At 37.6% G+C, this 72,089-nt stretch overlaps 1 protein-coding gene across 1 annotated transcript; it reads left to right on the plus strand.

Moving 5' to 3' along the window:
• Positions 1-1,405: 1,405 nt before the first annotated feature.
• On the plus strand, positions 1,406-48,979 carry DSC3 (desmocollin 3; the record flags this gene model as incomplete). The annotated part of the gene is made up of 16 exons (XM_080714706.1): positions 1,406-1,432; positions 9,398-9,482; positions 11,140-11,339; positions 12,825-12,944; positions 16,155-16,310; positions 17,870-18,014; positions 20,395-20,561; positions 23,690-23,824; positions 24,459-24,644; positions 32,947-33,206; positions 33,321-33,463; positions 36,390-36,614; positions 39,623-39,844; positions 41,793-41,914; positions 46,092-46,346; positions 48,782-48,979. 16 exons carry the CDS (start codon positions 1,406-1,408, stop codon positions 48,977-48,979), a joined length of 2,646 nt encoding a protein of 881 aa, XP_080570832.1.
• Positions 48,980-72,089: the final 23,110 nt, after the last annotated feature.

A 72,089-nucleotide genomic window follows, 5' to 3' on the forward strand; every position in this document is an offset into this window, starting at 1 on the left:
GGAAAGGAGGAGTAGAGGGGAGAGGAGGGGAGGGGAGGAGGAGGAAGGGGAGAGGGGGAAAGGAGGAGAGGAGAGGAGGGGGAGAGGAGGGGAGGGGAGGAGTAGAGGGGAGAGGAGGGGAGGAAGGGGAGAGGGGGAAAGGAGGAGTAGAGGGGAGAGGAGGGGAGGGGAGGAGGAGGAAGGGGAGAGGGGGAAAGGAGGAGAGGAGAGGAGGGGGAGAGGAGGGGAGGAGTAGAGGGGAGAGGAGGGGAGGAAGGGGAGAGGGGGAAAGGAGGAGAGGAGTAGAGGGGAGGGGAGGAGGAGGAAGGGGAGAGGGGAAAAGGAGGAGAGGAGTAGAGGGGAGAGGAGGGGAGGGGAGAGGGCGAGAGGGGGAGGCCCGGCCCCCAGCTCGCATGTGCTGCGGACCCTCGGAGCTGCGCCCTGCACTGCGGCTAGGGCCCGTGCCCTCCCTGGGCCTCTCGGGGTCCGCCGGCCGGCGGGGTGGGCGGCGCTGGGCGGGGGGGTGGGGAGGTGGTACCCGGACCGGCTCTGGGGAGCGCTGCCGGCGGCTCCGGTGCCAGAAATTCTGCCGCCGCTGGGGACGCGATCCGCACGGAGAAAAAGTTAGGGACAGTTCTCCAAGAACCTGAAGACCTGAAGGGGGAAACTGGGAATTCTGACAGCACAGTTACCGTGGGAACTTGAGGCCCAACCAGGGTTGCCCCGGGACTTTGCGAAAGGGGCTGCGGACTCGTACCCCTCGCTGAGATCGCGAGCCCGAAGGGGCCGCGGGAGGGGGAGCCAGTCCCCGGGCCGCGTCGGTCAGCCGCCTCGCAGCGCCAGTGGGTCCAAGCGCTACCCTCCCTAAACCAGTGAGTTAGGAACACCGGGTTGGTCGTCGTGGTCCAGATGTATTTATTTAAGGATAAGAAATTGTAAAAATAAGCCAGTCGACCTTCTCTGCTACTGTTCCAACAAAATGTGGGTGGAAGAATTGATTTTTCACCAATGTGGATCGCTCGCTAACTGTGTTGTCCTGTGGCATGTTGGAATGCATTTCCAGCATTTCTATTTGAGAACATGAAGTTTGTGTTTCGCATTTTCTTTGGGAAGAAGTTAGGGAATCGTGTGTTCCCAGGATTTCCAGTATTTGCTGGAGGGGGGGGGGGGCTCACAGTGCAAGGAGCTTTCTGGGTGGGGATCAGGAAGGGGGTGCGCAGTTGGGCCACAAAAGAAGAAATAGCGAAAGCCCTAGTTCTGGTCTATGACTTACTCATTTCGGATTTTCAAAATGAATTTCATAAAGTTTAAATATTATATTTGTAAACTTGAAAATTAAAGTTTACACAGAATGATAATTTCTTTAATCCTCAACCCCCTTCCCTCCACAGTTTACACCACTTTCTGCTTTTTCCATTTAGGTCGAATGGGTAGATTAAAACCACTTATGCCTGTATGGTTTTTGAGTATTTAACTCCTGACTTTTGAGTACAATATCAGCTTTTTAGAAATCTCTCCAAAACAATTGCTGGTTCTCAGAAAGTTTTTTCAAAGCAAGTCTCTAACACAAATCTGAGACTCTTATCAAGAGCTGTCCCAGGGAGTCAGAAGCCTTCTCAAGAGTCAGTCTCCTCTGTCTGTCTGTCTGGCTCCCTCTCTCCCTTCCTCTCTTCTCAGGGCGCTTTTCTCACCCACACTAAACTGCCAGCACATAGTTTCTAATAAACAGAGTGAGGAGAGACAGGACAATTTTACGTTGTTGAAAGTTTCAAAGTATTTTTTTTTTTTTTTTTTTGTGGTACTGAGGATGGAACCTAGAGGCGTTCTACCTCTGGTCTACACTCCCAGACCTATTTTATATTTTATTTGGAAACAGGGTCTCGCTAAGTTGCTGAGAGCCTCACTAAGTAGCTAAAGCTGGCTTTGAACCTGCTTGATGCTCCTGTCTCAGCCTCCCAAGCGCAAGGAGCAAGGGGATTACAAGCATACACCACGGCTCAAAGTATCTTTTAGAGTTCTTATCAAACCCACCGAGGGAATTCATTGTGTTATTTCTTTTGTACTTATGAATGATATGTTCTTGGACACAGTCTATCATTTTGCTAAAAGAGCTCTTTTTCCAAAGGAACTGTATGATATTTGTACCCTCTCATTTTTCTCCCCCTTGGGGTACACATGAACTCTATGTGCAAATGACATCGACAAATGTGTGTTCCATCTTCTCAGGTTTTATTGCACTAATTAATGAGAATAATGTGACTTCTTTCCCAAAAATACTTTTTTAACATATTCATTATTTTTACAATAGAAGAGGATACAATAATTTATGCTGACTTTTATGTCTGTGGAAAAAAGTTTCAGGTAAATAAGTAAAGGAGAAATACTTTATATTAAAGGCACAACTGTGTGTGTGTGTGTGTGTGTGTGTGTGTGTGTGTGTATGTGTGTGTGTGTATAACTGGGGATTGAACCCAAAAACACTTTGCCTCTGAGCTGCATCTCCAGATAATACTTTTTTTTAAATTTTTAAACAAGGTCTCAGTTACTGAGGGCCTTGTTAAGTTGCTGAGTCTGGCTTTGAACCTGTTATCCTCCAGTTTCAGCCTGGCAAACAGGGATTACTCGTGTACCCCACTGTGTCCAGCTCAAAGCCACAATCTTAACAAACTCAAGGTGTTAGTACATATTTAGATTTATGCATTATCAGTTACCTTTGTACAGGAAAGTCAGTGGTGACTCCTTTTTTTTTTTTTTTTTTCTTTTTGTGGTAATCGGGATTGAACCCAAGAGGATTCTATAGTTTGAAATGGTCTCACTAGGTTGCAGGGGGCCTCACTAAGTAGCTGAGGCTGGCTGCGAACCAGAGATCTTTTTGTCTCAGCCTCTCAAGTACTGGGACTACAGGCGTGTGCCATCATGCTCAGCTCCGGTGGTGACTTCTGAGTAAGTGAATGAATGTGAGCCTGTGCACATTTTTGGTCCTATTGTAATCGCCCCACACTTGTACACCATATATGACACCCGCAGTGACTTCATTAGTCATACTTTCCATTTAGCCAGAATTCCCATCTTACAGTGAGTTTGGTTAGAAATAAATTTATTAGAAGCACTTAATAGAGATGTTTGAGAATATAGAAAGAGTGAAAATATAGGGAGGTATGTTATAGAATTTGTCTTTGAGGTGGTAAGCATCTGAAAGATCATTTTGTAGAAGGTAAATGTGCACAGGATCAGTGAAAGTTGTAAATACTGTGATCATGTGCTCACTCAGGAGGATCCTTTATATCTCAGGCACAGCACAGTTTCCATTCTGTCTCTTTACAGGACTTGGTATAGAGCTCCAGGTCCCTGTGGGGGAGGCCAGCACTCTAAGCCAGGCCTCCTGCCCAGCCCGTTAGGGGCTTTCACCTATTGAAGAAAGGTGCTACTTAGCATTTTTCTGTGTGTGTGTGTGTTGATGAGATTGAACAACACAAAAGTAATTACAAATAACCCCTTTAATTTTCTCCTTCTGTGGACATTAGATCTGCCAGGATTTAATGATTTTTGCTCATAATATTGCAGCCATATCATTAGTAAAATTAATAGGACACCATAAAATGAAACAATTATTTTTTCCAAGTTGCAGCAGGCAATACTTTGTTATAATTTTTTAAAAACTAAATTTGTTTTATTTATTATTTGGCATTAGAGATCAAACCCAGGGCCTCATACATGCTAGCCAGGTGCTTTACCACTGAGCCACATCCCTGGGTTCCCTTTTATTTTATTATTAGTGTAATTTTTTGCTCGTGTGGTACTGGGAATTGAACCCAGAGGCATTCTACCTCTGAGTTATATCCCCAGCTCCTGAGTCTCTGGTACCACCAGCTTAAATTTGTGAAATTTTAAAGTCACTTGTAACTCTAGTTTCTATAAATTCAATATTCAAATTTACTCTTGAGAGTTCTATGTTAAAAGGGATTCTTTTATAATTCATTTTATGAGGATTGTATGAAATTGAATAATAGTAGCTTAATATCACCCTGGGAATCATATATGTGAAATACTGAAATAAATAGCAGCAATCCAGACCAATAGTATATTGAAAATGCCACTCTGTCAGCTGGGAAAACATATGAAACATGTTTAGCAATAATCATGTTATATTTTTCTGAAAAGAGATTAAAGGAAAGGATTAAAAGGGAAATATCTACTTGTCATTTGGCCAGCTATAGCAATATCTCCATGGAAGATCCAACAGTAGATACTGACAAAGTACTGAAACCGATAAAAGTTAGCAAGTTTCCTGGATTAAGACCACTTTAAAAATATTATCTCTCTAGGCCATTACCAGACAAATAGAAAGTATAGGTTGAAAGGATTCATGTTTAGTAGAGCAACAAACAATATATCTAAAATTAATCTAACAAAAATGTGAAAGACCTTTACATCAACAATTCTAATGCTTAATTGAAAGGCAAAAACTCAATAAGTACATGGAGAATGAATCATGCTTATGAATGGACATAATTCAGCCCTAACTTGCTAAATTATCCTTAAATATATTAATGAAGTGAAATCTCATGAAACTTGATCAATTTATCATGACATTTTGACAAAAATTTTAAAGTCATAAAATTAATTGAAGGAGAGGATATGATAAATATTAGGTTGAGTGCTATAGGGGCTAATAATCTAAGTTAATATTATTTCAGAAATACACAGTTACAGTAGCTAATGAGAATGAGAGCATTCATAGCACAACTTCTGTTGTAGGTATGTATCCTAATATAGTGATATCAAGGTTGCTAAGTGCGGGATCACCTATAATAGGAAAAAAGGAAAAATAATATAATAATTATGACATAAAGGAATGATCAAATAAATATATTAGCATAGATTGTACTTTTGCATATGTATATACGTACAGTATTTACAGTTATGTTTTCATGAGTTACTCTTTATGTAAAAATGTTTTGTACTTATATCAGAATTGACATACTTTGTAGTTATTATTCTGTTATATTTTTCTGAAATTACTATGTGAATCAAAATTTGAAAGAACCTTTTACTTTCTAATTTGTAGAGGGGAATATGAAGATAGTATTTTTTTCTACCAATGACATTTCCTTTTTTGTTTCAAACATCTTTGCTGAGGTATAGTTTACATTCCATAAAACTTACCTGTGTTAAGTGCACAATTCATTGAATCTCAGCAAATTCAGAGGATGCATGACTTTTACACAATATACCTTTAAAACATTTTAATTGTCTTAAAAAGAAGTTTTATTTTAGTGTGGTGGTGCATGCCAGTATTCCCAGTACTCCGTAGCTAAGTCACGAGAATTGCAGGTTCAGGGCTAGCCTCAGCAGAGTAGTGAGACCCTATTTCAAAATAAAAAAAAGGGCTTGGAATGAGCTCAGAAGTAGAATGTCTCTGGGTTTCAGCCCCAGTGACGAAAAAAAAAAAAAAAAAAAAAAAGGAAAAGAAATAAAGTCTCATGCCTACATACAATTACTCCCTATTTCTACCCCAGCCCTGGACAACCCCAGCCCTGGACAACCATTGATCTCTCTCTGTTTGCCTTTTTGGAACATTTGATATAAACAAAATTATCCAACACAGACCCTTTTTTTGTGTGTGTATTACTGGGGTTCCTGGAGGCCCTTCTATGTCCGGGCTACACTTCCAGACCTATTTTATATTTTTTTTTTATTTGGAAACAGGGTCTCTTAAGCGAGCAAGGCTGGCTCCGGACCAGCGCGATACTCCTGTCTCTGCCTCCCAAGCGCAGGGATTACAAGCATGTGCCAACAAGCCCGGCCAACACACACAGACCCCCTTTTTAAACTGATTTCTTTCTCTGGGCATAATGTTATTTATGTTTGTCCATGTTGTAGTATGTGTCGTTGTTTTGGTTCTTTTAAAATCTGAATAATATTCCATTTTATGGAATATTTAATGGAATACTGTGAATGACGCTGCTAGGAATACTCTTGTCTACTTTTTTTTTTTTTTTTTTTGGGTCTGGGGATGGAACCCAGGGGCATTTGACCTCCAAGCTACATCCCCTGCCCTAGTTTTTATTCTTTATTTTGAAGCAGGGTCTCACTAAGTTGCGGAGGGCCTCACTACGTAGCTGAGGCTAGCCGCAAACCGCCATCCTCTGGTCTCAGCCTCTGGAATGCTGGGATTACATGCGTGTGCCACCACGCCCAGCTTCATGTCTACGTTCTTGTGTGAACAACATGGGTTTTCATTTCATTTTGATATAGTGGGCACTGGAACATATCTTGAACTCTTTGAGAAATGGCTGAACTGTTCCCCAAGTGTCTGAGCTACTTTACTTTTTTTTTTTTTTTTTTTTTTTGTGGTACTGGGGTTCCTGGAAACCCATCTACCTCTGGGCTACATTCCCAGACCTATTTTTATATTTTTATTTTGAAACAAGGTCTCTTAAGCCAGCGTGGCTGGCTTCGAATCTGCGCGATTTTCCTGTCTCTGCTTCCCAAGCCCAGGGATTACAAGCGTGCAGCACCAGGCCTGGAACTACTTTACATTTTTGCCAGCAATGCATGAAGGTTCCAGTTATTTCACATTCTCACTAATAAGTTGCTCTTTTTTATTTTTCTATTTATTTTGACCTTTGTAGTAGTATTTAATTGTGTTTTAAATTAGTATTTCCCTGATGTCTAATAATGCTGAGCATCTTTTCATCTGTTTAATGTTCATTTCTATTCCTTGTATAATGTCTATTCAAAGTTTTTTGCCTATTTGTGTTCTATTTGTCTTTATTATTGAGATGTAAGATTTTTATTTATTTATTTATTTTTAAATCTTATTTTATTTATTTATTTATTTATTTATTGGTGGTACTGGGGTGGAACCCAGAGGCTTTCTACCTCCGGGCTATACTCCCAGACCTTTTTTTTCTTATACTTTATTTGGAAACAGGGTCTCACTAAGTAGCTGAGGCTGGCTTTGAACCTGTGTGATCCTCCTGTCTCAGCCTCCCAAGTGTAGGGATTACAAGCGTGCGCCACCATGCCTGTTTTTTTTTATTTTTTTTTAAACAAAATTTTTATTGAACATAAATGGTATACATTTAAACTATATTTGGTGCCCTCTGCCCCCCTTCCTCACTTTCCCTTTCCCCCCTCCCACCAATGGTTGTCCAGGTTAACCGTGTCATATTCATAATTTTACACATATTCAGATGTAGACCCTCATTAATCAAGATCAGCCTTCCTCCTCTCCTATCTTTCCATTCAAATTTTGCTGGTATTTCCCCTCCATTATCTGGAGTCCCACTGGTATCCTCTGTGTTTCCTAGTTTGGGCATATTAGAGGAAACATATGTACCTTCTCCTTCTGTGCTTGGCTGATCTCTAGTTTGCATTCCCACCAACAGTGTAAAAGAGTTCCTCTTTCCCCACATCCTCACAAGATCTTTATATATAGCCGGGCGTGGAGGTGCACGCTTGTCATCCCCACCCTTGGGAGGCGGAGACAGGAGGATCGCGCAGGTTTGAAGCCTGCAGCGCTGGCTTAAGAGACCCTGTTTCCCAATAAAAATATAAAAAATAGGTCTGAGAGTGTACCCCGTAGGTAAAAGGGCTTCCAAGAACCCCAGTACCACCAAAAAAGAAAAAGAAAGATCTTTATATATTATGAATACAGGCCATTTGTTATTGTATATTTTTAACGCTCCCTCCCATAAGTGAATCGTATCTTCATCATGTCATGTGAAGAGCAAAAGTTCTAAAATTTGTTCTAAGTTTTGTTCTCACTCATGGTTTTGGTGCTCAAAGAAATGATTGCCTAATGCAGGTTCATTAATAGTTATTCTTTAGTTTTCCCTTAAATAGTTTAGTTATTACATTTAGTTCTGCTCTCAAATTCTTTTTGTATGGTGTGACTTAGGAATCCATATTCACGTTTTTGCATAAGGATATATAATTGTCCCAGCACCATTTATTAAAGAGAGATTTCTTTCCCTTGAACTTTTTGGAAGTTAAGCATGAGTTAAAAGCTTATTTAGAAGATTTCAATTCTATCCCATGTATCTACATATTTATTGTTATGTGAGTAAAACCCTGTGTTAATTATTGTAGCTTTGTTGTAAGTTTTGGAATTGGAAAATGTAAACCCCCCAATTTTATTTTATTTTTTTAAGTATACTTTCATTGATGCATTGTAATGATAGGTTAAAATGAAGTTCAGAGTGATAGGACCGTGTATGCACACTGCACTTGGTGTGTTTTCTTCCAGATCCTACCCGGATACCTCTGGCTGTCCATAAATATTATTGTGATTGATACTGATAACTTCATATATGAATTAGCATTATTTGAACTGTTTTCTCAAGTCTTGCATTTCCCCTCCCCAAATCCCCTTTTGCTATTCTACTGGTATCTCTCCTCATTTACCCAAAGTCCCTTTTGTCCCCAAATTTCTTCCTATCTCACTTATGCTATCTCATGTTGTATATAATATTCTCTAGTTTCATCCATTTTACTGAGAATGACATAATTTTGTTCTTCATTCAAAGCCAAGTAAAATTTCATAGTTTCATAATCAATCTATTGATGAGCAGCTAGGTTGGTTTCATTATTTGCCTATTTTGAACGGTGTTGTTCTCCTTTTTCAAGTTTACTTGAGGCCCTTGCGTTTTCAAAAGGATGAGTTGCCAATTTCTTCAAAGGAGGTAGCTGAGATTTTGATAGGGTTTGTACTGAATTTGTAGATGACTTGGGAGAAATGTTTTCTGATCCATGAGCCTAGGATATCTTTTTATTTATTTGGGTCTTATTAAGTTTCTTCAATGTTTTATTGGTTTCAGAATTCAATTTTGCTCTTTTTTGACTAAATTTATTACAAAACATTTTATTCTTCATTGCAAGTGGAACTGTTTTGGTTTTATTTTCAAATTTTCTATTGCAAGTGTATAGGAATTTAATCAACTTTATATATTGCATCCTGTAGCCTTGCTGAATTTCTTTACTTGTTTTAGTTAGTCCTTTAGTGTCTTCCTTCGGATTTTATATATAAAAGCATGTCATTTGTGAATAGAAACAATTGTGCACGCTCCTTCGAAATTTGAATTTAATTTTGTACAATGTTGAATAGATAATTTTGTATAATGTTGAATACAGTGAGAAAAGACATTATGTTTTATTCTTGATATTAGAAGAAATTATTCTTTTTTTATCCATTAAGTATAAATAAATTAGTTGTAAGTTTTTCATAGATGTCCTTAATCATATTGAGCAATTTTCTTAATTTTCTTTTGATACCTACTTTCTTGAGGATTTTTAAATGGTAAATAGCATTAGATTTTTTCAGTTGCTTGTTTTGCATCTTTTGAAATGCTCATATGGCTTTTGTTCTTTACTTTGTACTGTACTGTATTGATATGATATTTCTTCATTCTAGGTCTTCTGTTTTGCTGGTGAAGCCTGTGAAAAGGTGATATTTAATGTACCTTCTAAACTAGAGGCAGACAAAATAATTGGCAGAGGTGAGAAAATTTAAAACAATCTTTTGAAAATGCGAGTTTAGTTGTCCTGAATCTACTTAATGAATGGATACATGAAGTTTACTTTAAACATCTGGGTTTTTTTTTTTTTTCTTTTTATAACTGTTAGATTTTGTAGTTGATTCTAGTGTATACGTTCTCATCCATGTTTTTGTAAGTGATTATGTTCTAAGAGTTTAACAATCTTCAAATATTTACATATAAATATTAGTGATTTCATTGTTATATAATTCTAATCATTAGAATAATATAATTAAGGAGCTGAGAGAATCAGATCAGCATTTTATCAGTGCTGTTTCTGCACTGGGAGTCCAGCAATTTGTACACTGAACACTGAGAAATTGGGCAACCTCAGACTTTCCTAGTAGTTAGAAAGCTCTCTCCAGGCTGATTTTCTATCTGGGTACGGAGAACAATCAGAGAAATCATCATGTTTTTGTTTGTTTGATTTTAATATGCTTTTTACTGGTACCTTATAATCATACATCACAGGGAGGTTCAGCATAACAGTAACACACGCATGGTGTATTTCCGTCCAGATCCCAGTCTACTCTCTCTCTCTTGTTCCTGTTGTTTAGATTGGTACTGGTAATTCCATACATGTGCATAGCATTATTTGATATTTCCTTCATCAAGTTTCCTTCCCTAGACCCCTCCATCACTAAGCTTTTTGAGAAATACCAAATTTACTTTCTCAGTAAATGTCCCATTTCTGGTTAAAGGGCCTCGGCTAATGGTAAAGAAATGGCATTTTTCTTTCTTATGAAGAGGAAGAAAATGAAGGTACATAAAGAGAGGCTGGGGTGTTTCTCTAGGAGCATTTTATTTGGATTAAAATGTGAGGATGGGAGAAATAAGGCATCATTCCTAACACTTCTCCTTTTTGGTTAAATATCTTCACCTGTGACACTATACATGTGGAGGACCAGAATCTTTTAGGAGTTGATTACTTCGGCATTGATTTATTTTTCAGTTTCTGTTGAAGCACATAGAACTGAGATGAAAAACAGATCAATTTTGATTCTTTTATTATCTTTTACTAGGGGGCAACATTCTCAGGGAGAAAAGACCCCAGGTAGAGTTTCTGTGGGAATTCCTAGAAAACTAGAAACACCCAGGTAGAGCCTTGAACTCCTGGGGGAAAGTAGACAGAAATGTGCCGATGGGAAGAATTCAAAGGTTGATTTTTCTTATTTGACTTTTGCCTAACTTATACACATCATTGTTCTTTGTGCTCATGCACAAAACTTCCAACCAAACATACTTCAGAGACTCAGCACATTGTCAAGAACTGTGCTGTGTGTTTATTCAGGTGTGTGGGGTGTGTTGCTCCACTTTGTCATGACTTCAGTGCCTACACCTCTTTCATTGAAAGGACATTTCATAAGTCTACTAGAAGCATAGTAGAATGTAAGACTTCTCATTTGATAGAAATATATAATCAAGAACTATGATATTAAAAGAAAATTTTAATAATGTAAAAGGACTAGTTAAGATATTCGGTGAATGCAAAGTAGTTGGTTTATGGGATTTAACTTCATGATGTTGAAGTTGAATGAATAGATTATTTCAATTTATTTTCAATATATTTTTCTTTCTGATGTGTTTCTTCCTTACAACTGAGATTTTTTACTTGCAGTTAATTGGAAGGAGTGCCTCAGGTCTGCTGGTCTCATCCAGTCAAGTGACCCTGATTTCAGAGTTCTAGAGGATGGGTCAGTGTACACAGCTGGTGCTGTTGTGTTGTCTGATAAGAAAAGATCTTTTACTATACGGCTTTCTGACCTGAAGTCACAGACCCAGAAAGAGATCAGTGTGCTCTTGGAACATCAGGAAAAGGTATTCAAAGCATATTGAACATTTTAAGGCACATTGTTCTTTCTTTAAAATACTCCCATTATGCTGGGCACAGGTGGTGCATTCTGGAGGCTGAGTTAGGAGGATTGTAGGCTCAAAGCCAGCCTCAGCAATTTAGCAAGACCGTGTTTCAAAATAAAAAGGGCTGAGGGTGTAACTCGAAAGTAGAATGCTTGATTTTTAACCTCCAGTATTAAAAAAAACAAGCAAACAAAAATCAAAATTAAAATAAAACCTCATTAAAAATTGCAGAGGACCAAAAGATAAATAGTACCATCTCTTCCTTTCCTCTTCTTTCCCTTTTACTCTTCTTCTCCCTCCCCCTTCCCTTTTTTTCCTTTCTCTTTATCTTAACAGTGAACATCTTTGGTTTTATTTTTCTAACTCTAAACAATACTTCCTCGGTGAAGGGTTCTTCCATCTTTAAATTCTAGTTAACGGCTTTTGTGCACTGTGTCAATTTGGAAAACATACTATTATATTATTCAGAAGTGTGTGTGTGTGTGTGTGTGTGTGTGTGTGTGTGTGTGTGTGTGTGTGGTGCTAGGGATGGAACCCAGGGAAATTCTATCTGAGTTATATCCCCAGCGCTATTTTTAATTTTTACTTTGAAACCAGGTCTCATGAGGTTGATGAGAGTCTTACTACTTGCTGAGACTGTCCTCAAACCTGCGATTTTCTTGCTTCAGCCTTCTAAGTACCGAGATTACAAGACGTGCACCACTATGCAGAATTTTTTTTATTAGTGCAAACGTGTGTGTGTGTGTGTGTGTGTGTGTGTGTGTGTGTGCGTGTGTGTGTTACTGGGGATTGAAACCAGGGCTGTTTACCTCTGACTCCACCCCCAGCCCTTTGTAGTTTTTTTGAAACAGGGTCTCCCTAGATTGCTGAGAGCCTTGCTACTTGCTACTTGTCTTTGAGCCACCCATCCTCCTATTTCGGCCTCCCAAGTACTGGGATTACAATCATGTACCACCATGCCTGGCTTTAGTGAAAACAATCAATCATGATGAATGGTGATATGAAAATAGTCATAATAAAAACATGATGTTTCTCCTTTCCCCATGCTGGGAATTGAAGCTAGGCATTTTCTAGTCAAGAGCTACGCCACTGAGCTATACCTCCATCCTCTACAGATTGTTATAGAGAAGATGTGTTTTCTGTTTCCATTGAGGACAGAGTAAGAAGAACTAAGAGGATGGTGCCTTTCTTAACCTGAATGTATGGTCAACACTAGAAAGGTAGATCAAAGGAAATTCTCTAGTTTGTGAAAGTTTCAAAATCTGGACACGTTTTCTTACCCTTCTAATGAAAAAGGACTTTATTAGTTGTTTTTATCTTCAGCATGGAAATTTCTGAAATGGAACCTCTACAAAGACAGACATTAGGTTTATAATTTGCCTGCTCTTTTACAACAAAGTATACAGTGGTGCTTTTGTTAATTTATTTTCCTTTTTCTAAATTCAGGTACTGAAGAAAAGACACACTAAAGAAACAGTTCTCAAGCGAGCCAAGAGGAGATGGGCACCTATTCCTTGCTCAATGCAAGAGAATTCCTTGGGCCCATTCCCTTTGTTTCTTCAACAAGTAGGTCTATGTTTTTTTTTTTTTTTTTTTTTTTCTGATTGGGAGTGCTTTAATTCTAAGAGTTTGTTTTGTTCAGGTTTTGCAAATCTTAAGCATTTAGACATAAGTAGCTATTCTTAAGATGTTCATCAGGTATAATAGAAGAGTAAAATGAAAAAAAAATACCAAGACATTAATTATATGGAGTAGACTCTACAGAGATTAAATGACCATTCATTCATTTATCACATTTATTGCACACCTAGCAGTCTGTGGCAAGCATTGCCTCAGTCACTAAAGAGGGAAACATGTTGAGTCCCGGTCCTTATTCTCATGTACCTTATTGGCCTAGCAAAAGAGATGGAAATGGGCAAACGATTACAGTTTTCAGTGAGTAGTGTGATGATAGAGATGCCATCCTTATGGTGATCTAGTTACCAGGGGATAAATACCAAGCCCTGACATAAGGTGGTCAAAGCAAGAAGGGGCTTAAAGGAAGATACATTTGAGTCCTCAAGGATGGGAAAGTTTAGTGCAGGTAAATAACTAAAAGAAGAGAGAAATGCAGAGATAAGAGCAGGCACAGAGGAGCTCTGGAGCTCAGACCTCCCAGGCAAGATGAGGGTAGAGCAGGGGGATGAGGCAGAAGCAGGACAGTGAGTGTTCTGCTGTAAGTTTCACTTTATCCTCTAAACAAGGAAAAGATTTAAGCAGGGCAATCTATGATCAGGTTTACTATTCATAAATGTCTAGATGGAACATACACAATGAAAACATTGTTGAAGTATGTCTACAGCCTTGTGCTTGCTCTTTTCTACTTTAAATTTTTATTACTGTGGTTGGTGTTCGATACTGATGCTATGGCTTGTGTGCTGCTTAAGTTTTTATACTTTTATTAGTGCAGTATAATTATACAGCATTGTCATGTTCAAAGTGAAACAAACATGCACACAGCACTTGGTGCATTTGACGCCAAATCTTTCATCTCCCTCTCTCCTCTTCCCCCCTTCCTTTTCTTCTTTATTCTTTCTCCTTTATTCCCTCCCTTGCTCTCTTCCTTTCTTCCCTCTTTCTTTTTACTGGGGATTGAACCCAAAGATATTCCACCTCTGAGCTAAACCCCTAGCCATTTGTTTTGTTTTGAAGCAGGGTTTTGCTAGGTTTCTGAGAATCTTGCTAAGTTCCTGAGTTTGATCTCAAACCTGCATTCCTTCTGTCTCAGCTTTCCAAGTACGGGCATTACAGGCATGCACCACCATGCCAGGGACACACTTACTTTTCATTCTGCTCAATGTTTCATCCTTGTTTCTTGTTCATGAATGTCATATCTTGAATGGTGATAAGGTTTAATAAGAAATGACTTCTAACTCTCAGAGTTTTGCTAACCAAAGACCTTTTTCATCATGACATAATCTAAACCAGTTAACACCTCTCAGTACTCAATTCCTTGACATACATACATTTGACATGCTTGACATCCTCCTTGACATATACATGTATACCTGACCTACTCCCTCACATGGTTTCTAGGACACCATTAACCCCATTTTTACTTCCTTTATTGGTCACTTTTTATTTTCTAATGTGTCTTTATACCCTTCTTCCCTCTCTCTCTAAACTTTGGAGAGCTCCAGGACTCAGCCTATGAACCTTATTTCTTGCTTATTCATATGCACTCTTTCCTTGATTTTGTCCAAACTTATGGTTCTAAATACCCATACAATGGATACTTGAGATTTCATATATCCATCCCAAACTGTCTAATTTATATTTCATGTGAAAGTTTAATAGGCATTTAAAACTTAATTTTAGCGCCAGGCGTGGTGGCTCACGCTTGTAATCGCCGCGCTTGGGAGGCGGAGACAGGAGGATCGAGCAGGTTCAAAGCCATCCACGCTGGCTTAAAAGACCCTGTTTCCAAATACAAATATAAAAAATAGGTCTGGGAGTGTAGCCCGGAGATAGACGGGCTTCCAGGAACCCCAGTACCACCAAAAAAACTTAATTTTATTATGATAATCATTTCTCTCTCTCTCTCTCTCTCTCTCTCTCTCTCTCTCTCTCTCTCTCTCTCTCTCTCTCTCTCTCTCTCTCTCTCTCTCTCTCTCTCTCTCTCTCTCTCTCTCTCTCTCTCTCTCTCTCTCCTGAAAATCATCATGTTGTATGTTGTATACTGTAAGTACATACTTATTTATCAATTAAATATTTTTAAATTTAAAAAATTATTTAAAAGTATCAGGTGATGTTACTCTTGTCTAAAGTCTTTAACAACTTTCCTTCTGTTTTGTACTTGGGATTAAACCCAGGGGCATTCAACTATTTATCTTTTATTATTTTTTTTATTTTTTACTTTGCTTTGTGGTACTGGGGATTGAACCCAAGGCTATTCTACCTCCGAGCTACAACCTCAGCCCTATTATTTTTTATTTTTTATTTTGAAACAGGGTCTTACTAAGTTTCAGAGGGCCTCACTAAGTAGCTGAGGCTGGCCAGAAACCCGGATCCTCCAGTTTCAGCCTCCCAAGTACTGGGATTGCAAGCATGCACCACTATACCTGGCTCATTTTTTTATTTTTTATTTAGTTATTTTTTATTTGGAAATAGGGTTTCACTGAGTTGCTGAGGCTGGACTTGGACCTGTGATCCTTTTGTCTTGGTCTCCCAGGTACTGGGATCATATCAGAGCACCACCTTGCTGGGCTCCATCTCTCTTTTCTACCAGGAAAACTCAGCATCCTTGGAATCACTTGTGTGCTGTGGCCCCTGTGACCTCTTCCTCTACTCTTCTCCTGCCTCTTTCTGCTCCAACAATGGTGGCCTTCTTGCAGAGCTCTGAGCGCTTTGGGCACCATTCCAGTTGGATTGCTTTGCACTGAACCTTCCCTGTTTCTTCACATAGCTCATTGTTATAATTTTTTAATTTTCTCTCCCTATGCCTATTCCCTTACCAGTAGGAAAGCCCCTATTTGCCCCATCTTTGCTAACAATTGACATTATTATTCTTTTCTCTTGATATCTATTTAGCATTCCAGCCTCAGAAACTTAGTGAGGCCCTATTTACAAATAAAAAATAAATAGGGCTGGGGTATAGCTCAGAGCAGAATGCCTCTGTGCTTAATCTCAAGTACAAAAAAAAAATAAGGAAAGTTGTTAAGGAAAAAATACATAAACACATCAACTGAATTTTAAAAATTTGGTTTTAATTTTTACATGCATACTTTTTGTTTTTAGGTTCAATCTGATGCAGCACAGAATTACACTGTCTACTATTCAATAAGCGGGCGTGGAGTTGACCAAGAACCTTTAAATTTGTTTTTCATCGAGAGAGACACTGGAAACCTGTACTGTACTCGTCCTGTGGATCGAGAGGAATATGATCTTTTCGATGTATGAGTTTTACTGATAAACATAACTTTATGTTATTATACTATCATTCTTCTGATTCTTCATCTACTCTTTCTTGTCTTCTTATACTGTGTTCTTAGAAGATACCTTAAAGTTAAAAGAAAATGGTGTGTAATATTTTAGAATACCTCGTCAATTCTTTGTCTCAACTTCTATTAGCAAGCCTGAAATGAAGGAAAGAAATTTAGTTACATTTGAGTGCAAATTCTACTATAGTTTTAGGGAGTTGGTTTTGTTTATGTGATACTTTTTATAGTCAGTGGTACACTTTCCTCTCCTCAGGACATGTTGACAGATGAGCAGAAAGATCCTCTTTCTCTTCTTCTCTAAGTGCTTTCTTTAGTCTCCATTACACATGTGTAATTTTTTTTTACCACGTCTGAGAATTAGACAAGGAAATAAAAGGTAATAAAGGGTAATAAGCCAGAATTCTGTATAGATAAGCTTATAGTTAATAGAGAATCCCTGAGACAATGTTCTTTGTGATACAGTAAATAACATGGGGTCACATGTCATCCCTCTGGTTCAGGGGAAATGATTCTCTACTGGAGAGAGATGGTGTTTCTAGAATAGGGAAGAGCTCTATAGACAAAGGTGACTGATAGCCCCATGGGACATTCTTTACTTTGACCATAACTCAGTGCTTAATTACATGTTGAATAGAAATACTCCTTATATTTTCTTTGATTAGTGATGAGAAAAATAGTTAAGTGTGCTTTGTTGGGTAAAACTCTTACAAATCTAATGTCTATGAGGTAATCCATAAGAGGGCTCAGAAGTGACAGGATAGGGAATTGTTGCTTTATTTAGATTATGTAGTAGTGGTTTTTCTCATCGCAATGAGTTTAATTGTTTTCCCAACATAACTTTCTGCAAATGGAATAAGAAGGACTGCAATCTAAGTCTTCATTGCCACCTAATAACCTAGCTATCCCTGACTTCACTGTATTGTGACCTAGGTTTTATTTGAAGTGGAGCTGCTTCAGCCAAATATACTTTGCTGAAACATGTTTCTCCACTTGGTGCACTGATAATTGAAAAAGCATTGAAAAATATCTTTAAAGTGAGCTGAGAGTGGTGGCACATGCCTATAGTCTCAATACGTGGGAGGTTGAGTTTGGAAGATTACAGATTTGAGGCCATCTTCAGCAATGTAGTGAGGTTCTCAACTTGGGTGAGACCCTGTTTCAAACACAAAACAAAACTAAAATAAAAAAGTGGCTGAGGGTGTTTCAAACACAAAACAAAACTAAAATAAAAAAGTGGCTGAGGGTATAGTTCAGAGGCAGAATGTCTCTGGGTTCAATTCCCAGTAAAACACACACACACACACACACACACACACACACACACACACACAAATTAGGCCTAAGGTTGTAGCTCAGAGGTAGAATGTCTCTGGGTTCAATCCCCATTATGAAAATGAAGTTATTTGAAGTGGTTTATTATTGAAAAGATTTGCAAAGAAGATAGTAGATCAAGCATCCACCTTTTGCTATAACAGGATAACAGTCACTAAAGCTGCATTCTCCTGTTTACAGTTGATCGCCTACGCGTCCACTGCGGATGGGTACTCAGCAGATGCACCTCTTCCTCTCCCCATCAGAGTGGAGGATGACAATGACAACCGCCCCATTTTTACAGAAGCAGTTTACAATTTTGAAGTTCCAGAGAGCAGTAGAATTGGTAAGCCTGGTTTCTTGGTTAAATTTATTTGTGTACATTTTTGAAGATTTTTTTTATGTTCATGACCAGGTAATCCTGGGATAACACTGCACTAGTATTCACTTATCAGAAAATACTTACTCCTGTCAATTCTAACCAACATGTATCTTATCAGGTATTCCAGAAACGTTTACATTGTCAGCGATGTCAATGATGGGAATTTACTATGTTATCACATATTATATAACTACATTATGTAACTATGCTCATATTATATAACTACATTATTCAAGCTTTATACCACATTTGGTTTATATATTGAATTTCATTTTCTCATTATGTGAGTTTATTATTATCCTAACTTCCAAGATAGGATGAAAAATAAAGCTAAAAAGAAGTATAGGTATTTTAAGGAGTTTTGTTTAGAGAGGTGTTAAATTATATCCATTCAGGACACAATTTTTTAGGGTTCTTTTTTTGTGTGTGTGGCATTGGTGATTGAACCAGGGGCACTCCACCTCTGAGCTATACACCCAGCCTTTTATATATATATTTTAAAATTTTAAAACAAAGTGTTACTAAGTTGATGAAGGCCTCACTAAATTTCTGAGGCTCACCTTGGTATTGTGAGCCTCATCTGTCAGATCCTCATCTGTCAGCCTCCCAAGTGCTGGGCCTGGCCTAGAACTCTGTTTTGTCTTTTCTCTTTTCTTAAAACAAGTACTTTACTACTTCCAACTTACTAGAGTGAATAGTGGAATTACTTTGAAGAAATTCAAATCACAGGTTCTCCATCCTAAACACTCATTCTCATCCAAAGTATTTATTTACTTTGTCTGTAAATGTGGCATTCAGGATATAGCTTGACACTTGAAATATGAAGAATAACCATGCCACAATGAGGTTGAATGAATGTAGATTCAATTATAAAGGATGGCTGTGATAACTTTCCTACTAAGGTCTCTTGAAGTTAGTCTTCACTGCAATATTATATTTGCTTTTAAAATATTGTACTTGATAATTTGATGTCACCAATGTTAGTCCTTTTATTGCTTATGTGTACAATTAAAAAATAAAAAATCTTAAGTTTGAAGTATAAGAAACAAGCTGGGCGTGGTGGTGCATGCTTGTAATCCCAGTATTTTGGGGGGCAGAGACAGGAGGATCGCTGGTTTGTGGCTAGCTGTAGCTACTTAGTGAGGCCCTTTGCAACTCAGTGAGACCCTGTTTCAAATTAAAGAATAAAAAATAGGGATGGAGGTATAGCTAGAACGTAAAATGCCCCTGGGTTTCATTCCCAGTACCACACACACACACACACACACACACACACACACACACACACACACACAGTATAGGAAACCAGTGTTTCCCATGTAGGGTCTTTTATTAATGCATTGTAGGAACGCATGGAAGTCACTTATTGTGGATTATTTTAGAGAAATCTTGCCATTCTCTTATCTGTAAAAGGAGATAATTATATTCGATGACTCACCCTGTTTTAGCTTCACAATTTTATGGCTGCTACATATTTTTCTTTCTTCAGAATTTCAGATTTGTTTTAGTGTCAGAATGCTTTTGAGATTCAAAACTTGAGAAGGGATTTTGTTTCTTTCCTTAGGAGTAGTAGAGAAGCAAGGGCAAATACTTTGATGCTTCCATTAACCCTGGATACTTTCTCTTTTTTTTGGTGTTACTGGGGTTCCTGGAAGCCCTTCTACCTCCGGGCTACGCTCCCAGACCTATTTTTATATTTTTTTTTGGAAACAGGTTCTCTTAAGCCAGAGTGGCTGGCTTCAAACCTGTGGGATCCTCCTGTCTCCGTCTCCCAAGCGCAGGGATTACAAGCGTGCGCCACCACGCCCGGCAACCCTGGATACTTGAATCACACCACATCAGTAGATCAGATCACTTATGGCTTTTGAAAAAGAAAATTAATAAAATCAAAAGTTTAGCTGAGGGGGCCAGCTGGGCTACTTAAGGTCAACTTGACCATAAATCTAATCATATCCCCAATAGGTCTTGATTTAGGTACTAAAGTTCAATTTTAAAATTTCTAAATTACTCAGAAGACATGGTCTGTTCTTCCAGCAAGGCTTTATTGCAATGTGTAAGAATATGCATTAAAATTATTCTTAATTGACATTTAAAGGATTTTTTTATATTTACTATTAAATGTTTTGAATTGTGAGCAAAGTATAACTGATTCTAAGCATCAAAATTTTTTTAGTATACATTCAAAGTCATCTTCATTAGTCTTACCTAAAGATGCAATGCCTCTGGTAAGAAATACATTTAAAATTAAATTTCCATCATCATGGCTAAAATTAGAAATGTGTAGATACTTCTCAAAATATCTTGCAATTCTGAAAACTAAAAGTTTTTTTTTTTAAATGCATAGGTACTACAGTGGGAGTTGTTTGTGCCACAGACAGAGATGAACCAGACACGCTGCATACACTCCTGAAGTACAGCATTGTGGAGCAGAAACCAAGATTACCTGGGATCTTTTCTGTACATCCCAGAACAGGCGTGATCAGCACAGTGTCTCATCACATAGACAGAGAGGTACCTGTTACATTCTGCAAAATGCCATTGCAGAATGGCAATGCTTGAACCCCCTTTGCCCTACTTACTGAAATATTGTATCTTATACATTATAAAAATTTCATTTTATTAGTTATAAGGTGATGAGAAGTTTTTGTATTTTTTCTGTTTCTTACAATATTTCTTTATGCACATGGAGCAATAATGAAAAGAAATATAGCTTAATGGGTGTTTAGAAGGGGTAAGAAAAATATTTATTATGAAAATTATTATTGAATATTTTTTTATGTGTGACAATTGGTTCCTGGTCAGTAAATGGTTCAAGTCTCATGTAGAGTAGTAAGAGAAAATGCATGTTTCTTGAGTATGGATTTTGCCCTAATCCCCTATTTTGGTTATTATTGATGCATATACAAAAAAGTTTTTTTTTTTTTTGCGGGTCTGGGGATGGAACCCAGGGGCATTCGACCTCTGAGCTACACTCCGTGCCCTATTTTTTATTCTTTATTTTGAAACAGGGTCTCACTAAGTTGCAGAGGGCCTCAAGTAGCTGAGGCTGCCCTGGAACTGTGATCTTCCAGTCTCAGCCTCCCGAATGCTGGGATTACAAGTGTGAGCCACCACGCCCGGCTAGATGCATATACTTTTTAATCAAAAAGGACTGGTTGAAACAAAATTGATGAATTATTAAAATCTACAACATTATTTGGATGATAGTGATAGCATATTGTCACTTATATAGTAATTTATGTTCATATTGTTTATATAACATTTTATTTGGTCTTTATCATTTCCTTGTTTGACTAGGTAGTTGTCTTATCCAGGCCATAGAAGAGAAATGCGATGGTCAGAAAGACTGACTTGTCCAAGTCAGATTATGTCACTGAATCTTGGTTTTTGTCATTATTGTTTCTTTGTCCATTTGCTTTTATTTATTTATTTTTTTTTTGTGGTACTGGGGTTCCTGGAAGCCCTTCTACCTCCGGGATACACTTCCACGGGCTACACTCCCAGACCTATTTTTTAACTTTTTTATTTGGAAACAGGGTCTCTTACACCAGCAAGGCTGGCTTCGAACCAGCGCGATCCTCCTGTCTCCGCCTCCCAAGCGCGGGGATTACAAGCGTGCGCCACCACGCCCGGCCCATTTGCTTTTATATAACTCGGAGTCAGGCATTACTAAGACAAAGGAGCCGATTTTAGGTGTATAAAATGGGTTTATAGGAATACTTCAATGGCCTCCACTACAGGTAGAATAACATAAATGGGTTGATATGCCTCAGAGAGATATGATTAAAAAAGAAATCAATAGAAATTGATGCCAAAAGTAAAAGAGAAGAATTATGAGAATCTATAAAATAGAATCTTTGAAAATAGTACAAAGTTTGTAGCTATCCTATTTTTGTAGAGGTTGTACTATTTATGTGATAAAGCACATAATTATAATTTTAATATAAGAAAGCTCAAAAGTGACAATATAATTAAGATGTGGTGGCACAAGCCTGTAATCTCAGTACTTAGGAGGCTGATACAGGAGGATTGTAGGTTTGAGGGCAGCCTCAGCAATTTAGTGAGGCCCTCTGAAACTTAGTGAGACCCTGTTTCAAAATAAAAAATAGGGAAGAGAGTGTAGCTCAGAGGCAGAATGCCACTGGGTTCAGTCTCCAGGAAAACACACACACACACACACACACACACACACACACACAACACACACACACACAAACAAAAGACATTAAATAATTTAAGATTATAAGACTCATGTTACAATTTGGAGGCCAAACCTATGTTGTCTTACTTGGTGGAAAAATATCCAAAGTGATTTTGTGGTAAACACAGTGTTGTATATTGTGGAAAACCAGACAGGAAGTAAAGAAATAGACAAAGGAGATGAGAAAAGTGAGTTTAGGTGAAGAAAGAAACAGGATAACAGAGAGTCTTGAAGTCTGAGAGACATTTTATGGAGGGAATACTAATCTCCAATGTGGGAGGGAGGACAAGTGAAAAGAAGAATAAGGCACGAGAGCGGGAAATAGGAGATGAAAAATGATCACACAAAAGGGGTGGCTAAAAAGTAGTGAAATAAAAGAGAGAGGTAATAATGATGAGTATATCACACACGATGAAATCATTTCCCTCTCCCCACTGTGTGCAGAGCATCAGCGGCCTCCGAACTGCAAGATCCCACAATCACCTTAGGTCCTGTCTGTCACTGTTCTTATTAACATTATTTCTTCCCTCGGGCTTCTGGTTCTCCTCTTGTTGCTCTCGTCTGTCCGTCCTTTTTAATGCCCTTGGCTTTACTTTCTTTTCTTCTTGCCTGAAATGCTGCTGTTCCACGTCCTCAGCCCTCCTCATTCTGTCCCTCCCCTGGACAGTTCGATTGCCACCATAATTTCAACCACTGCCCATACACCGATGACTCCCAGGACAGTATTTCTGACCATGTTCTTGCCATTGAGTGTGGAGAGAGAGACCCAGGTACTTACGGATCTCTTTCATTGGATTTATGTTAGGCACATATAATTCAGTATATGGAAAATGAAATTTATATTTCACCCTTCCTGCCAACCTCTACAGTGTTCGTACCTTCACAGAACGGTTTCTTTTTCAGCATCTCTCATGTTAATTGGTGATAGTCCTGTCTACCTACGCAGACAGGTCATCTTAGCTCAGGACTCAATCATTTCTTTTTCTCTTAACTTGTATATAGAACCTACTGTCAAGCTCTGTGTCATTCTAACTCCCAGATCACTTTCTTGTTTCTGCCTCTCTTTGCCCCCATTGCTACTGCCTCAGGTTTGGGATACCTGTATTACATTATTGTAAGAACTCTTCAACTGATTGCTTTGACCCTTCATTAGCTCACTCCCAATTATGCTCAATCTTTTTAAGGCCTTTTATTCTATAACTCCAATATTCCTGATTTATGCGCTTCTTATGACTTCCACAAAACTTTTCCCTGTTACCCACTAAAGCGTAAGTCTATTAGAATGTCTGTAATTTACTTACCAAATTCTTACCCCATTTTAAAATTTGGAAATCAAGTAAAAACACAGATGCACACAAATGGAAGAGTGTACTGAGCTTTTGTTTATGCATCTAAACACAAGTACCCAAGATTAAGTAATCACTTGCTTTATGTTCAGGTTACAGACACATATACATTGATAATGCGAGTTCAAGACATGAATGGTGAATATCATGGATTGGATAGTACATCAACATGTGTCATAACAGTAAAAGATTCAAATGACAATGCACCTACTTTCAGACAAAATGCTGTAAGTATATAAATGTTATAAGTATACAAAAACCTATCTCTCTTGTTTTGCTATTTAATAGAAATTAGTACATTGCCATGCTTTGAAACATTTATTTTATGAAATAAATTAAAATTTAGATAGCATATATTTATTTTGTTTAGTCATATTAGTATTTATATCATCTACCTTTTACTATTATTATTATTTTTTTGCGCATGGTACTGGGAATTGAACCCATAGGAATTTTACCTCCAAGCTACACCCACAGCCATATTTTTGTTTTTATTTTTATTTTTATTTTAAAACAGGGTCTCATTAGGTTAATGAGGGTCTCACTACTTGCTGAGGCTGTCCTCAAACCTTCAATCCTCCTGTCTCAGCTTCCCAAGTACTGAGATTACAGGTGTACACCACCACACCTGGCTCATCTACCTCTTATTAAAGGCCAATACAGAGTCTTTATTGGTAGTCAAGTTCTTTCCCTTAAAGAGAATACTTAAAGAGAATGAAACAACATTATTTGTGATTCATAGTTTAAAATAATCCATGTAGAAACTGTAAGAATGAGACTTTTTGAAGTATTTTACTTTTGAGCATTTTACTTTATGGAAGATTTTTAAAGCAAATTTTTAATGAGCTCATTTTCTTTCAGTATGAAACTTCGGTTGAAGAAAATAAATATAATGTGGAAATCTTAAGAATACCTATAGATGATAAAGATTTAATTAACACTGCCAATTGGAGGGCCAATTTTACCATTTTAAAGGGAAATGAAAATGGACACTTCAAGATCACTACAGACAAAGCAACTAATGAAGGTGTTCTGTGTGTTGTAAAGGTACAGTAACAATGAATAATGAACAACTTGGGAATACTACATATTTTCATCAGTGAATGGTTTAATCAAATAGTCCTCAGATCAAGGACTCTGCAAGTTCAAAGACAATTTTAAACCTATTTAGTCTGACTGTTCCCATTCCAATTTAAGGCCTGCCTTCCTTCTATAAGTTTTATTGTCTCCTAGGGTATGCTTTCTTTATTGGATTTTCTTTATTATAAGGATTCTTTATTATAAGGATCTCTACATCTCCACTGGCATCCCATCCCATATTCAGAAAGTTCTGATTCTCAGCAGTGCTTACTTATACTGTGTGCAAGTTGAATAACTTAAACTCCATGCCTCTGGTCCTTGTTCTACCTATATTGCTATCTAGAATCTGTATAATTCTTTGGAAACTGCTCCTCTAAGATATATTCTCAATTCATTCAATACTTTTTCTCTTTTTCAGTATTTGACAATTGAAACCAGAGGTGTCCTACCTCTGAGCTACACCCCTAGCCCTTTTTATTTATTTAATTAATTAATTAATTTTTAAGGTACTGGGATGGAACCCAGGAGCATTCCACCTCTAAGCTCCAACCCCAGCCCCACTTTTTATTCTTTACTTTGAAACAGGGTCTCACTAAGTTGCAAAGGGTTCCACTAAGTAGCCAAGGCCATCCATGATCCTCCTGTCTCAGCCTCCAAAATGCTGGGACCACAAGTGTGCACCACCACACCCGAATTATTTTTTTTATTATTTATTTATTTATTTTTTGCGGTAGAACCCAGATAGAACTGAAGATAGAACCCAGGGAATTCTGCCTTGGAGCTATACTATACCCTCATTCCTATTTCTATTCTTTATTTTGAAACAGTGTCTCACTGAGTGGCAAAGCCCCTCACTAAGTAGCCCAGGCTGGCCATGAACCTGTGATTCCAGTCTCAATTTCCCAAGTACTGGGATTACAAACATGCAGTACCATGCCCAGACTCGTTTTTTTTTTTTTTTTAAAGTATTTCTCTGAGTTTCTGGGTCTTGGTAAACTGCTGAGGCTGGACTCAAACCTGTGATCTACCTGTTTGGCCTCCTAAGTACCAGAATCAGAAGCATGTACATGCCTGGCTTCTTAAATCCTTACACAGTATAATTTAGAACCCTATATTCTTTTTATTCTTTCTAGAATATATGCCTTGTATTTGATCCTTTCAAAGGTAATTTTGAGGTTGAAATGTATCTTTATATCAGACAGTATTGAATAAACATATTCTTCATTCTATTTGTTTTATGTTTAGTTGTACTTCTACCTTCTGGGCTCAGGTTTTTGAGGACAGGGTGGGATCTATTTGGGAAGGACATTGGTTTTATATATTTAGATCAGAATAAAATAGAATGTTATCCTGTGATTAGGTATAGTGGTCATTCGCTACATAAAGGAGAGTTACATGTCAATAATAATATAGCAGCATCTTTGTTACATAAATTTATTTCTAGTTGTTTCTCTGTAATAATTTTTCAGGGATCAAGTGCTAAGATTTGGCAAATTCTGTCCATAGGCAAATAGTCAATATCAAACTTTTCCCTATATCAGTCCTTTTAAATATGGTCTTCTAAAATTAAATAGCAAGGGCCAGCTGTTTTTTTTTGTTGTTGTTTTGTTTTGTTTTTTTGTTTTTTTTTTACAAAACAAAGCTTTATTATTGAGATTAAGAGGAAAGAAGACCAGGAAATGGTACCAACTATTTTCTTTCTTATCTGTTCATGATTTATTCAGATTCCCCAGAAAAGCAGTCTTAAGATAAGGACCTCAGTGTTGGATGTTTAGAAAGCCATAGTGAAAAATGGGAAAGAAAGAGAAGGGAGATGAAAAGCTAATCAAATATAAATTTGGGGGTGTTCAGGGAACCTTTTAGAATATATCTCAGACTTATCTGCTCACAGATAGGTACCTTGGGCATTTACCCATCATTGCTCATTCCTGCAGCTGTGTTTCATTGGTGAAGGCTAACTCACACTTCTGGGCTGGGCTGTGCCAGCCATCTCTTGAAGGATCTTTCTTTCTTTAGAGGGAACTCTGAATCTGAAGAGCTGAATCTTCCTGTGCTTGAGATGTGATCAGACCAGTGTGAGGGAGCTCTGCCCATCATGGTGGCAGCTAAAGTTACCAATGAGCTGAGAGTGTGGCCTATCACTCTTGAAAGGGTTGCTAGGTACCTGCTGCAGTTTTCAAAGCTGGATGTTTCTGCGCACAGGCATTGACTCAAAATCGACATAGTTGCAACAGATTTTGTAAACATTTTATAACACTTTTTGTTCATGAATATCCTCCTGCCATCACACACATTTCCCTGTTCTCTGGAAATTAGTCAAAGGATTAGTCCTAGATTAGAAGTGGACAGTTCACCCCAACTGCAGGAGGTAAAGTCAGAGACCTAAGCTGAGCCCTTGCATAGTGCTCCTATGTGCTCCATGGTTAGAAGGCTGCTTCTTAGCTGGGCATGGTGGCACACACTTGTAATCCTAGTACTTTGGGAGACTGAGACAGGAGGATCACTGGTTTGGGGACACCCTTAGCTGTTTAATGAGGCCCTCTGTTACTCAGTGAGACTTTGTTTCAAAATAAAGAATAAAAAATAGGGGTGGGATGTAGCTGAAAGGTAGAATGCCCCTGGGTTCCATCCCTAGTACCACACACACACAAAAAAATTAATAAGAAAAGAAAGTTTCTCTTTAGCTTTCTCTTATTGAAGGCCTGCTCAAGGCTCATGTAGAGAAACCAAATTATTATCATTATTATTAATTATTATCATCATTGTTGTTCTGGTGATTGAACCCAACATGTTCTATTTTTGAGCTACACTCCTAGCGCTTTTTAATTTTTATTTTGAAATAGGGTCTCACTGAGTTGAGGAGGGCCTCACTAAGTTGCTGAAGCTGGCAGAGACCCTGTGATTCTTCTAGCCGCAGCTTTGTAAGCAGCATGATTACAGGCCTATGCCACCATGCCCAGAATCATCCATAAAAAAAATAATAAATGATCTCCAGTAAACTTTCTCAAAAAATATGAAAAAGAGAGCCTAGTCATGGCATATATGTAAATATATTCAGTATACCTTTTCCCAAGGAGTGCTGATCATGGATATTAATTTTATGTAGTAGACTTTTTCTTTTTTAACCTTGAGGCAAGGCCAGTGCAGGGGCCTCTGAGGCTGGGTTGGAGCCTGTCGAGGGGTGAGGCTGGTGCCAGGGCCAGCAAGGCCAGGATTGGAGCCTGCTGTGAAGCAAGGCCTGTGCTGGAGCCTCTGAGGCCAGAATCGGAGCCTGCCCTGCAGTGAGGCCATTGCTAGAGCTAGTAATCCAGAATAGGAGCTTGCCTTAAGACAAGCCAGGTGCTAGGGCCTCCAAGGCCGGGATAGGAGCCTGCCATGAGGCAAGGCTGGTGCTGGAGCCAGCAAGGCCGGGATCAGAGTCTGCTGGGTGGCAAGGCTGGTGCTGGGGCCAGTGAGGCCGGGATTAGACCCTTCCTTGAGGCAAGGCCGGTGCTGGGACCTTTGAGGCCAGGATTGGAGCCTGCCGAGGGGTGAGGCATCTGCTGGGGCCAGCGAGGCTGGAATTGGAGCCTGTCATGAGGCAAGTACAGTGCTGGGGCCTCCAAGGCTGGGATCAGAGCCTGCCAAGGGATGGGGCCGGTGCTGGGACCAGCAAGACCAGAATCGGAGTCTGCCCTTCATTGAAGCTGTTGCTAGAGCTAGTGAGGCCAGGATAGGGGCTTGCCTTAAGGCAAGACAGATTCTCGGGCCTCCAAGGCTGGGATAGGAGCCTCCCATGAGGCAAGGCTGGTGCTGGAGCCAGCGAGGCCGGGATCAGAGTCTACCGGGTGGCGAGGCTAGTGCTGGGGCCACTGGGGCTGGGATCTGAGCCTGCTGAGTGGCGAGGCCGGTGCTGGGGCCAGCGAGGCTGGGATTGTAGCCTGTCATGAGGCAAAGCCAGTGCTGGGGCCTCCGAGGCCAGGATTGGAACCTGCCATGTAGCGAGGCCATTGCTGGAGCTAGTGAGGCCATGATAGGAGCTTGCCTTAAGGCAAGGCAGGTGCTGGGCCTCTGAGGCTGGGATCAAAGCCTGGCATGAGGCAAGACCGGTGCTGGGGCCAGCGAGGCCAGGATCAGAGCCTGCTGAGAGGCTATGCCAGTGCCGGGGTGTTCAAGAGTGGGATTGGAGCCTGCAATGCGGCATCCACAGAGAAATATCACAGAAAATAAAAAATTAGATGTTTTCCTTAATATTGAAAAACTAGGAAGAAATGGATAATAGGAGGAAATCTAGTTGAAGAAAGGGCCCTATGGAGGAGCAATTAAGGAGACCTATCAGAGAGGATTGGATGGGGGAAGATTGAATCTCTTTAAAGCACATGATGTACTTAAACAAATATATCAAAGTCAATTACTAAATCAAGCATGGGATTAAGGGAGGGGGAGGGAATGGGATGGGGATTTGATAAAGGGTAATTGGATGATGTGTGCTTTTGTATCCTCAGAAGTCTTGTATGTCATTGAGATGTTTGACTACAATACACCAATAAAAATATTAAAACAAATTTTTTTATTGATGGATTATAGTCATACATCTTAATAGGGTACAAGATGGTGGAGACATACATGCACACATCACCTAATTAGCTCTTACCCAGTTTTCGCCCTATTCCCTCTCCTTTCCTTCTTCTCATGCTTGGCTTAGTGATTGATTTTGTTGTGTTTGTTAAAATACATCATGTACATTAGAGAATTTCCCTCTTCCCCCCTCCCATCTCCTCAGTTAGGTTGCCTTATTTGCTTATCTTTAGAATTTCCTTCTTCGTCTAGAGTTCTGTTTATGACCCTAGACTTGCTTTTCTTCTTTCGAATTTTTTTTCCTAATTTTTGTTTAGAATTTATATCCATATCCACTAATGAGATTTGTCTAGTTTCTTCTTTTGTATAATTGCTGTTAAGTTTTACTATTGATTTTATTCTTGTTTCATTAAAATAATTGATTTTCCTTTTTTCTATGCTCTGAAACAGTATAAAATTAACTAACCCAATTGAATCAAAAGATTTATTTGATCTTCATAACAGGTGAAGAACAGATTTATTTGAATTATTTGAAAAGATTTATTTGAATCGGGAGGGGGAGCATACTATATCTCTGTAAGGCCAGTACTTGGAAGCCTGAGACAGGAGGATCACACATTCAAGTATAGCCTCAGGAACAAAGTGAGACTTTCACCAACCTAGTGAGACTCTGTTTCAAAGCAAAAAGTAAAATAGGTCTGGAGGTTTAGCTTGGAGGTAGAAAAAAAGATTTTTTTGATCTTCACAACCAGGTGGTTACTGTTATATTTTTTCCATTTCCAGATGAGGAGGTTGAGTCAAAGAGAAGCCATGAATTGCAATTCATAGGTGCCCAGGATAGGTGATTTGTCTCCCTCATCCAGGCCATTGAATTCCTAAGTATCCAGGACAGTTCATACAGCTGCAGTACCAACCACACTAACTCAAGCACCACCTTATTTACAGTTCCTGTGTAGTTCTTCCAGGTTGGCAGCCTTGGGTCATGTTCCCTTTTTGTCTTTTTTTGTACGGAGAATTATCTTGAGATAATTGACTGATAAAAGACTAACTTTTTTGGAAAGGGGATCTTTTCTGAGTAGAACTTTAATGCACTTCTGTTGTCCTGAGTTTACTTTGTAAATCATCTCTCTTTGTCTATTTATCAGCACCTTTGCTTAGTCTTACCCTTTTTTATTTTGAATCATGTACTATTTTCTTTTTTGGTACTGGGGACTGAATCTAGACAATAAATACCCCTAGCTCTTTTTTTAATATTTTGTTCTGAAACACAGTCTTGCTAGGTTGCTGAGAGTCTTAAGTTGCCTAGACTGATCTTGAACCTGCAATCACCCTGTCTCAGCCTCCCAGGTATTGGGATTACTTTTTTGGAAGTAGTGTTATAATTTTTTCTAAAAGATAACTTTTCTGTAACCATAGAAAAGGAGCAGATGCAGTATTTCTCTGAGATCTGTCTAATATCTCTATCTCAGGGTTTTTCTTCCATGGAAGCAGCAGCAGCAGCAGCAGCAACATGTATGGGCCTGAGTGAGGATAGCATTGTCCTTGGTCATTCTCAACATGGAGAGTCCTCAGTTCCATCTCCAGTACAGAAAATTTTCTAGGAAACTGTTAACATCTAAGTGCACAAACTGGATGTTTCTGAAAACACTTTAATTTAGTAAAATAAAAAACATACTCTGAGTTGGAAGAAAATTTACATTATTTCATTTGTTATTGGGATTTCATCCCACCAGATTTCTAATCTGCAGGGTTTTAAGAAACTCAGGCAATATTAACTTGTTGCCTTGAAAATTTTCCCAGCAGAATTCTCAGGCTCCAGCAAGTTGTTCTGGATCACACAGCTGTATCTCTGCTAGTGTAACTTCTACTTCCTTTATTTCCATCGATTTCTCATGGCCAAGAGCTGCTCTTCCTGTCTGCATAGTCCTACAACACATGTCCACATGTCATTTATAAGACAGTGTTCATCAACATCAAATGAATAGATATTAGTGTTCTTTCTTTCTTTCTTTCTTTCTTTCTTTCTTTTTTTTTTTTTTTTTTTTTTGGTGGTACTGAGGATGGAACTCTTCTACCTCCGGGCTACACTCCCAGTTATATATATAATTTGGAAACAGAGTCTCTTAAAACCTGAGCAACCCTCCTGTCTCCACTTCCCAAGCACAGGGATTAAAGTTTCTGGAGTATGCATAAAGAATAGAAGGTTCATATTTATCTTATGAATTCTAGGATTCAGAGATGTTTGACTCCTTGGGGGACTCATAATTATTAGTATCTCAGCATGTTTTAATACCTATGTATAATGACAGGTTTAAAACAATTTTATATGTTTATATTTTGTTCAGTGTTCTTTCTGTAAACAGAAAAGGAATCAATGTGGTTTAATATTACAGTACAGTAGAAAATGGTGTTTTGTAGGTTTTGCTAGATTTGCTGCCTAAAAATCAATTATAATCAAGGTAGTATTTAAACATGTGTATAGGGCTGTGAACCAGTTAAGCAGCTTAGCAGAGAAGAGAGATTTTTATAACATACTGGTTAAAAAATGGGTTTAGACCAGGTTACCTGGCTTCAAACTTCAGCTCAAATGAATATCTTTTGCCCTTAGGAAAATTGGCTCATATCCCTCTCCCAGTTTCCTCTTCTGTAAAAGTGGAGTGGTGATAATATTATCTACCCCATAAAGGTGTGATATTTCAGTGAATTTATCCTAACTTCCTAGAGCTGTGCTGCATATTTAACAATGATTACTATTAATAATGACATACTTATTTAACTTCTATGTGTTTCTACTACAAGAGTTTTTCATTAGATAAACTATGAAGAAAATTTTTCTCAAAATGTCAAAAATGTAGTTTTCATAACCATAGGTAGTGAGCAGGGTAGTTTTATTTAACTAATTCATGACGGAAACAAGAAAAAGACAACTTAGATTCCTGAGAAGAAATGAGACCTGGATGGTTTTGATCAAAGGAAAAGCTGAAATGAAATGGCTCAGTGCCTTGTAGGGTAATTAAAGTAGACATTTGGAATATCTCTTCTGTAAAACAGAAAATAAAATCATTGCACCTTTTCATCTTTGTTGAAGTCAACATCTAATCTTACAAGAATTGTTAAATACCTGTCCCCTAGGTCAGTAGTAAATAGTCAAAGCACCACCCTCTGGAGTGTCAGATGACCCTTAGAGCAGCCTGTTAGACATTTTCACCATTTTTCAATATTTCTAGATTCACAGTTGTTTTCCTTAGGAAGAATGAAATGTAAGAATATTTTAGAGCTGGGCATGGTGGTGCACACCTGGAATCCAAGACAGGAAGATCACAGGTTCGAAGTCAGCCTCATCAACTCAGTGAGGCTTTCAGCAACTTAGTGAGATCTTGTTTCCAAATTAAAACTAAAAAGGGCTGGGGTGTAGCTCAGAGATACAATGCCTCTGTTTTCAATCCCCAGCACCAAAAACACACAAAAATGAGGATTTCAGAAATTTATTTCCTACACTTGTATAAAACCACCTGAAAAAAGTTTTGGATGACTTGCCAAAGGCTTTTTAGTGTAGGATTATTGCTATCATTAGCAAAACATAAAAGTCAATATTGAGAAAAAAGGAACATAAATTTATACCCCAATGTTCATATTGACAAAAGTTCACTTACGTTTTGAAATATCAAATGTGTTTTACACTAATGTTGTGTTCATGTTCTTTATTTTAAAGCCACTGAATTATGAAGAAAACCATCAAGTGACCCTAGAAATTGGGGTAAATAATGAAGTTCCATTTGCTAGAGATGTTGCAAGTCGAGTGATAACCATGAACCGAGCCCTGGTTACTGTTCTAGTGAAAGACCAGGATGAGGGTCCTGAATGCAGTCCTGCTGCTCAGGATGTACGGATTAAAGAAAACTCAGTAGTGGGCTCAAAGTTCAATGGCTACAAAGCATATGACCCTGAAACTAAAAACAGCAATGGCATAAGGTACAAAAAGACCCTCGATTACAATATACTAATAATGCATTTGTCATAATTGAGACAGCTGCTTATTTTAAAAAATTTATATCTCCAAAGACTATTCTTACTTTTTATTAACAGATACAAAAAATTGCATGATCCTAAAGAGTGGGTCAACATTGATGAAATTTCTGGATTAATCACAGTTTCGAAAACCTTGGATAGAGAGACTGCAACTCCCCAAAATGACATATATAATATTACAGTCCTGGCAGTAGACCAAGGTAAAAAAATGTTTCAATATAATATTTTATAAGGGAATGGGATAACAAATTACAATTATTCTTGTGCAGAATTATTTTTGTGATAAGTATATGTAAATCTTAGAAGTTACCTTAAAGATTTCCTGTCTCTCTTAATCATCTAACTAGGTAATACTGCTTGGTAACAAGTTATCTTTTATCTCTATTTTCCCAAAATGGTAGCACCTCAAATGCTTATATAGCTCTATGTTAAAGGATAAAGATAAAACCTAAATCTGGAACTAGAAGAAATGTTCTCATTAAACTCTTTCCTATGTCTTTGTGTCACATTGAGTTTTTAAAAATACTTTAGCTGATTATTAGACCAAATGATCGTTGACATGAATTATGCCCCATAAAAGATCCCAGAATTTTCAACCCTGGCTTTTTAATAAAATTAAAATATCACTGTGTAGACATAACTATAGACTAAGTGAATCAGAATCTATGGTTGTGGACCCTGGGCATCCTATATGTAAGAACCTCCAAAGGTGGTTTGAATGTATGTCGGGATTAGAATGATATTTTTGTAGATACTTTTCTGCTCATTAATATCTGTATCAGGAATTCAAGGGAAAGAGAGTTTGCATTCAGACACTATTTTTTATATTTTGGCAACAATTCTGATAAACAGTTTGTTGAAACTTGTGTCTAATATTATCAACAGCAATATCATTTTATTTATTTATTTATTTATTTATTTATTTTTATGTGGATAATATTGGAAATGGCATACATTCAGACTGTTCTTGTTGCTCCCCCCTTTAAATTCCCCTTCACCCCTCCCAAAATGAGTGCCCAGGTTGACCATGCTACATTAATACTTTTACACATATTCTTTTAAAAAAATTTTTTTATTGGTGCACTGTATTTATACATCATAATGGGGTAAAAAAAAAAAAACTTGTGTAGAGACACATGCACACATCACCCAGCCAACCCCCAAACAATCCCCATCTACTCTCTCCCCATCCCTCCCTCCCATGCTTGGCTTAGTTGTTGACTATGATATGAATAAGTACATCCTGGGCTTTAGAGAGTTTCCTTCTTCCCCCCTTCCATCCCCACAGTTAGGTTGTCTTATTTGCTCTGTAGGATTTTGTTTTTCATCTAGAGTTCCTCCTAATGACCCATTTCTCCCTAGTTTTTGCATATTAGGGAAAGCATCTAATTTCTCAATTTTTGTGATTGATTAATCTCACTTAGCATAATGCCCTCCAGTTCCATTTCCCTGTAATTGCTGCAATTGTGGTTTTTTTTATTTATGGATGAGTAAAATTCCATCGTATACATATGCCACAGTTTTGTAATCCATTCATCTGTTGATGGACATCTTGGCTGGTTCCATAGTTTGGCTATGGTGAATTGTGTAGCTATGAACATAGATACACATGCATCAGTATGGTAGTTTGGTTTTCTTTCTTTTGGGTAGATACCCATAAGTGGTACTGCTGGATCGAATGGTAAATTTGTTCCCATTCTTCTGAGGATTCTCCATACTGTTTTCCAAAGTGGTTGCACTAATATGCAATCCCACCAATGTTTTAGAGTTCCTACTTCTCCATGTCCTTGACAGCATTTGTTGTTGTTTGTGTTTTGAATGATTGCCATTTTAGTTGGAGTTAGTTGAAATCTCAGGGTAGTTTTCATTTGCATCTTTCTGATTGCCAATGATGTTTAGCATTTTTTCATGCATTTATTGGTCATTTGAATTTTTTCTTTTCTGAAGTGTCTATTTAGTTCACTTGCCCATTTTTTGATTGGATTGTTTTTTGAGTGTTGAGTTTCTTGAGTTCTCTGTATATTCTAGATATTAGACCTCTATTGGAGGAGTAGGTGGCAAAAATCTCCCATTCGGTTGGCTCTCGATTGAGGTTCTTGACAGTTTCTTTTGCTGTACAGAAGCTCTTCAGTTTCATGCAATCCCTTTGTATTGATTTACCTTTTAGTTTTTTGTGCCTTTGGGGTCTTTGGAGCAGAATAGAAGACCCAGAAACAAGTCCACACACTTACAGCCAATTGATATTTGACGAAGGGGCCAAACACATACATTGGGAAAATGATGGCCTGTTCAACAAATGGTGTTGGCAAAACTGGTTAACCATATGCAGAAAATTGGAAATTAATTCCACTTTCTCACCCTGTACAAGAGTCAATTCAAAATGAATGAAAGACTTGGAAATTAGACCAGAGACCTTGAGGCTCCTTGAAGAGGGAATAGGTCCAACACTGCAACCCATAGGCACAGATAAAAACTTTTACACATATACTAATATAGCTCCTCCATTAATCAACCTTAACCTTCTTCCTCTCCTACCCTTACATTCTAGCTTTACTAAGGATTTCCCTCCATTATCTGGAGTTCCTCTGGTATTCCTAATACTCCCTAGTTTGGATATATTAGAGAAAACATATGTCCCTTCTCTTTCTGTACTTGGTTGATCTCAATTGATAATGTTCTCCAGGCCTTTCCATCTTCTTGTGAATGACATGATTTTGTTCTTTATAGCTAAGTAGAATTCATATCATTTTAAATTATCTATAAATTTTATTTACCCATGCTCATATTCACTATTTATATAATAGAATTTAGTTAAAAATGTACATCATATACAGATTCCAATTGACTTTTTCTCTAAAAAAGCTAAACATAAATTTTACTTATTTATTTATTTATTTTAAAATTTTTTATTGGTGCATTATATTTATACATCATATTGGGGTAAAAAAAATTGTGTGGCCATACATGTAAACATCATCCACTTAGCCCCTACCCAATTCCCACCCCATTCCCTTCCCATCCCTCCTTCCCATGCTTGGCTTAGTGGTTGACTTCGATATGTTTAAGTACATTATGTTTTTTAGATAAATATGAATTTAGAAACAATAATCTTGTTTCTCTTGTTAGGTGATAGATCATGTACTGGAACACTTGTGGTGAATGTTGAAGATGTGAATGATAACGCTCCAGAAATACTTCAAGATTATCTAATAATTTGCAAATCAAAGATGGGATATACTGACATTTCAGCTGTTGATCCTGATGAACCTATCCATGGACCTCCGTTTCATTTTAGCATGGCAAACACTTCTCCAGAAGTCAATAGAATATGGACCATCAGCAAAGTTAATGGTACTTTAGAAAAAATGATTTATATGCTCTTAAATGAAAGAATAACTAGATGATAGATTTACTTATTTTCTTACACAAAACAAGGCAAAATTAATTTTTAGAAAGTTAAATAACCTTTTGCAAACATCTTATGGTGACTAAAATTAAATGAAGGATATTAAAACTTTTATGCCGGCAAAATTTACAATTACAAGAAAGATAAAAAAGCTTTGTTAAAATATTGAGCAGATTATTGTTAAGATAAAATGATTTAAAAATGTACTAGTAAGGTACAGATAGATTAAAAGATGTGTGGTCTAAATTCTATCATAAGCAGTTTCTGGGAGTAAGGAATTAGGGTCTAAGAGACAAACATGCTCTGGTCTGCTGGACATGAATATGGCAGTGGAATCTTCAAGAGCTGCCTCCTCTGACAGCAGTTTCTTTGTGATGTAATATCCTCTGTTTCATCCACATTTCACTCTCTTGTTTTGTTACTGTGCCATGCTCTTTCATGCATTTGGACTTTTCTGTAGTCTGTCTCTTCTTCCTAGAAGACCCCTTTTTCCATTTCTTTCTTGATATTAAGTAATTATATTTATGGATCACCTACTATATCTATTAGACAGTGCTCCAGATCATCTCTCTCTCCATATATATATATATATATATATATATATACATATATACATATATATATATATGTGTGTGTGTGTATAGAAATAAATATATCTTTAAATATATCTTTAAATAAATATATCTTTAAACATATAGAGAAATAAAACAGACACAACTTCAACCTTAGATGCTCAAAAAGTCTTTCTTGAAATATAAAGAGCAGCACCACAGCCTATGATAGATCTTTTTGTCTTGTATTACCATTTGTACACTTCTCTCCTATGACACATGAGATTTTCAGGACATTTGCATTTCTAGTACCTAGCCTAGTAGGAACTGTTTAAAAATGTTTGTTAATTCAATGATTAAGAAACATACACAAAAAGAAAGATAATAGGGGAATAAGTAAATTGATATTATTAGAGTTGAGAAGGTTTTCATAGAAATTCTGAGAATTTGGAGCCCATGTGCCAGGCTGAAGGGACTGGCCTTTGTACGGTAGGCAACAGCAGGTATGCATTGGAAATGTCCAAGGAAGTGACATTCCAGATTTATGCTGTATGAAGTTGATGTTGGTGACAGAAGGACAATTTGAAGATGTTGAGTGATAGGAAAAATCAGAGGCTATTGCATTACTGTGAATAAATAAGGCACAACTATGACTCAGCTGGTGGCCTTAAAGGAAGAGAGAGAGACTTGAAACACCCCACTTTAAACGTTTATAGCCAATTGATCTTTGACAAAGAGGCCAAATTCATCCACTGGAGAAAAGACATCCTTTTCAACAAATGGTGCTGGAAGAACTGGCTATCCATCTGTAGAAAGATGGAACTAAATCCTTACCTCTCACCATGCATAGGAATCAACTCGAGATGGATCAAAAACCTGGAAATCAGACCAGAGTCTGGGAAGTTATTAGAGGAGGGCATAGGTTCAACACTCCAACATATAGGCACAGGCAGTAACTTCTTCAACAAAATCTCCAAAGTGCAGGAAATTAAAACAAGAATTAACATGTGGGTTGGCATCAAACTAAAAAGTTTCTGGCCTTCAAAGGAAACCACCAAGAATCTAAAGAAAAGCCTACAGAATGTGAGATCTTTACCAGCCACCACTCTGATAGAGGGCTAATATCCAGAATATACAAAGAGCTCAAAAGACTCTATAGTAGCAAAACAAATAACCAATTAAGAAGTGGGCAACTGAATTGAATAGACACTTCACAAAAGAAGAGATACAAATGGCCAATATATACATGAAAAGATGTTCAACATCATTAGCCATCAGAGAGATGCAAATACTACACTGAGATTCCATTTACCCCCAGAGTGGCAAATATAAAGAAGTCAAATAGCAACAAATACTGGTGAGGATGTGGAGAAGTAGGAACTCTTTTACACTGTTGGTGAAAGTGTAAACTAGTTCAGCCACTATGGAGATCAGTGTGGAGATTACTTAGAAAATTGGGAATGGATCCACCATATGATCCAGCTATACCACCCCTACATATCTTTTCAAAGGGTTTGAAATCAGAGAACTACAGTAACATACGTATACCCATTTTATTTTTAATTATTTATTCTTTTTTGCGGGTCTTGGGATGGAACCCAGGGATATTCAACCTCTGATCTATATCTCCTGCCCTATTTTTTACTCTTTATTTTGAAACCGGGTTTCACTGAGTTGCAAAGGGCCTAAGTAGCTGAGGCTGTCTTTGAACCGCGATCCTCCTGTTTCAGCCTCCCAAATGCTGGGATTACAAGGGTGCACCACCATACCCAGCTTGCATACTCATTTTATAGCAGCACAATTCATAATAGCCAAAATATAGAACCAACCTAGATGTCCATCAACAGATGAATGGAATACAAAATTATGGGAAATACACATAATGGAATTCTACTCAGCAATAAAAAAGGACAAAATAATGTCATTCCCAAGAAGATGGAAAGAGTTAGAGAACACTATGTTAAGTGAGATTAGCCAAGCACAGAAAGAGAAGGGACATAAATTTTCTCTAATATGCTCAAGCTAGGGAGTATTAGGGATACCAGAGGGACTCCAGATAATGGAGGGGAACCCTCAGCAGAGCCAGAAAGGAAGAGTAGGGGAGGAAGAAGGCTGAGGTTAATTAATGAAAAAACTACATTCCAATATGCGTATACACATGAATATAACATAGTTAACATGGACACTCAGTATTGGGAGGGAGAGAAAAGGGGATGTGGGGATGGGGGAAGGGCGCCAAGTACTGTGTGAATATATGCCATTGTCAACATGATCCACATTATGATGTGAGACTATAGTGCTCCAATAAAATAATAATAATTAATAATAATAATAAAGATATAGTCAAACATGTGCTGAGAGAATAATAAATGATCATAAAAATGATTAATTTTTTCTTACAGATACAGCTGCCCGTCTGGCATATCAGAAAAATGCTGACATTCAAGAATATAACATTCCAGTTACTGTAAAAGACCGAGCAGGCCAGTCAGCAACCAAGACTTTGAGGGTTAATCTGTGTGAGTGCACACACCCGAGCCAGTGCTGGGCTTCAAGGAGCGCAGGGATATCAATGGGAAAATGGGCCATCCTTGCAATACTACTGGGCATCGGACTACTGTTTTGTAAGTACTTTCACTTACTTGAAGTTAAAATGGATAATAAAAGATCTGAGGGCAGGAAATGGTCTTTTAAGGTAACCATGTCCAAACATTCATCAGGTGTGACTCTGCTTTAAAAGTCTCTATTGTGTTATTATCAATTATATTTAAATATATATATATATATATATATATATATATATATATATATTTTTTTTTTTTTTTTTTTTGGTGGTACTGGGGTTCCTGGAAGCCCTTCTACCTCCGGGCTACACTCCCAGACCTATTTTTGCATTTTTATTTGGAAACAGGGTCTCCTAAGCCAGCGCGCGGGGCTAGCTTCGAACCTGCGCGATCCTCCTGTCTCTGCCTCCCAAGCGCGGGGATTACAAGCGTGCTCCACCACGCCCGGCTATATTTAAATATTTTTGATGGAAGAAAAAAATATGGTAATATAATTTGTTTTGGTGGCACTGGGGATTGAACCCAGGAGTATTCAGCCTCCAAGATACACTGCCATCTCTATTTTATTTTGAAATAGGGTCTGGCTAAGTTGCTGAAGTTAGTCTAACTAAATTGTTGAGGCTTTTTTGAACCTGAAATCCTTTTGTCTTAGCCTCCCAATTACTGAGATCACAAGTGTGTGTCACTATACCTTGCATGATCTTTCTTGAGATAGAAATTTTTATAACTTGGACAGAATTGTTAAAAATTTCTTAGATTGGTCTGGGCATTGTGGCACATGCTTGTAATCCCAGTACTTGGAAGGCTGAGATACAAGGATCACAGGTTCTTGGCCAGCCTCAACTACTTAGTGAGGCCATTTGCAACTTAGTGAGATTCTGTTTCAAAATAAAGGAATAAAATAGGGCTGGAGGCATAGTTTGGAGGTAGAATGCTCCTAGATTCCATTCCTAGTAACACACACACACACACACACACACACACACACACACACTTCTTAGATTATACCAGATCTGCCAACATAAAACTTTTATGTCCTGATACTGGTGCTACCCTTTTTTAGAGCTAAATAGGACAACCTAAAACTTCTGCCATATGAAAGTCCAACGAAAGCTGTCTTCATTTTATGCCTTCTTATTTTTCAGCCACAGACTCATGGGCAATGTTTAGATCATAGCAATTTTATCTTGGGCTTATCTTGCAAATTTTTGTGCTGACCTCCCTCTTGTCAGTTTCATAGTTCCCAAAGGCATCATATTTTTTTTTCTCCTTTTACTTTCTTCCAGTCCTCTAGCCCATATTAGCTTTGTTCTGTGACAAGAATAGTGCTTAAGAGAAAGATTCTGGAACTAGACTGGTGGGTTTCCACTCCAGCCCAATGGCTTGCAAACCACGGGGTCTGGGGCAAGTTACCCACCCATACTTTAGTTTCTTCCTCTGTAACAAGAAACAATCATAGCCTATTTATATGGGGTGGCAATGAGGATTAATGCTAAGCATGTGAAATGCTTAGAACAGTGCATGGTAAATTCTAATAAGTCTTTATTATTTTCATCAACCCAAGAAAATAAATATATATTGCCTACTAAATACCAGAAAAGTAGCACATAGAAAAGGTAAGATTTGGCACACTTTCTGCAAAGGACCAGAGACTATATATTTTAAGTTTTTCAGGCCATAAGATTTAAGTTGTAACCAATCATACCTATCCTTATAAGAAAGCAACCACCAAAAAGGGCAGAATTCAGCCCCTGAAATAGAGAAGGAAATTGTTAAAATACACAATATGTTTATTTCACAATTTAAAATCTAAGCTAAATTGCAGCTTGTTAATTTTAAAAGGTCAAGATAATTCATGAGGAACCCTGCTTGTTGGTTTTATTTTTCCACCGGTGGCCTTTCTGTCATAAGAAATAGGGGAAGATTATTTTATTCCATGTATGTTTAAGTATTCTTTCTTTCTTTTTATGTTTAATTAAATATTATTTATTTCTTTGTTTTAACTCAGCTGTATTGCTCACTTTAGTATGTGGAATTGTTAGTGCCAGAAAAGGAAAAAAGTTTCCTGAAGATTTAGCGCAGCAAAATTTAATTATATCAAACACAGAGGCACCTGGGGATGACAGAGTGGTGAGTAATTTTATGAATATTTATTGAATATTTATCTTTATCTCATATGTTTTAAGCTCATGTTCATGAAGTTATTTCAAAATTTATAAATTAGTTTATATTTTTCAATTGGGTAAAATTTTTAAGTTTAAGTATCTGATCTGTCAAGTATCCAAATGCTTAGATAGTGGTATTTATTGAAGTTCTCAAATCATATTTGTTCAGTTATGTTTTTTCTATTTTTAAGTTTTATGATTCAAAACTTGTTCTTTGATATTGTGAATTTATTTTTAACAATTTGACCATATATAATTGGAAAAAGGAAGCTTGATATAATGTTTACAATATAATTAAGGAAACAGAATGAGATATATGTAAGAAGGGAGTAGAAGATGACTGTCCTCTCTCTTAAATATTTTCAGACCCTTTGAGCGGTGTGGATCTATGATTATTATTTTGCAGGAAGTATGTACAAATGTACTTACAAGACACATCTTCAAAAAGATTTCGGTTTATTTATGGGAAATAGTGTTTACTTTTATGGAAAAGATAAACAGAATATTATATATATGGAGAAAGGGAGGAGAGGAAGGCAGGGACGGAGGGAGGGAGGGAGGGAGAGAGAGAGAGAGAGAGAAAGAGAGAGAGAGAGAGAGAGAGAGAGAGAGAGAGAGAGAGGAGTGTTGGAGAGTGAGGTGAGCTTGGAGGTGGAATGCTCCAATTAAATCCAATACTGGATTTAATCCCCAGTATGAAAAAAGAAAATTAAAGGGTACAATTAAGCACTGTTGGAATTCAAAGGTACTTCTCCTATATAAGTATACTGTTTTAAGGTTTGCATCAACCAGGAAGTCCTGGAGAAGTATAGCTAGCTTTGTTACTTTGTAACATAAAGAGGAGTATGCAAATGAAGAGCTGGTGAGAACAGGTAAACAGTAGGGACTCAGCCTGAAGAGTAAGAATCTGAGGGCAAGGTTTAGGAAATATTCAACAAATAGAAAATAATTTGCTCTGGAAAGGAAGAAAGCACATGTGCACAGAGACTTCAGTGAAGTTGGGCATCAGTGCTGAAAGCATTATATAACCTTTGAGTCCCAATGAGCTCTTATTTCATATCTGAAAGTAGTCTGAGTAAAGTTTAGTTCATCTGTCTTTTGCCATTTAATGCTAAAGCTAAAGATGTTGGTTGGCCTCTTCACTATATTTGTTTATTGTCTGCTAGGAACACTTCTGCAAAGGGTTTGAAATTCATAATTCATACCAGAACATAGTTTTAGGTATTTTTTAAAAATAAACTACAGCAAAAATTTCTTAGGGAATATGCAAACTTCTTTAAATACAATGAAAAGAAGTGATGATTTTAGGTTTGGTCAGAGTTTCAGTTGAAAGCATTCAGCTGAATGTTGGGTAAAACAAAATCAACACTGGAAATATAAGACTGGAAGATGACTGATGTGGAAGGAGCAGTTGATACCTTGTGTGACACTGCGGAGAGCAGAAGAATTCGGGCAGGGAGGAAAGGAGAATAATGAGTGTGCAAGCTGGTGCTGTGGGCTCCGCAGCACCATCCATTTAAGTGTATTTTTAAATTCCCCTTTTATTAGCTTGGAAACATATCTCTGGATCTGTATTTATTATGACAAAACTATACCATCCAGGAGATTTAATACTCAGGAATTTTTTTTTTTTTTTTTGTCCTGCATTTTACTGTAGTGGCAACCTAAGCAAATGTGGGGTAGGACTGCCACCAAATGGCTACTTTTCAATTCTCTCTTCTGTTTTTTCCCCTAAGGCAATAAGATGATGTGAATTAATTTTGTAGCCATATTTCAGGGTTATTAAATCACCTGAACTTGAATATCTTTTAGTTTAGTTAGAGACTCTGCATAAAATAGAAGAAAACATAAATTGTTAAGAAGACAGAACAGTAGGAAGTCTAATTATAATGGAAGTTCTTATCATGAACATAATGTAATGAGCAGAGTGTGTTGGTGCACACCTGTAATCCCAGTGCTTGGGAGGCAGAGGCAGGAGGACCATGGGTTCAAGGCCAGCCTTGGTAGTTTATCCAGAGCCTGTTTTAAAATAAAAAATATAAAAAGGGTTGGGGTGTAGCTAGGAAGTAGAACATCCTTGCTTCAATTCCTAGTACCAGAAAAAAAAAAAAGAAAAAAAAGAAAAAGAGAAAGAAATGTAGTGGTTTACAATTAGAACTGACCTAAAAATTAAAAAAAAAAAAATAACCGACATAGCAAGGTTACCATTCTAGCTAAACTTTTGACCTATGATTCAGTGGGTTGGCATGAAGGTCCAGGTTTTATATTAACATAATATACTAATAAAAGTATAAAAATCTCAAATAATATTAGTTACCTTCCTGGAAAAAAATTTTTCATCCCCCTTAAGTTCCCTTTTTATGTGCTTTTATTTTTTGAACTTCTTGAAAGAGAATAAATGTTTACCTGACTTCTCTGTAACATTACTTTCTGTTGACTAAGTACTATTCAGAAATTTTTTATGACTGTTTTTACTTGAACCCAAGGGATACTTACTATAGTTGAGCTAATTTTTATCATATCCTAATTTTTACATCGTTATCCATTCCTCCTTCCCATAATCCTCTCTCCAAGGCTCCAGGGTCCTAGTTCTCTCCAGGGTCCTAGTTCTCTCTAAAGTATCAGTGGCTATTCCAGATCAGTCAGCTCAGAGCTGTATTCCTCTTCCCCATGCCTTGGAATATAATTATTACCACTGTTCTATATTTAATCTTTTTTTTTCTTTTGGTCTGCATTTTTCTCTGGATATCTTAGTTATCTCCTTGTCCTCAAGAACCATCCTAGAATCCTGCTCCAGCTCAGGTCTCTCACCTGTGCTCCACAGCCACATGCTCCTATATCATCCTGGACAGCCCACCTGTTTCTAAAGTGCATCACTTGGAAATTGAGCTGCTCACTCTTCTTTTGCCCATGGGGATATTTTTCTTCCTTGTTTCAGTGAGTTGTACCATCTGTCTAGTTGCCCAAGTAGAACACAAAGGAATAATTCCTGACTCTTCCCTAGTCTTGCCACCAGCACACTGTGAAGTGTGTACACTTTCCACCATTGCTGCCTCTACCCAAGTTTAGGTCCTTTTCATTTTTCAAATGTATTAATTCAATGATCCTGTCTGATCTCCATGAGATTAATTTGTTTTCATTTTTCTTTATGTGGTGCCAGAGGTTGAACTCTGTATGTTCTACCTCCGAACTACATCCCTAGGCCTATTTTATTTTTTTTATTTTGCTACAGTGTCTTTCTAGTTCGAGGGCCTCCCTAAGTTGCTGAGGCTGGCTTAGAACCTGCAACCCTTCTGTCTTGGCTTCTCAAGTACTGGGATTACAGTTGTGTACTAAAATGCCCGGTTCACTAAAATGCATTCTGTGTTCACTTGCAAAGCACAACAATTACGTTCTGAAAGAAATGGTCTATTTCTCTTCCTCGTTGGAGTAAGAGCTTCTTGGAGCCACTGAGGGACTGTGTCTATCTTTGTATCTTTGTATCATGTACCCTTCCTTTGCAACCTGGTACATGATAAAAGCTAGTAAATAAGCGAGGTGTGGTGGCGCACACTTGTAATACTAGTACTTGGGAGGCCTAGATAGGAGGATTGCATGATTGAAGCCAGCCCCAGCAACTTAGAACCTATGACACCTGTAAAACTAGTACTTGGGAGGCTTAATAGGAGGACTACAGGTTTGAGGCCAGCCCCAGCAACTTAGAGAGAACCTGTGACACCTGGAATACTAGTACCTGGGAGTCTGAGAAGAGATTGCAGAATATCTTCAGCAAAGCAAGACCCTCAGGAACCTAGGGAGATCCTGTTTCAACTCACCAACTGCTGAACGCCTGTATGTCACGATCACTGTTTAATACATGTGAATATATGTGAGACTATGAGGCTATAATGTACCAATAAGAAAAGAGGAGAGAAAGAAAAGAAGGAAGAAAGAAAGATGTATAGCTCACAAGTAAAATGCCCCTGGATTCAACCCCCAGTACAAAGAGGGAAAAATCCTAATAAATGTCTGTTTAATGAACAAATGCAAAAAAAAGTTTGATTAAATGTTCTCTCTCCTTTACCTCCTTGTTACTTTACTTGAAATACATTTACTCCCAACATGATTTTTTAAAAATATTTTTAAAATATGTTGTATTGTAGTGTTCTGCTAATGGATTCATAACCCAGACTGCCAACAACTCTAGCCAAGGTTATTGTGGCACAATGGGGTCAGGAGTCAGAAATGGAGGACAAGAGACCATTGAGATGATGAAAGGACACCAGACCTTGGACTCCTGCCGCGTGGCCGGGCATCATCACACGCTGGACCCCTGCAGGGGAGGGCACGTGGAAATGGACAACTGCAGATATACCTACTCAGAGTGGCACAATTTCACTCAGCCCCGGCTTGGTGAAGTGAGTTTCCCTCAGTGTTTTAACTCTGAACTTTAAATATCCTGATGGAGAACAATAGGAAATAGAAATTAATGTGTATTTCCAGAGTTTGTTTCTCCATATTGTCCTGTGATTTTTCTCTTGCTCACCTGGTCATGTTTTTAAAGCTTTTTCTTTGTTACATTATTTAATTAAAAAAATCATCTTTGTCATATTCACTTAGTTTCTAAAATCCCATAAAAAAACAAAGGTTTCTAATACCCATGAAAGTTTTTTTAGGCATATAGTGATCTCATGAACACTTTTGATATAGAAGATAGAAAAAAATTCTAGTTTGCCACCATTATAAACTTCTCAAATTAAATCTGTATTTCTCTGAAAAAAAAAAAAAAACATCTATGCAGTTCTAGGGTAAAAATGAGCATAATTTATCTGAAATGTTTATTTATTTGCTGGTTTTCATTTTATTTTATTTTATTCTAAGTTGACAAATTATAGTTATGGAGTATGGTAAGTGATGTCCTGGAAAAAAAAAATATATATATATATATGTGTGTGTGTTTGTGTGTGTGTGTGTGTGTGTGTGTGTGTGTGTGTGTACAATACAGAATGACTAAATTATCTGAGAAATTTATTTTTTGTGGTGAAAACAATGGAAATTTACTCAACAATTTCAAAATATGCAATATACTATTATCAAGTAAAGCCTCCACTGTATGAGATTTTTAATACATAAAGCACTAGGCAAATGTGAAGAGTTTTCATCTGGAGAAAAGCAAGAATGTGAAAAAATGGCATTAACTAAGGGATTCTCAGTCACATCAAATCCTTTACGAAGATTTTTAGAATTACTAATGCTTGTGCACTACCTTGAAAGATTTTAATTTAATTTATTTTGCTATCTTTTTAAAGCAAAAATGCTCTCAGTTGATTCAAATATGCGGTTAGGATAAAATATTGGATTAAATACTGGATTGGATAGTCTTGCTCACTTTTTAATGAGAGGATATCAGTACCCTTATAGCAAGCACTGGACCAGAAACCTTTAATCTTAGGTTGGATGACAAATCCTAGGTTGGATGCCATATTTCTGTGATAGGATTGGAGGTTGTCACATGTTTCTAGCAGTTTTATTTTTTGTCAGACTTAATTATTATTCCTTTTTCTGTTTGGAGATAGTATTCATGTAAGTTCAGGTTAAGAAGGAGCAAAGTTTAAGATATACTAATAGTAGTATGCTTCAAAGTACACAGATGGTAATGGGAGTGATGGAAGGAGAGATTGACAGGTCATGAAGGAAGAGGCTGGGTAACAGAAGCAACCAAAGAAGCTCTGGGTTGGAGGAGGATGGGCATGCCAGAGAGGAAAGGGGGAAGCACAGAAGATGGTTGGCTGACAGGCCAGCAGAAAGCAGTGGAGAAGCATGTGCTGACCTCTTTACAGAAGCCCGGTTTTTAAATTGTGGGTCATTTCGGTTATTTATTTATTATTTATTTATTTATTTATTTATTTATTTATTTATTTATTATTACTTGGGATTGAACCCAGGGAATTCTACCTGCAAGCTATGGCCTCTATGGCCTGAACCTTTTTTTTTTTTTTTTTTCAGTACTGAGGATGGAACCCAGGGGCATTGTACCTTTGAGCCACACCTCAGCCCTAATTTTTAGTCTTTTTAATTTTTGAAACAGGGTCTCACTGAGTTGTGAAGGGCCTTGCTAAGTAGCTGAGGCTGTCTGCGAACTGTGATCCTCCAGTTTCAGCCTCCCAATGTTGGGATTACAAGCGTGCGCCACTATGCCCGGCCCATTTTTAATCAATTTGGCTATCTTGGAAAGGATTCTGGATTCAATGTTCTAATCCTTACCTACTCTATAACTGTAGGTAATGGTGAACTTAACTAACATTTATTATACATTTACTATGTACGAGGCATAATAAGTATATATTTCATCATTAATTTCCACAATAACCCTACTGTGCACCGATTCTGATTTTATATGTAAGGAGAATGAACTCTGAAGATGTTTAGCAACTATACCAACATCCAATCACTTGTTGGTAAAGCCAGAGCTTTGACTCATATGTAGGGCTGTTTGAAATACAAACTTCAAATTATAACTACTATGCATTTTGTCTACATTTTGTAGACTAGCATGACCTCTAGATATAAAATTTGCAAATAAATATTTCATGATAACCTAAGCATACTTAAATATGACATTTTATACATAAGTTTTTATTTGTATAGATTATTAGAAATGTAAACTATACTGACTTTCTGATATGGTTGTAATATAGACCAATCATGTGCATTTTTTGTGTGTAGGAATCCATTAGAGGACACACTGGTTAAAAATTAAACATAAAAGGTAAATAAAAATAAATTTTATGTTCACCTGTTGAAGTTGTTTAAAACCAGAATACAATTCTGTTTTTCTATTTTTATCTTGCAGAAGTTGCAGGTATGCAATCACAATGAGGACCATGTGCCATCTCAAGACTATGTCCTCACATACACCTACGAAGGGCGGGGGTCTCCAGCTGGCTCTGTGGGCTGCTGCAGTGAAAAACAGGAAGAAGACGGACTTGACTTTCTAAATAATTTGGAACCCAAATTTCTTACATTAGCAGAAACATGCACAAAGAGATGATGTCACAGTGCTACCGTTAGGGGTGTCCTCGCCAGATATTCTGGAGTTCTGGAGGTTTCAAAACACAATATTGTAATATTCAGTTACAATTTATATATACAGATGGTTCCTGACTTAAAATGGCTCTTTAAGATAGTTTGAAAGTAAAACACATTCAGGAGAAACTGTACTTTGAAATATGAATTTTGATATTTTTTAGCCAGTAATTTTCTGGATGATTCATTTGAATTCTCCCTCTCACCTCTTTCCTCTTTCCTCCTATCCCCATCCTCATTATCAAATTCCTCATTTAATTATGTAAACAGAATTTGTTGAGCTAGTTTATGAGTGACAATATTTTTTCCTTTCTTCCTTCTTTTCTTTATCTTCCTTTTTGTCTCCTTTCTTTCCCCATCTCCCTCTCTCTCCCTCCCTCCCTCCCTCCCTCTTTCCTCCCTCCTTCTTCTCCCCTTTCTCCTCTCCCTCCTCCCTCCTCTTCATCCTCCTCCTTCTCTTCCCTCCTCCTTTTCCTCCTCCTCTTCCTCCTCCTCCTCCTCCTCCTCCTCCTCCTCCTCCTCCTCCTTCTCCTCCTTCCTCCCTCCCTCCCTCCCTCCCTCCCTCCCTCCTTCCTAGAGATTGAATCCAGGGGCATTCTATCTACCCCAAACCTATTTTATTCTTTATTTGGAAACAGGGTCTCACCAAGTTGCGGAGGGCCTCATTAAGTTGCTGAGTCTGGCCTCCAACCTTCGGTCCTCCTGTCTCAGTCTCTCTAATACTAGGATTATAAGTATGTACCACTTTGGCCTGGATGATGATCTCCTGAAGTCCTGGGCAGCAGCAGTGAGCCTGGGCTCCCAGACAGCCCTGCCCTCAACAGGGGAAACCACTGATACTCTGCAATGTGTTCTTGGCTAAGCTAGTGTTCTGGTGTTCCATTGTAGGTTTGGTGTATTAAGTGTATTTTTCAGCTCAGTTACATCTTCAACTTCTGGTAGTTTTCTGGAAACTACAAATAGAGGACCATCAGTATATACAGTAGAAATTTCTAAATTTTGAATTATGTTCCTTACCAGTTTGCATTTTTTATGGCACTGGGATTGGTGGTACTAGGGTTCCTAGAAACCCTTCTACCTCTAGGCTACACTCCCAGATCTATTTTTATACTTTTTTTTTTTTTAAATTTGGAAACAGGGTCTGTTAAGCCAGCAGGGCTGACTTCGAACCTGTGCGATCCTCCCGTCTCTGCTGGCACTGGGAATTGAACCCAGAGGCAATTTACCTCTGAGCTAAACCCTCAGCCCAGTTTTATTTCTTATTTGGAAAGAGTCTTACTAAATTGTGGAGGGCTTCACTAAGTTGTTGAAGCTGGCTTTAAACCTGTGATCCTCCTGTCTCAGCCTCTCAAGTACTGGGAATACAAGTGAGCACCACCACACCCAGCATCAATTTGCATTTTAAAAACAATTTGTTACTTATATTTTCTAAGAGGTAAAAAATGTTACAAGAAAATTTGATGCTGTAATATTGGAATTGTGGTCCAGAAAGGATAGTTTAAGGCTGTCTATGTATAAATATGTTGGGTAGACAGTAATTCCAAAATACCTTCAAGTGATAGTTAAAAACAGATAAGAAATAGTAAGTATGAAAAAAAAATTTATGAAATGAAAAACAATGAAAAGCATGTTAAATGAGTAATTTTGTAGTTCCGAAGAACTGAGACCAGTCCTATCCCCAGCTCCACTATCAAATTTCTCATTTAATTTTGTAAGCAGAATTTGTTGAGCTAGCTTCTTGAGTGACAATATTTCTTTTCTTCCTTCCTTCTTTTCTTTTTCTTTTGTCTCCTCTCTCTTTCTCATCCCGCCCTCCCTCTATCCCTTCCTCCCACTCTCTCTCTTTCTCTCCTTCCTTCTCCCAAGGGTTTGAACCCTTGGGATTGAACCCAAGGGTGCTCTGACTCTCACCTACACCCCCAGCCTTCTTTAGTTTTAAAATTTGAAACAGGGTCTTACTAAGTTGTAAGACTTACTAAGTTGTAAGGCCCTTGCTAAGTTGTAAGGCCCTTGCTAAGTTGTAAGACTGCCTCAAACCTGAAATCCTCCTGTCTCAGCCTTTCAAATACTGGGATTATAGGCAATGCACCATCACCCTCTAATTGAGTGCCAATTTCTATAGGAAAAAAACTTAAAATGAATCTGTATGCTCTAAGGTACCACATCTAAAATGAAATGATAATTAAGGGAAAGTGCCAACATATAATGAGGCTGTGATGGGTTTCTTCTCTTGATTTGTTTAGGTGGCTAATGCTCCATATTTTCAATCATCTGTCTGTATAAATTATTTTAATCAATTTTCTTTGTAATATGGAATTTTAAAATAATGAAAAAAATGGGAATCTTGAATGCATATAAGAAACAATCAAGTTACCATTTTAGAACACAAGCAGAGCCCAAGAGATCAAGTTGTCATGTTGGAAGAAGAAAATCCTGGCACTGGAGTAGGGACAGTCAGAGAGCAGCATGCAGATCAGGCAGGGCAAGCAGAGGCGCAGGCAGAGGTGTGCAGGCACTGAAGCAGCAGCCTCCGCCTCAAGCGTCTTCCTAGGTCAGGCCCTGCCTTTTCCTTCCTTAGGCCAGTGAAGCCGCCTTTGATTTTAGTGAAACATCAACCCCTTCTTCACATCTCTCCTTATTTGGTGCACAGAATCAAGATGAGGGCTGATGATTGCATGATGAGTCCAAGGAATTTCAGACAAGCCCTAACTGGCTGTGCAGAACAAACAATGCTTTCAGGAGGAGAGTTAGTCTTTCTCTAGCCCCTGGAACTGAGATAGTTTTCAGTTAAATGTATACCTAAAATTCTGATTTGATTCTATGTTTTCACTTTTCTCATTTACCTCTGAAATCTAGGGTTTTTTTTTTTAGACTTAGACTTTAAAAATGTATTGGTACATTATAATTATACATACTAGTGGGATTCAATGTTATGTATTTGTACATACATATAATATGATTTGGTAAAGTCCATATCTTAGCCTAGGTGTCTGTCAATGGATATGGAAAATGTGGAATACTTACACAATGGAGTTTTATCCACCCATAAAGAAAAAAAAATTATGTCATTTGCAGGAAAATGGATGGAACTGGAGAGCATTATGTTAAGTGAAATAAGCCGTGCTCAGAAAGTTACATGTATGCCATGTTTACACTCATGTGTGGAAGCTAGAGAGAAAAGGAGGAAAAATGGGATGTCATGAAAATATAAGGGAGACTGGTAAAGTAGAGGGAAGGGCTCAGGAGGGAGGAAGGGAGAGGAAGAGGAGGTACTGGGTAATGAAATGAACTTTTAAAAGAGTCATTTTCTTTTTAAGGTCAATTAATTTTAATGTAATTGTTTTACCATGTTATCCTTCCTGTCTATGTATGTGTAATGTGAAAAATATGCTATTTTAATGTATGAGAAAAATCTTTTTAAAGCTTTTTGTTTCCTTTCCAGTGAGTGATCTTGGTTTTCTTTCCCTTTTTTTTTTTTAAATGTAAATGTACAGACTTTGTTACATGTATAAGGGGACAGTGGTTTTGTTTTTCAGTGTTTTAAAGAAAACTATAATTTTGCTAGTAAAGGAAGTTATTTTTCATTTAAAGGAATTTGGCAGGTTAAATAAAAAACTGAATGTGTAAAACAATATATAGGATATAATAAAATAATACTAACTTGGTTTCTTGTCTTTAATGTGGTTAGAGATCGAATGACCTATGATGGTCATGTTACAAAATTATATTTTATGTTGTCATGGAAATAGAAATACTCAATAGAAGCCAGGTGTGTTCTTAGTATGTCAGAGGCTGAGAGAGGAGGATTGCAGGTTCATAGCTAGTCTCCACAACTTATTAAGACCCTCTGCAATTTAGTGAGACTGGGGATATAACTCAGATGCAGAGTGTCCCGGGCTTAATCCCCAGTACTACCACCAAGAAAATAAATAAAATAAGAAAGAAAAAGAATATTTTAAATAGAGTTCTTGTAGTTTTGTTGGGGAATATTTTAGAGAGCAAGCCATTATTAAACTGTCAACATCACTAAGATGTTATGCTTTGGGGAGAGATTGCTATTTGGAGGTACAGCTTAACAAATAACTATATGTACCTTTATATTAGATTTTGATTTGATATGAAAAATGTTACATGGTAGTTATAATTACAGAGTGTTCCAGAAATACAAGAGTTTTACTTTGAGGATTATTTTAGTTAAAAATATGAGTTTAAAAACAAAAGTGGAGAGTATTTCAATCTTGGTTTCACCATTTACAAGATAGATAATATCTGAGTTTTTATCATAATAAGATAATCCAACCAAATAAGGTAAAGTGCTTCATAGTGAATCGTTTCCCCATGTATGAAAGTGATCCTTCACAAAGATAAGGCTGAAATTCATGCTTTATATAGTCATTTCTACAAAGAATGAAGTTTTAAGTATGTTTTTATGTTTTTAAGGTGTTTCCAGCCTTAACAGCTTGCTTTTTTGTGTGTCTGTGGTACTGAGGGTGAAACCCAGGGGCTTTTCTACCTCCGGTCTATACTCCCAGACCTATTTTATACTTTACAGCTTGTTTTTATTTGTCTGAATGGATGGAAAATGTAGTCAAATAGGGTTCAGATTAAGTTTGAAAGCCAGTCAGTCTGTCAGTGTATTCTGATTCCACATGTTTGGAACTCAGAACTTTTGTTTTCTCATTGCTTTTTTAAAAATTATGGTGAAATTTATAAAATATTAATTTAATCTTTTTATTTTTTCAGTACTGGGGGTTGAATCTAAGGTACTCTCCCACTGAGCTACATTCCCAGCCCTTTTTCATTTTTATTTTGGGTCAGTCTCATTAAGTTGCCCAGGGTGACCTCTATCATATGATTATCTTGTGTTAGCTTTCCAAGTAACCAGGATTACAGATGTGTGATGCCATGCTCAGCCAAACTTTACCGTTGTTCAGTGTGTACTTCATCCATGTTTGGTGCATTCAGAATGTTCTACCACTGTCACCTCTATTTAGGCACAAGACATTCTCATGGCTCCAGGAGAAAGCCTTTGAGGAGTCACTCCTGCATTCCCTACATCCTGGGCCCTTTTTGCTTTTATGGATTTTTTTATTCTGGACATTTCATAGTGGAGTCATACAATGTGTGGCCTTGTGCAGCCCTTTACATTGAAAAGAAGCCCTAGATATCTAAAAAGATTTGATTGGGATTTTGCACAAGGAAATATGACTATCATTCTCTTATCAAATTTAAAATCAGGATTGTTTTGTAAGAATCAAGTAAAATAAGTAAAAAATAGATCCAATAAAAAGAATGGTAGCAGGTGCTAATATTTACTGTTTGTAAAAAACATACTATATTTGTGATAAGAGTTCAGACAGAGCTACAAAAAATACAAAAATGACCCTAAAGAAAACTGACAATGCTAACGCTATGATTGGCAATGTTTTATATTTATTTATTTTACTCAGTTAAGCAAGTGTACCAATTATGTTATAAAAATATAAACAAAGATCATTTATTCCTATCAAGATCACTTAAGTGAAATAAAAAATAGAAAATTGGAAAACGTTTAACTTTACTATATAAGAATTTGGAAAACTATAACGGCTTAAATTTATTTTAGTTTAGAAAATATTTTCCAGAGAAAAACTTCTCAGTTTGATCATAATTCTAATTATAATATCGATACACAAACAGGTAAACACTTCTAAGACACTGAAACCCAAATTGCAAATTTGTTTTGATGGCGACAATCAACATGAGTCTGTCTGTCTGTCTGTTTTCTACACCAGCCAGCACACTATCTAAAAGATTTCTGGAGTGAAGCCTCTGGTGAAGATACAGGTTGCATTGCCATGCTAGAATGCTTTGTGTGTGTTTGTGTTTGTGTATGGGGTGATGTTACTGGATATTGAGCTCAGGGCATTCCACCCCTGAGCTACATGCTCAGTCTTTTCTTTTTTTTTTTTTTTTTTTAAATAGAGTCTCACTGAGTCTTTTTTTTTTTAAATAGAGTCTCACATGCTGACCTCAACCCTGTGATACTCCTGTCTCAGCCTCCTAAGTACTGGGATTACAGACTGTGTACCATCAGCACACTAGCTAAATTATGGAACCAACTTAGGTGCCCATCAGCAGATGAATGGATTACAAAAACCATGGGCTATACATAGGACAGAATTCTACCCAGCAATAAAGAAGAACAAAATTATATCATTTGCAAAAAAATGGAAGGGCCTGCAGAACATTATGTTAAGTGAGATTAGCCAATCACAGAACGTAAAGGGTCATATTTTCTCTAATATGCACAAGCGAGGGAGTAATTGGGATGCCAGAGGGACTACAAATAATGGAGAAGAAGCCCCAGTGGAGCCAAGAAGGTGGTCTAAGGGAAGGGACGAAGAGACAGTGAGGTTCATTAATGGAATTACTACCTTCAATTATGTGTACATATATGAAAATGTCAATGTTAGTCTCATTACACTGTATTTGGAAGGAAGAGGATGGGGATGTGGGGGGAGACTACCAAGTGCTGTGTGCATGTATGTCCTTGTCAGCATGATCTACACTATGAAGTGAAAGTAAAATGTGCCAATAAAAGAATGATTTAAAAAAAAAAGAAAATGAGTTATATTTCTGGAACATATGAGAAAAGTACTTACCTGCTATTGAAGGAGCCATTGAGGGTGCATGGTACATGTCTGTAATCACAGTACATGGGAGGTGGAGACAGGAAGATGGCAGGTTGGAGATTCTCAGCAATCTAGCAAGACCCTGTTTCAAAATGACAACAAAAAATAATAAATAAATAACAAGGGCTGGGGATGTAACTTGGTGTAAAATGCCCCCAGGTAATTCCCAGTACCATAAAAATAAACACAAACAAAAAAGCCTTTGGCATAAATCCAGGAGGTAAGCTGTCTTACAATGAGACAGTGTGTGGGGGGGTGTGTGAATGTTTTTGTTGTTGATTTTCGAATAGGCAAGTTCCCTGTGAGTCCTCAAGGTAGGAGAGGCTTGAGTTCTGCTTTTGCTGCTGGGTCCCAGTGCCTGTGTCTTCTTTGCAATTATCTAGGAGAGAGTGGGGAGCACACCCTTTGGTGAGTCAGACCACTCCAGTGCTCAAGAAAAAACAAGACCAGACTCCTGGGGTAGAACGAATACACTGACAGTGCCAGGAACCATGTTTTTACACACAATAAGAAAAGTAGAAGGATTTTCAGGAGCCATTTTAAAAATGCCAAACTCTGGCAGAAAACCTATAACCTCCCTTCCTTATAACCTTACTTTGCCTGCTACGCATGACACAACCATTGTGGGAAGAAAATGCACTGTGGATACTATTAGCCAGTATTTATGGCCCTAGCTAATAGACACAATATGATTCTAGAGAGAACATGAATATTTTGCTGTTGAATTTTCACACAATTTATATTGATGTCTGATTCTCATTTCAAAATGCCTAAAGGTAAATGTGTGCTGTGTTATATAAATGTATATAAAAAGATTTTCAATTTTAACCTTAATAGATTCAGTTTCTGTATCTGTGTAATATGAGTCCACATTACTATTATAGAGTTGTGCTTAGACTTTGAAAATGTGGCTTGTGGATGATGCACATGACTCTGACATGATATGACAAGTCCTAAGCTAAAAGGTGCTTTCACAGCTGCTCCAAACACACTGAGACCTGCTTTGTAGTTTCTTAATATGAGTCATCACAAGCATGCTAAAGCACAATATAATAATATAAGGTTACTTGGGGAAAATGCCTGAAGAATGGCTTAAGCATATTAGGCATTGAATAAACACACACACACACACACACACACACACACACACACACACACACAGAGAGAGAGAGAGAGAGAGAGAGAGAGAGAGAGAGAGAGAGAGAGAATGATGTGAATTTAATTAGAATCAAGTTTCTTTAGTAACATTTTTGTCCTTTGATTTCAACTTGGTGAAGCAGGGTATATCTGATCCACAACAAAAATTGTGTTCAAGTTAAATAGAAATATATGCCTGAGTCCAAATCTCAATATGTTATATTATTCAAAAAGGAAACCCATTTACCTCACTCTCTTAATAAAAAATTTTATGTATTTAGAAGGAAATAAATTTTATACTTTAACTTTGGCTTCAACTAATATTCCCAATAACAAATCAGATGGGCAAATTCTATTTGTTTTTTATAACTTAATTTATCTTTATTGATATAAGTACATGTTCATTTGAGTAGGTTGCAAAAGTGAAGTAATAATGTAACTTTATTGGTCAGATTAAAATTAGGTTCTCTGTCACTCTTCTATTACTAAGGTATGTCTGAATTGCAAGGAATCTGTGCCTCTTTGTGGGTATGTGTGTTTTTGTGTGTGTTACTGCTGACTGAACTCAGGAGCATTCTACCTCTGAACTATACCCCCAGCAACAAATTTTACATTTTGAAACAGGGTCTTGTAAGGTCATTGAAAGTCTTGCTAAATTGTTGAGCTCTTTTCTCATTCAGTTGCAAGCCTCTTTTCTCATTCTCCTAAGTACTGACATTACAGTACTGGTGTTACCATGCCTAGTTGAGTTTATGCCTCTTTACATAATTGGTAAAGAGATTATGCTCTTGAGATCTTTAGATCCAGGACTCTCTATCCCTTATTTAGTATTTACTTATTTTTGCTCTTTTTACTACTATTTCAAAAAGATATAAATACTTCTAGTCAATTTCTGACCAGATTTGTTCTATAATGTAATTAAATGAATTATTATCTTAGCCAAACCAATTGTACTAACCTATTGTCTTCATCTATAAATTAGTATGCATATTCATGTAACAACAAAGTGGGATTATTATGTTGGTAGGTAAGGATAAGACAATATAAGAACAATAATCCAAAGAGAAGGGCCAGAAAATTTTTTTAAAAAAACTCAAAATGTACATAAATATATACAAAAGATAAGCTTCAAATTTGAATACGATCAATTTTCTGAACAGATACAATAATTGTTTGGCCCAGCACAGGAAAATATTCAATTTGACAAGTAACCTGGATGAGTACTTCATTTATCTGTGCTTCAGGTCATTGTTTAAAGTAAGGCTCTTCATTCTTTCCATCAGTCACTGACTGATAAATTATTTTGTTCAACCAACCTGAGCAACACACAGTTGCAGAGTCTAAAGGCAGCAAGCAAATAGCCACAACTTCAGTTTTCTTGGTAACTATATCCCAAGAAGGGAGGGGAGACAGATAATAAACCAATGTATAATACATCATGCAGCAAAAAAGTATATGTACAAAATAAATCAGAGTAAAGGACACAAAGAATGAATGGAGTGGTTAAAGGCAGCCCTTAGGATAAAATATTTGAGCAGAGACCTGAAGGAAATGAGGGGAAAAATCATGTATATTTGGGGCAGGAAAGGGGAGAAAATGTTCCCAGAAAAGGAAACAGCTAACACACCGGTGCTGAGGTTGGATTTTGCTTTGTATGTTCAGTAAAACTGGTTTAATTGATGAACCCTTCCACTGACATTAAATGTATATGTAAAATTACCTCAATATCATGTATGGGGAAGTGGAGGAGCCGGGTAAGAGCTGAGGGAAGCTCACCAAGTGCTGTGTCCATGTATGTCCCTACCATTCTGAACTGCACCATGATGTGAGACTATGATGCACCAATAAAATTATATTTAAAAAAGTATATAATTGAACTTGAGCGGAAGAGAGGGAAAGTAGTGGTGGAGACATCACAGTGGGGAGCCAGGTCACACAGGGTTCTGTCACTGCCTGTGGTCCAGGTCCTTCTTTGAATGAGGCAAGAGGCTTTTGGAGGCCATTATGGAGAGACCTATGCTGTCACAGTACCTTTGTTGGGGTACCAAACATGTTGGGGTGAGTTCTCAGCTCAGGAACTCCAGTTCTGCAGGGTCCTTGGCTAATGTGATGGAAAAGAATTTCAGCACGTGCCAGTTAGAGACATAGACAGAGGTTTATTGGGGAAAAGAAGAGGAAATACACATTCAAGAGAGAATGCAGGCCCCTTAAGATGAGGAAGGCATTTTGGGGAGTTCAGGGATCTCTTCTTATAGGGGACTTTCATGAGGGGTGGGCTAGAGAAGGTATGTAAGGATGAGCTCAGTCCGGTAGTCCCAAGGTGGTTTATGGTGGGTAGGTGGTCTGGTCGGAGTTAGGGTGGATGAGCTCAGTCCAGTCGTTGCAAGGCGCTTCCTGATGGTCTGGTGGTCTGGTCAGCCTTAGGGTGGATGATCTTGGGTTGATTGGGGTCCTCATTAGTTGATTGACAGATAAGCTAGGATATCCTAAATTATAGGTTTTCTCGGAAATATTGTTAACTCTAGGATCTTACAGGTTTCCCAAGAATTTATGGTAGAGTCATGCCTGGGAAAGAGAACTGGTTTGTGGACTAAAGGCTGAAGCACTTCAGCTCCAAGTTCTTATATTAAAGTTATATTTTTACTTTTTACTCCATCCTACCTACTTATTCCTTCTATCCTACATCACCTTCGCCACAGGTTAAATGAGCCAGTGCTTCCAGTTCCCCTCTTCCTTTCTCCTTTTTTTACCTTCTGCTCTTTTAATTTTCTTCTCCTGAGTTTCTTCCTTCCTGTAGCTTCTCTTACTCCTCCTTCTTTTGTCCTACTTTCCCACTGTCCTTGGGCTTCCTCACCTGCCAAGGGCCCTTTTTGCATTTCAGGTGGAGGCTTCCAGGCAGCTTTGGAATGTCACAGGGCATGCATAAAAATGCAAGCACCAGCAAGTGCTCTTGAGAACCTAAGCTGCCAGTATCAAAATTTGGCATCTTGCTCCTATTCTAACAGCAGGGATCTACCTTTTCTTCTAACATCTGATTTCAGATCTATTTGGTCTCCAGCCAGCTTGCATTACTCTTTCATGTTTTGTCTCCACTCTAAGTCAATCCACTAATCTAAGCATTGTTATAATGCTTAGAAAACATCCCCCTTAAACAGAGCCCACAGTTCTTAATAATCTCATATCATGGTGCAGCCCATCAGTATTCTACAGAATTTTTTTCAAATTGCTCCTAAGATGCTAGTCCTTTCTACAATTTTACTTGCTAGTAAGAAAGGTAAAGGATATAAATAAAAATATTTATACTCCAAGGAGCCTGTCAAACAAACATGCACAACAATCTTCTGAATCATTTAGACAGATTAAAACAAAGATTTCAAGGAGATTAAAACTGATAAATTGAAGTTCTGGGAAGATGGCAATGGAGCAAAACGGGGCTTACAAGCCCCGCTAACAACCAATCTCTATTACCACAAAATCAGCGCCTTTCATAGCCAGAAAACACCATCAGCAGAGAAACAAAAAAATGTAATTTTAAGGGACAGAGAAAAAGAGGGCTGGAAAAATGACACACCAGAAACCAGACCGCAGTGCTGCAGCCGGAGCCACTGCGTGAAGCTGCAGGTGCCATTATGCCTTGCAGCACCAGGCTCCAGAGAGGAAGGGAACTCATAACGGAGCTCAGAAACCAGAGAGGAGATACGCCGGCCTCACGCCTGAGAATGCGGCAGCAGCGCCTTACTGCTGGTGGCAGCGGCGAGTTCACCGGACGGCACTAGACCAATGTACTCAACAGCCCACCAAGCTCCAGAGAGGAGCGGCGGACAGCGAGCCGAGGTGAGCCGCTGCGGAATAACCGGGTGGGATTCAGCAGATTTCTCGGCGCAGGGAGCAGCTAAAGCTCCCAGGGGCTGGGCTCAGCTCACCCTGCAGGGACTCAGAGTGGAGTTCAAAAACAGAAAAGAAATACGCCAGCCTCATGGTGAAGGGTGTGGCAGCGGCACCATATTGCTACCAGCGGCAGCAGCAGCGAATTCACCGAGTCCACACAGCTCCATCTGCGCACTCAACAGTGAGTCAAATTGCGGCCCCTAGAGGAGAAATCCCAGTACTGTACTCCCAGGGACTTGACCCAGTGGGGGAGTGGTGGTGGCAGAGATATTACACCATAGGAGAACGCCAAACCTGGCACCCCTCATGGTCTAAAGCAGCCTCGATTGACTCCCTGGGTCTGAGACTCTGCGATACAACCTAGTAAAGGAGTAGTGGGGACTGAGATACCACAGACTTGAGATCCACAGCACCTTAAGTGAAGTCGTAGTGACCTAGGGAAGAACCCAGAGAAGGCACAAACTTCCAAAATCATGGGAAAGAGGAATAACAATGGAGCAATGAATGCCCACAACCCTACAACATCAGAACCTGCTAAAACATAAATTCAGAGATTTATAGAAGATCAAATCAGGAAAATAACTGTAGAAATAATAGAGGTGTTTCAAAAAGAATTCAGAGAGAGCCAAAGAGAGATAAAGGATGCAATAAATGAAGTAAAGGCCTCAATTCAAAGTACAAACAACCGATTAGACCACATGGAGAATAGAATCTCGCTCCTAGAAGATGATCATTCAAAAAATGAATGCGTAGTTTCTAATTTAGAAAAAATATCCTACAGCAGGAATCTGATATTGAAGAAATATGGGCCCATTTTAAGAGAGCTAACCTAAGAATAATTGAAATAGAGGAGAGAAAAGAAGGTGAAACCAAAGGGATTAACAATCTTTACAAGGAAATAATAGCAGAAAATTTTCCAAACATAGAGCAAGAGGTCGATACACAGGTCCAGGAAACGTACAGAATTCCATTTAGACAGGATCGGAGAAGAGGATCCCCACGCCACATAATTGTCAAAATGACCAATGTGGAATCCAAGCAGAGAATCTTAAAGGCAACAAAATCAAAGGGCCAAGTGACATTCAGAGGCAAACCAATTAGAATCACTCCAGACTTCCCAAAACAAGTCATGAGAGCCAGAAGGGCTTGGAGTAATATATTCCAAACTCTGAAAGAAAACAACTTCCAGCCAAAAATTTCCTACCCAGCAAAACTTTCTATCAAATTAGATGGGAAAATAAGAAGCTTCCACGACAAAGAGAAACTGAAGGAATTTATGTCTTCAAAACCAGCGCTAGAGAAAATACTCAAAGAGATTAACTACAAAGAAGAAATAGGTAACACACACCAGAACCAGAGAAATAAGATTTTCCATCCAACATACAACTTAGATTGGTTATCTGTGGAGATTCATTATTTATGTTAGTCTTTTACCTATCTCTAAATTGTATTGTTTGCTTTTATTGTTGTTAATTTTTAGGATTTCTAGTTGGAATATTAATATACCTTCAGATATAGCATTTGGAAATATTTTATCACATTCTATCAGTAACTTTTAACTCTGTTTACATTGTCTTTGGATATACAATATTTTTATTTTTTAGGGAGTTTGTATACTCTTCTGTTGCCTGTGCCATTGAAACCATATCTAAGAAATCATTGCCAATTTCAATGTTGTGAGGTTTTATGACCCAGATTTTCTTCTAAAAGTTTATAGTCTTAAGATTTATATTTAGGTCTATTATCTATTTTGAGTTAATATTTGTATATGTGTTAGGTAAGGGTCCAATTTTATTCTTTTTCATGTAATTATTATTTTTCAACCATATTTAGTTAAAAGATTATTATTTCCTCCACAAAATGTTCGTGGAAACCTTGTCAAAAATAACTTGACAATATATGGAATAATTTATCTCTAGGCTTTTATTTAACTCCAATGCTTTATATATCTGCCTTTAGAACAGTTCTACACTGTTTCAATTATTGTAGCTTTATATGGTTTGAAATCAGAAAATATACAACTTCTAGCTTTGTTCTTCTTTGAGATTGTTTTGGGTATCTAGAGTCGATATTCCATATCAGGATAGATTTTTTCTGAAAAATAAATAAATAAATGTATGATAGCTTCACCTAAAAAAAAAGAAAAGAAAAAAATATTCTCTGGTAAGAAAGAAAGCAAAAAGAAATATTGAACTGTTATCTTTTAGTCATTAAAAGCTTGGTATCAGACAAATGAAACTGTTTTGTGAGAGTATCATCGTTAATATTGGATAAATTGCTATAAAACTAGATGTCAACCACTAAGCCAAGCATGGGAAGGAGGGATGGGGAGGGAACGGGGTGGGGATCGGGTAGGGGCTAACTGGGTGATGTGTGCATATATGTCTACAAAAGTATTTTCTTTATTCCATTATGATGTATGAATACATTGCACCAATAAAATAAAATAAATAAATAAATAAAATAAAATAAATTTAAAAAATAAAACTGAAATTATGTAACTTTTTAAATTAAAAGTCCTCACAATTGTGTTTACTGATATTCTCTATAAAGTGTTTTAGATTGAGAGACTATGCTTCGGGGAAACTGTTCCCCAGGAACCCCTGCTAGGGTCCCAGACACACTTATCCCCAACCCATAACAAAACCCAAAACTACCCCAAACAGAATAAAAACCATGGATTCTTGTCTTAAGCTAAGAATAAATATGCATAGCTTGGGACAGTTGCTGAAGATTTAAAGAAGTTTATTAGAAAGACAAAAATATAGAAAATAGAAATACAGCCCTATGCCAAAATGGCATGGGGGGGGGTGACTCGAAATGAATACACCAAAGGGATTACACGCGGACCAGACTTTTTATACCCATGACCTCCATCTTGTTTGCGTGACTCTGACATAGTGAAGGTCCCTGTAAGGTACCTCCCCTAGCAAGGTGTAGTGAGGTGTCTCCTTTCATGAAGGTTGACTCCTCCTACCATCTTAGCTAGCTTATCCAATCATGTAGATCTGTCTTTAGAGAAAGGGTAGTTCTCTCTTAAGATCTGTCTTTAGATAAAGACAGGCCCAGTTCTCCTTTCCTATTGACTGGTTAATTACTTTGAGCTAAGTCAATCTAAATTTCAATAGCTGTTTGCTTCCTGACCAAAGCCAAGCCTTTCTCTCTCGAGGTCTGCTGCCATTTTGACACAACTATTTTGAAATATATCAGTTATTTTCTTTTGAAATATATTAATAATCAGAGCTTTCCCAAATATTCCTAGGCTGTTCCCAATACTGGTACATAAAGCCTATGGCTTTACTACAGAGCTTTTTGCCTCTGATCTTGTGTTTAATTCTGGAAGGTATGATTTAAATAATTTTGAAAGGATGAGATGATTATCAACCTATTGTTAATTCAGCTGTACCTCATTTCATAATTAGCACACTGTTTCTCTCTCTTTCTCTCTCTCTTTCTTCCTCCCTCCATCCTTTCTTATTCTGTTTAAAACCTACTTTCACTAGATTTCACTAGATTTATCTCTGAGCTTGTGTTTAAATAATTCTTGAAGGCATGATTTAAAATTTTGGAAGGACTATTGTTAATTCAGCTGTTCCTCATTTCATAATTAATACTCTTGCTCTCTTCTTTCTCTCTCCCTCCCTTCTGTGCCAGTATTGGGAAGAGGTTTCAAAATGTATTAATGTACCAGTATTGGGAAATATTTCCAATTTTAAAAATATATCTTTGGTAGTAAATAAAGCCAGAAGCATCAGGAAAAAGGGCTTTTTTTTTTAACATTTCTAAAGAGAAGTAAAGGAAGCCAGGAGTGCCAGGGAAAAGGGCCTCTTTACATTCCTAAAGAGAGACAAACTTCCTGAAGGATGGGAGGAAATCCCAGATCCCTGATAAGCAACTTAACACATTTTGGGAGTATAACAAAAGGTGTGGAGTTTGTGCCAGGAGACAGAGCTGCCCCCCACCAACTCAGAGCAGATAACTGGGTGAGGGCAGCATATCTACATATCAAAGATCCTGCCGCAGACTTGGTCAGGATAAGAACACTCAGCATGCAGTGACTGTTGGTGAATTCCCGTGTAAATTAACCTAGCTCAAAGTAATTAACAAGTCAATAGAAGAGAGCTAGGGCTTCCTCTATCTAAAGACAGATCTTAGGGGAGGAGAACTAGGCCTTTATCTAAAGACAGATCTACATGATGATCTAGGGAGGATGGAGCAGGGTTTGACCTTGCCCTTTATGAAAGACACCTTGCCACACCTTGCTGGGGGAGGTACCTTAGAGGTTAAGGGGAGGTACCTTACTGGAAGTTCACTATGTCAGAATTACGTAAACAAGATGGAGGTCATGGGTATAAAAGTCCGGTCCACGTGTGATCCCTTTGGTGTATTAATTTTGAGTCCCCCCCCCCATGCCATTTTAGCATGGGGCTGTATTTCTATTTTCTGTATTTCTATCTTTTTAATAAATTTCTTTAAATCTTCAGCAACTGTCCAAGCTATGCATATTTATTCTTAGCTTAGGACAAGAACCCGCAGCTTTTTTTTTTTATGTTTTTGGTTGTTTCGGGTTTTTGTTATGGTTTAAGGGAAATTGTGTCTGGGACCCTAACAGGGGTCCCCGGGAACAGTTTCCTACAACCATCTTTTCCCAAAAATTGTAACACTTTGGTTTTTACTGCTTCTTTATTATCTACCTCAAGTACTCTTTTTTCAAACATGCAGATATTATATACATTTGTTTTATACCTCTGTTGGTAAGAATAATTTTTCCCTGAAAATTTATCAGTTGTAGAATATCTGCAACTTGGGAAGCAAATGGGGAATTCTCTGAAGAAGAATTGGGTATTTTACTAATTTAATTACAAACCTTGGGGCAGAAATAATGGGTAACTATTAATGAAACTTCGTATATTACCAAATGAATGTAAGATCAATTTAGCATAATTTCTGTGTTTAAACATTTCTCAAAATATTGTAATTTTTTTCTTATCTTCTTCTTGGTAATGACTTACAAGTTTCTTGTAAACTTCTCTGTGATTTCATGGTGAATAAAGAAAAAGCCAATGTTGGCTTTTCATGCAAGGAAACATGAGGTACATAGCAGTGTCTTATCTCACTGGATTGATATGAAGATTAATTGAGCCAGTACATATAAAATATGTAGAACATTGTTGATGCTATACATGGTGTAGTTTTTACTTCATAGTGATTCTTGACTAAATTTATTTTATTAGCTGAAATTTATTTTATTAGTTGACTCTCCATGCAACTAATGCTGTTTTCCTTACCAGGAAGAACAAATCCAAATAGTACTGAATGAAATGGAGTTTCTTGGAGGAGCTGGTTAGGGAGGCTTGTGGGGATGGAAGGGAGAGGCTAATCACCTCCACAACTAAGGCCACTGCCCTCCTGCAAATTCCTACAATTATGGTGCAGGCATGATATTCATTCTATAGCACTGTATCATTGACAGCTATGAACTGATGGTGTATGCTTACTTCAGGTTCCATACAAGTTTCTTTTCCATTTTTGTTTGTTACTAGGGATTGAATTCAGGGCCTCATGCTTGCTAGAATAGTGTTCTACATCCCCAGCCTGCCCCATCTACTTTTTGAAAACAGCTTCTAAAACTTTCCTATCTCTGCATGAGTTCTCTTAAAGCTAAGGGGCTTTCTTTGTTTGCATTTATTTTTCTTGCACTAGGCATCCAACCCAGGGTCTCACAAACACTTGGCAAGTGCACTGTCATTGAGCCACAGACACGGAGCTATAGTCCCGGCCTAAAGGAAAGTGTTTTTTCTTGGCATTTATCCCATTGTATATATGTATAATATTTAGTTTATCCATCAAGTGACAGGCATTTTGGCTATTTCTACTTTTCAGCTATTGTTAATAATGGTGCTATGACCATTCATATGCAAATTTTTGTGTGGACATGTTTTCAGTTCTTTTGGCTGTATACTTGGGAGTAAAATTGTAGGTGGCATGGTGATTATATGTGCATTTTCTGAGGCACTGTTAAAGTATTTACAGCACAGTATCATTTTATATTTCCATGATATATGAGGGGTATGACATCTTCACATCCTTGCCAGTGTTTGTTATAGCTTTGATTATGGCCATCCTAGTGGATGTGAGGTGATATTGTGATTTTGACTTGCAATTCTCTAGTAACTAATTGTGTTAAGCTTCTTCTACTTATGTGCTTATTGGCTATTTGTATAGTGCGCTTGGAGACATATCTATTCAGAACTTTGTATTGTTTTTTAAGTTTATCTTTTGGATATATATGTGTTTTCAAAGTAGCTAATCTTATTTTGCCTTTTTTCTAATTGAGAGATGAATATCTTTTAATATGCATATTTTTATATTTAAAGAAATTAAAGGAATATTTGGTAGTCAATTTAACCTCTTTTCTCTTTTCTTAGATCTCCACCATACAATTTTTTTTACTAGTATTCTTTTATGTTTTTCTTTGTACTAGTAAATGTGCTAAGATACTTTAATTATCCTCTCTAAATGATCTATTTGAGATTCAGTTACCATATGTAAGAAAGAAGAATGATATTTTCTATTGAAGTTATAAGGTAATATAAATATTGACCAGTGTTTATTCTGTAATAGTAGCTTAGGAATCCATTTTGTAACTTTTTGTAATGGAAGTATAGGTTTCATTTGTTCTAATGAAAAAAAAAAAACTTTCCCACTGGGAAACTGGCCAACCAGATTAGATTATGAAGTCTCACTTAGCCAATGAGGAATGACACAGTGGGCTACATGTTAGAAGGATAAAAAGATCCCGGACTGCTCACGTGATGTGCTTGCCCTGATTTATGTTGTGTGTGCACTCATCTACCCAGAAGTAAAGTACTTTGCTGAGTTACTTTTGAGTTCATGAGTATTTATTTAATACTTTCCTAAAATCTAACATATAGATAAAACATTAGTATATACATTTTATCTTTTCCCTTTCATTTTTATCAGATTTATAATTTTTACATTTTCTGATATAGAGTTCTTGCAGTGTGCTCAATTAATCATCAAATCTACTTACTCAGTTCTTGGTTAAAACAGCATTTACATAGTCAATATATACACATATTCCCATAAGTATACAATTCTTCCTGACAGTTCTTTAGCCATAATTTTAACAAACAATTCATCATTAACTGAAGTTTGAAATTCACAAGTTTCTAGAAGTTTGTCATATTAGAGTACATTTTAAACTTGCTACTGTATGTTGAAAAACAAGTAAATGTTATTACTTTTGGTAATGATTAAGGTTTTTGAAGAATAACTCTCAGGGTTAGAATAAATAGAATAGCTAAAGAGACCTTTGTTGTTTTTTACTTTATAGTTATCAAGTTAGAGAATACCTGTGGGCTCCCAGACAAGAAGTTAGTGATCCCAATATCTGGCATCACATTTCCCAGGATGTACTTAGTATTTAATTCTTGTCCCAGAGTTTAACTAAGGTTTATATTACTCTGTTTGGATCAGCCTAACAAAACGCTACAGAATGCATGGCTTAAACAACAGAAATTAATTTTCTCACTGTTTTGAAAAATAGAAGTCCAATATCATGGTGTCAAATAGGATTGGTTTATGGGGGGGGGGGGTTTCTGTCCTTTCTTATAAAAGACACCCAGCAAAAACAACTATGGGATTAAGATCTCACCTATATGAGCACATTTAATTCTAATTATCTCTTTAAAGGGTATTTAAGAGCCAGACGTGGTGGTGCACACTTTTAGTCCCTGTGCTTGGGAGGCTGAGACAGGAGGATCGCGCAGGTTCCAAGCCAGCCTCAGCTACTTAGTGAGGCTCTCAGCAATTTAGTGAGACCCTGTTTCCAAATAAAATATGAATAGGTCTGGGAGTATAGCCCGGAGGTAGAAAGCCCTTGGGTTCCATCCCCAGTACCCCCCAAAAAATAAAAAATAAAAATAAAGGGTATTTAAGGGGATTTGTTTTCATCCAAATGCAGCCAGTTTGATAGTTAAAGTTTCAGCATATTAACAGTGAGGTAGGGTAACAAATCAGCCCATAACAATATTTATCTTTGGAATTAAAAATTGTATAACTTAGAAATGGTATTAGTACATTAAGAAATCAATAGTCATGTTTAAAAAATATCTCTAGTGCTCTGCATATTCAATAATTTCAAATAATCTACCTTCATGTTCACTAATTCTTTTTTTTTGGTGGTGCTGGGGGTAGAACCCAGGGGTTTTCTATCTCTGGGCTATACTCCCAGACTTTTTTCATATTTTATTTGGAAACAAGGACTTACTAAGTTGCTGAGACCCTCACTAAGCAGCTAAGGCTGGCTTCAAACTTGTGTGATCCTCCTGTCTCAGCCTCCCAAGCATAGGGATTACAAGTGCGCACCACCATGCCTGGCTCTTTTTTTTATTTTTCTAAACTAAGATCTGCTATGGAATCCTTCTAGTGAATTTTTTCACTTTAGTTATTATACTATTTTTTTTTTTGCAGTACTGGGATTGGAACCCAGGGGCATTCTAACTCTGAGATACACCCCCAGCCCTATTTTTTTATTCTTTATTTTGGTTTTACTGAATTGCAAAGGTCCTCACTAAGTAGCTGAGGCTGTCTGTGAGCCACGATCCTCCTGTCTCAGCCTCCCAAATGCTGGGATTACAAGCGTGGGTCACCACACCCAGCTTCAGTTATTATACTCTTAAGCTCTAGAGTTTCCTTTTGGTTTCGTTTATATTTTGTCAATGCTCTCACTTTCCTAATTTTCTTTAGTTCTTCAATCATGTTTCCTTTTAGCTCTTTGGGTATATTTAAGACAGTTGTTTTAAATTATTTTTCTTGTAAGTCCAATGTCATGATAATTTATTTAGTTACTTTGAATGAGTAGTGACTTCTGTTCTTTGTATACCTTCTGATTTTTTTCTTATTTTATTTTATTTTATTTATTTTTTTTTTAACAATTTTTTATTGAACATAAGTAGTATACATTTACACTATATTTGGTGCCCTCCCCCCCACCCCCGTTTTCTCTCCCTCCCCCCACCAATGGTTGTCCAGGTTAACCATGTCTTATTCATAATTTTACACATGTTCAGGTATAGACCCTCATTAATCAAGATCGGCCTTTCTCCTCTCCTATCTTTCCATTAAAACTTAGCTAGTATTTCCCCTCTAATATCTGGGGTCCTACTGGTATCCTTTGTGTTTTCTAGTTTGGGCATATTAGAGGAAACATGTGTATCTTCTCCTTCTGTGTTTGGCTGATCTCACTTAACATGAGGCTCTCCAGGGCTTTCCATCTTCTTGCAAATGATATAATTTTGTTCTTCTTTATGGCTGAATAGAATTCCATTGTGTGTATTTCCCACAGTTTTGCTATCCATTCATCTGTTGATGGTGATCTGGGTTGGTTCCATATTTTGGCTATTACAAATTGTGCTGCTATGAACATAGGTATGCATATGTTGCTGTATTTCTCTGAATTCAACCCCTTTGGAAAGATACCTAGGAGTGGTATAGCTGGATCATATGGTGGATCTGTTCCCAACTTTCTCAGGAATCTCCACACAGATCTCCATAGTGGCTGAACTAGTTTGCATTCCCACCAACAGTGTAAAAGAGTTCCTCTTTCCCCACATCCTCGCCAGCATTTGTTGTTGTTTGATTTCTTTATGCTTGCTACTCTGACTGGGGTTAGATGGAATCTCAGTGTAGTTTTGATTTGCATCTCCCTGATGGCCAGTGATGAAGAACATCTTTTCATGTATCTATTAGCCCTTTGTATCTCTTCTTTTGTGAAGTGTCTATTTAGTTTATTTGCCCATTTCTTGATTGGGTTGTTTGTTTTGCTAGTGTAGAGCCTTTTGAGCTCTTTGTATACTCTGGATATTAGCCCCCTATCAGAATGGTGGCTGGTAAAGATCCTTTCCCATTCTGTAGGCTTCCTCTTTAGGTTATTGATAGTTTCCTTTGATGAGAAGAAACTTTTTAGTTTGATGTTATCCCACTTGTTTATTCTTGCTTTAATTTCCTGAGCTTTGGAGGTTTTGTTGAGAAAGTTACTGCCTGTGCCAATATGTTGTAGTGTTGAACCTATGTTCTCCTCTACTAACTTCACCGTCTCAGGTCTAATTTCTAAGTCTTTGATCCATCTTGAGTTGATTCCTGTGTTAGGTGAGATATAGGGGTTTAGATTCATCTTTTTACAAATGGTTAGCCAGTTCTCCCAGCACCACTTGTTGAAAAGGCTGTCTTTTCTCCAGCGTATGTGTTTGGCCCCTTTGTCAAAGATTAATTGACTAAAGATGTGTGGGTTTGTTTCTGTATCTTATATTCTAATCCACTGGTCAGTATATCTTTTTTTGTGCCAGTACCATGCTGTTTTTACTACTATTGCTCTATAGTATAGTTTGAAGTCTGGGATTGTAATGCCTCCTGCGTGTTTCTTGTTATTGAGAATTGCTTTGGCTATTCTAGATCTTTTCCTTCTCCATATGAAGTTCATGATTGATTTTTCTAGGTCTCTGAAGAATGTCACTGGTATTTTAATGGGAATTGCATTTAACCTATAGATCAGTTTTGGCAGAATGGCCATTTTGATGATATTTATTCTGCCTATCCATGAGCACGGGAGATCTTTCCATCTTCCAAGGTCTTCTTCTATTTCTTTCTTTAATGTTTTATAGTTTTTGTTGTAGAGGTCTTTTACATCTTGGGTTAGGTTTATTCCTAGGTATTTTATTGGTTTTGAGGTTGTAGTGAATGGAATTGTTGTTTTTGTTTCCTTCATTGTGGGTTCATTGTTGGCATAAAGAAAGGCCACTGATTTCTTTAGGTTGATTTTGTAACCTGCAACTTTGCTGAATTTGTCAATCAGCTCCAGTAGTATTTTGGTTGAGTTCTTTGGGTCTTCCATATAAAGGATCATGTCATCTGCGAATAAGGATAGTTTTACTTCCTCTCTTCCTATGTGGATTCCTTTGATTTCTTTCTCTTGTCTGATTGCTGCAGCAAGAGTCTCAAGGAATATATTGAAAAGGAATGGTGATAGTGGGCATCCTTGTCTTGTGCCTGACTGTAGCGGAAATTCTTGCAGTTTTTCCCCATTCACTATAATGTTGGCTTTGGGTTTGCAGTATATTGCCTTGATGATGTTGAAGTACTTTCCTTCTATCCCAATTTTTTGCAAAGTTTTTAACATAAATGGGTGTTGGATTTTGTCGAATGCTTTTTCAGCATCTATTGCTATGATGATGTGGTTTTTTTCCTTGGTTCTATTTATGTGGTGAATAACATGTATTGATTTGCGTATGTTGAACCAGCCTTTTTTTTCTGGGATGAAACCGACTTGGTCATGATTCTCTTGATATAGTTTTG

This window comes from Muscardinus avellanarius (genome assembly GCF_963383645.1).
Source record: "Muscardinus avellanarius genome assembly, chromosome: 17".
NCBI lineage: Eukaryota > Metazoa > Chordata > Mammalia > Rodentia > Gliridae > Muscardinus > Muscardinus avellanarius.